Source organism: Toxorhynchites rutilus, chromosome 2 (genome assembly GCF_029784135.1).
Source record: "Toxorhynchites rutilus septentrionalis strain SRP chromosome 2, ASM2978413v1, whole genome shotgun sequence".
Taxonomy (NCBI): Eukaryota; Metazoa; Arthropoda; class Insecta; order Diptera; family Culicidae; genus Toxorhynchites; species Toxorhynchites rutilus.
This window is the reverse complement of record NC_073745.1, coordinates 61,839,835-61,911,923: the sequence shown is the minus strand read 5'-3', so window position 1 is coordinate 61,911,923 and position 72,089 is coordinate 61,839,835. Positions and strand designations below refer to the sequence as shown.

The 72,089-nt window shown below is 40.1% G+C and overlaps 2 protein-coding genes across 2 annotated transcripts in view; one reads left to right on the top strand and one right to left on the bottom strand.

The window, feature by feature from the left end:
- Nucleotides 1–1,186, bottom strand: part of LOC129769868 (fatty acyl-CoA reductase wat-like) — a 7,643-nt gene extending 6,457 nt beyond the window's left edge. Inside the window, exon 1 of the mRNA XM_055772373.1 lies at nt 22–1,186. Within this exon, the coding sequence (XP_055628348.1) occupies nt 22–1,046 (1,025 nt within the window). The 5' untranslated portion in view covers nt 1,047–1,186. The remainder of the gene's footprint in view (nt 1–21) is intronic.
- Nucleotides 1,187–14,485: 13,299 nt separating this feature from the next.
- Nucleotides 14,486–33,567, top strand: LOC129770722 (protein O-mannosyltransferase 1). The gene is made up of 4 exons (XM_055773734.1): nt 14,486–14,990; nt 15,063–15,228; nt 31,513–31,648; nt 31,712–33,567. Exons 1-4 carry the CDS (start codon nt 14,650–14,652, stop codon nt 33,451–33,453), a joined length of 2,385 nt encoding a protein of 794 aa, XP_055629709.1. The 5' UTR covers nt 14,486–14,649; the 3' UTR covers nt 33,454–33,567.
- Nucleotides 33,568–72,089: the final 38,522 nt, after the last annotated feature.

Genomic DNA, 72,089 nt, shown 5'->3' with positions numbered 1-72,089 from the left:
TTCACTAATAATCTGACTCACCCGAAAATTTTCCCCAGTCGTGACTGACATCCCGTAGCTATCAGCCGGGCATATTCACCCCACCGGACACTGTTGCTCTCGGTAGCAAAATTATACACCGGTACATTTTCACCAGGTACAGCCTTTGGATCGGCGCCAACAGCTATTAGCGCCGCCACGCAGTAATCCACCGGAACCGAATGGCTAGGGAAATCGGGTTCCCCACGAGCGAAGTAAGCATTGCCCTGCGTCAGCGGAATACACATTCCGGCGATTCCATTGAAGTTATCGACCCAGCCGGGAACAGGCTCCCGGTAGGCCGATATCACGATCGGTGGTCTGAAGATCGCTATCGGCAGATGAGAGTATCGCTGTTGGATCATCACTTCGGCGCATTTCTTGCTGAAAGTGTAGCTATTGGGCATTTTGTCGAGGATGAATGGCGTCAGCTGTTTCTTCTGATGTTTCCGAAGGTGAGTGAATATCCCGAGGATATTCTCGTGGCCACCGAACGGAATGTCATCGAAGATCTGTTCCTCGATGCAGGCTCGATCACAATTCGAGTAGAAGGTGGACACGTGCACGATTGATTTGATATGAGTCATTTCTCCGACCATATCAAAGAGTTTTTTTGAACAGGTAACATTGGTATCCAAAGCCGTTTCGATGTTCTCGTTGAACTTCACGGAAGCCATCACGTTGAATACAACCGTTACCTCAGTAAGCAATAATTCGCGGTCATGTTCACTGATGATCTGGTCCTGTTCAAAGTCGGTATCGATCGGAATCACATTCGAAAGAGCCGTAGCGTTACTTTTTTTAATCACTTCAAAAATTGGTTCATCAAATATTCCTCGGAGACGTTCCTTGGCTTTCGCATTTTTCTTCTCACGCACTAACAGATAAATTCTGCTCACTTCGAAGCACCTCAATAACTTTTCTATCAGCACTTTTCCAACAAATCCTGTTCCGCCAGTTATTAGCACCACCGAATCCTTGTAGAAATTTGTTACGCTCTGATTCCTCGAGTCGTCTTCCGTGGCCATAGTAAAGTCCTTAATTTTCACAAAAAAACTTAACTATGTTTCTGGAGAACACGTTCACTTGGAGTTCCACACGACGATTGATCGCGACAAAGGCTCGTGCGAAGGATATTGCTATCCGGAGAACAAAGTACCGTGCCGAATGATCATTACCGACTGAGGGTTAGATTTTCGTGTCGATTGTTTATATCGTGAACGGAACAGATGAGACGCCCCAGTAGCCCCGGACACCGTGACAGATTGGCTAGCTTGCAAATCATTAAGGGTGAGTCCATTCAGCGTTTCCATTCTGTCTGCGAATGGAGCAGAACTGGAAATTAATCACAACGGGATGCAAGCTGAGTGGTGCTGTAAAATGGCGAACTGCCGTTTCTGGATTTTCCCTGTGATTTCTAGCTAGTTGAATTATTCGTGAGAGAGGTTATTTAGCTATCAGCAATTCTCAATTTATTCCAATTTATGGATAAAACAAAAAAAAGACCCATAATGACGCAACAGAAAACACCGTCGTGAAGTAATGAGAAATTTCATGCCGATCTGAAGCGTTCTTAAGTGTTCTCGAGTTGTTTGTCGATGTCGGTACCTCGTTAAGTTCACGGTTGAATTAGCGTCAAGTCAACCCAGTCCCAATATGATTTGAGAAGAAGAATATCTCAACATCAATCACATTTCAAGACGTCACACTTCGTCAAGAGCATCCGCGGACTTTGATCCGCGGTCGTGCGAGCCAAGCATCGATCAACCTGTGTGCAATCAACAATAATAGTTATTCGTATTATTACCACGTTAACTGGCACCAATTTCTTCCGACCTCGAGGCGAAATGGCATTGGCTAAAGTCGTGGCACCGGATGGTACACAAATAGGAAAACATGGGAAGTGTTCCTGTTTCGGAAGCGGTCGTAATTGATGGTCTCATTCCGGCTATGGTTAATGACAAAGTAATCATTTAAGTAGAAGTTTATTTAATCAGTGTTCTTCTGCATTTACTCTCACGCAATGAGGTGCATCTTCCGTAGTGCGTCTTCACGCGGTATGCAATTATGCTGCCGTTCGCTGATCGACGAAAGCATTCGTGACAATGGACATCGTGTGTTGGTTTATGCTTCATGTTATTTCCAACATGTTTGTGGAGTGATGAGGCTATCAACTCCCCCGGTCGACTTTTTGGACAACTTTTCGGAAACATTGAAATGAATTCTATAATCGAAAATACCGCCGATAGGGTGAGATTAGGTCAAAAACGGAGAAAGTTACTATTAGTAATATTTTGACAAATATTGCGAATATTTTTTAAAGTTGTGAGCCGTCTGATAGGAGACACATTTTTTTCCATCATATTTCTTTAGTTTAGGCATTCAAGAGTATACCCTAGAAAGGACGTATCGAAAATCCTATTATTTACCGAGTTAGAGTCATTTTAGTGATGCGGTATCTAACTTGGTACGGCCAAAACAATGATCTTCTAACGCGTTTTTCTCGAAACTAGTTTTTTCAAACATATCGATATCTCAAGTTCTTCGGAACCGATTCATGTCGAATTAATATGGATACAATCTGCAGGCATCTCTCCATCGCATGAACCTCTAAAAATATATTTTTTGCATATTACTATTTTAAAAAAAATTGGGAAACGTAAGAAAAAACGTTTTTAACCGCACTTTGTGTTTCAAACGGCCGCCATTTTGTCAAAAACATGTTTTTGACCTGTCCTAGGTACATGCGATAGCTGCATCTTTACTGATACAGAATCTATTCGATTTTTTTTTTGCTTCGGATTACCAGAAGGGCCGGAATCGTGTACGCCATGACACAACTTTTATTTTGAACCCTCAAACCATCAGCTCTTGACTATTCTAGTTATGAATATTTTTTCTCCGTTCCCGATATCGCGAAAAGACGCTTGCTAGACTTATTCAATACTCTACTAGAAAACAATATTGTGCCACCCGAATGGAGACAGGTCAAAGTGATAGCAATTCAAAAGCCTGGCAAACCAGCGTCTGACCATAACTCATACCGTCCGATTGCTATGCTCTCGTGCATTAGAAAATTGCTGGAGAAAATGATCCTTCGAAGACTCGATCAATGGATCGAGACAAATAATTTGCTATCAAGTACACAATTTGGGTTTCGCAAGAGCAAAGGAACAAACGATTGTCTAGCGTTGCTTTCTACAGATATTCAACTGGCCTTTGCGCACAAGGAGCAACTGGCTTCAGTATTCTTGGATATTAAGGGAGCTTTTGATTCAGTTTCCATAGAAATTCTGTCAGACAATCTGAACAGATGTGGACTTCCTGGAATTTTGAATAACTTCTTGTACAATTTGTTGTCAGAAAAGCAAATGAACTTCACCCTTGGACAGCTGACAACTTCCAGAAATAGTTATATGGGTCTACCCCAAGGCTCATGTCTCAGCCCCCTTCTTTATAATTTTTATGTGAAAGATATTGACAGTTGTTTGGCAGAACAATGCACGCTAAGACAACTTGCAGATGATGGTGTGGTTTCCGTCAGAGGTCCCCATGCCGAAACCTTGCAAAGACCATTGCAAAATTCCCTAGATAACTTGTCTTCTTGGGCAAGGAACTTAGGGATAGAATTCTCGCCGCAGAAAACAGAACTGGTAGTGTTTACTCGAAAGCGGTCCCCAGCCCAATTGCAACTTAAGCTTTTGGGGAGAAACATTACCCAATCATTGACCTTCAAGTACCTTGGTGTCTGGTTTGATTCAAAATGCACTTGGAATACCCACATTACGTATTTGAAGCAAAAATGTCAAAAAAGAGTCAACTTTCTCCGCTCGATTTGCAGCACGTGGTGGGGAGCTCATCCGGGAGATCTCATAACGCTTTATAAAACAACTATTCTATCTATTCTGGAGTATGGCTCTTTCTGCTTTCTCTCAGCAGCTAAAAGTAACCTTCTAAAATTGGAACGAATTCAATATCATTGTCTGCGTATAGCTCTCGGCTGTATGCACTCAACGCATAACATGAGTCTCGAGGTTCTGGCAGGAATAACTCCTCTACAGAACCGATTCTGGGAACTTTCTCTCAGAATACTGGTGAAATGCGGTATCACGAACACACTTGTGATTGAAAACTTTGATAAAATGCTTCATCTAAATATACAATCTCGGTTTATGAGAATTTATCATCACTATATTTCATCAGATATTTGTCTTCCATCGTTTACTCCAGACCGTGCTCACTTCACCATCAGCAGTTCCTCAATTGAATACGATCTGTCGATGAAACAAGCAATACTTGGGATTTCAGATCAGCTTCGACCAACTTTCATTCCCCGTATTTTTAACCGAAAGTACCAAAAAGTCAATTGCATGAAAAGATACTTCACTGATGGGTCTCGCCTCAATGGATCCACTGGCTTCGGTGTTTTCAATGAAAATTCAAGCGCCTTCCGTAAACTGCAGGAACCTTGTTCCGTTTATGTTGCTGAGCTGGCAGCAATCGACTTCGCATTGGGGATGATCTCCAACAAGCCTGCAGACCATTACTTCATTTTCTCGGATAGTCTCAGTTCGCTTGAGGCTCTCCAGTCGATGAAAACTAGTAGGCACCCATCTTATTTCCTCACAAAAGTGAGACAGCAGATGAGTGCACTGATCGAAAGATCTTATAAGTTAACCTTTGTTTGGGTCCCCTCTCATTGCTCAATTCCTGGCAATGAGAAGGCGGACACTCTCGCAAAGGTGGGTGCCCAGGAAGGCGAATTGTTTGATAGACAGATTTCATACGATGAATTTTTCCAATTACTGCGTCAGAGTTCCCTCTTGAGTTGGCAAACTGATTGGAACACTGGAAGTCTTGGGCGGTGGTTATATTCAATTATTCCAAAGGTTTCTTCGAGAGCGTGGTTCAAAGGTTTGGACTTAAGTCGTGACTTCATTCGTGTAATGAGTAGACTTATGTCCAACCACTACTCGCTAGATGTGCATCTCCACAGAATAAATCTTGTTCAAAGCAACGTCTGTCGGTGTGGAAACGGTTACGATGACATCGATCACGCAGTTTGGCAATGTACGGATAATTACGCAGCCAGAGAGTACCTATTGAATGCCCTTGAGGTTCAAGGAAGACAACCCTATGTTCCTGTTAGAGACGTGTTGGGAACTCGCGACATCTGCTATATGCAGTTGATCTATATGTTTGTGAAATGGTCTAGTATAAGTATTTAATGCTTTTGTGTTTTTCTTTTTCGTTGTTAGTTTGTTTGTCTTGTCCCCCCATCTCACCGTCGCCCACCCTCGACAGCTAGTCGAACACCAGATGCTACCCCTGGTCATTATGCACAATGCTACAGTGCGTGCGGCAACCCTCGGTTGAGACAACGATACCTCATATCCATATCCCCAACCTGACCCGTCCCACAGAAATGTTGCCCTTTTAACCTCGAGTAAACCGCGAGTATTCGGTCGAATCCTACTAAACATAGAAATTAGTTGAAACTTTGTATAAACAAACCTTGAATTAGCGGCTCCGCAAAGCTTATGCGATTGAGCCGTACAAATAACTGAACTGGTTAAAAAAAAAAGTTTTTTCTCCGTTCATTTTTTTTTTTAGAGCACGAAAAAACGGCGCCCTTAAGGACAATCAAAAGAGCAACTTGATATCGATATTCAATAAATGGGGCATTCATCAGATTACCGTGAAGCCGCTACTGAAGAGCATCGCACATGTTCCAAGTTCACCAGAAAAAATGAGGACAGTTTTGAGGAATTCCTCAATTAGAAACGAGAGATAGTTAATGAGAGCGGCACACGAAAATGACGAAATTAGTACTTTTATTCCAAAACCAATAAAGCCGAAATTGAAAATTATAGGGATGAGAGATCGATATTCCTCTGATGTTTTCATTGACAACTTGAAGAGTCGAAATGAAAACATTTCTATTAATGATGTCAAGGTTGTTGGTGAATATCAAAATCCACGCCTGAAATATAACAAATACAACACGACAATTGGAGTTTACCATGATACTCACAGAAACCTGATGACTGCTAGTAGTGTAGGCATCGGGTGGGATAAATGTACCGTGGTTGAGGCCTTTAATGTGTTGCGTTGTTTCAAATGTGGAGAATTCGGGCAGATTGTGAGAAAGAACAAATATGTTCAAGATGCAATGAAAAACATAAAACATCTGAGTGCTCATCAAATGAATTGAAATGCATAAATTGTATCAAGTTCAATAGGAACGGAAGCTGAATTTGGATATAAATCATCCAGCTTATAGCACACAGTGTCCTGTCTATCGGAGACTGTTGGATAAGAAAAAAAGGAACTTTTTCCAAACCAAATAGCAATTTAGATAAAATATATGTGAGAAGAAGTTAGCAATAATTTATCTGAATATTGCTGGGCTTCCTACAAACTACGTAGAAATGCGATATCTAGTAGAAAATATGCGTCCTCAGATGGTTTTTCATTCTGAAACTGACATAATTGATGAAGAATCATATGATCAATACAATATTCCTGGTTATAAAGTTGCTTTTTGCTTGTCGCACTCCAAACACACTGAAGGTGTTGCAGTTTATGCAAAAGAATCAATTAAATTTGACATTCGCTTAAACGAAGCTATTGAAAAGTGACCAGCGCGTTTTTTAGAAATTTTAGAAAACTGGTGGGAAAGCTTTGTTGAATGCGGTAAGTTAAATATAATTGCTGGTGGCTTTAACATTGACTGGCTTATTGTGCGAAATTCGAATCAATTGAAACAATTATCACATTACTTTATTTTAAAACAATCTGTTAACGAAACTACTAGAATATCTAATTATAGTAGAACTCTAATAGATCACGTGTATTAAAATTTTGCTACTGTACATTTTTTTACAGAGGTCAAATTCAAAGTAACTGATCATTAGACAATTTTTGTTTACATTTAGAATGGACAGGACGACCGTTATGGAAATAGTATAAAAATTGAAAACTGGAATAGATATTCCAAAGGAGCCATGTCTCAGCTTGTTTCGACAAGCCTGGATTTTGCAGAAATGACGGGACATCTGAATGATAAAGCAGCTGTTCTGACTGATATTCCGAGAGAGTGTACCAATATATTAGTGGATGAAAAATATATTAAAATAAAAAATTCGAACAGCTGGTACTCTTTTGATCTGCTGTATCTCAAACGCAAAAGAGAAAAAAAAGTACAGAAAGTTTATAAGGACTAATTTAGAAAATGATTGGAGTGGTACACTTTCGCGCGAAATATATATGCACAGGCCTTGAGAAAGACTAGAAGTGAACATATACAGAGGAAAATCGATGAATATCAAAGTAATAGCAAATAACTATGGAAATTATTGAAAAAAATATTAAATTCTAAAAATTGTGTGCCGCGATCCATATTTTTCGAAAGGTCAGAAGAGCAGTCAGACCAAATTATTGCCGATAAATTCAACAGTTATTTCGTCAATAGTGTTCTGATCAACTAAAGTATTGACTTGGTCAGTGAACCCGACGAAATGATACAGCCGATTAATATCAATTGTAGACTAGATTGTTTTTCACCCATCACTTTTGCTGAGTTTAACTCTTAGAGATTTTTGTCATTGCAAAAATCGGCTGGTATCGATAATGTCAACGCAAAAGTGATACAAGATTGCTTTCATGTCATTGGACATGAATCTACTGGACCTAATAAATGAGTCTCTACGAATCTCTTGTGATTCCGATCCCCAAAGTTAATGGAACGGATAAAGCCGAAGAGTACCGCCCTATTAACATGTTGCACATATTAGAAAAGCGTGCGCCCGTGGCCGAGTGGTTAGCGTCATAACTAACATGCCGGGTGTTCGGGTTCGATTCCCGTTCTGGTCGGGGGAATTTTTCGTCAAAGAAATTTGCTCCGACTTGCACTGTGATCACGCGTATTCTAGAGCTTGCCACTCAGAATGCATTCAAGGCGTGTTATTTGGCATAGAAATCTCAACTAAGTACTAATAAAAATGACGCAAGTAATACTACGTTGAGACGGCGAAGTTCCTCTAGGAACGTTAGTGACATTGAAGAAGAAGAAGACATATCAGAAAAAATGTTAGAACTTGTTATGAAAGTCCAGCTGATGCATCTTGTAGATAACAACAATTTGCTAATACCGGAACAGTCGGGATACTCTTGTGAAACCGCTCTAAATCTGGTGTTAGCAAAATGGAAAGAGAATATCGAGGCGAAAGAGACTATATTTTGCGGTACACCCAGGTTTTTTTTATGCGGTTTTTTTTTCGTGGTTTTTTTACGCGGATTTTCCAATTAACGCGGTTTTTCTTTACGCAGTTTTTTTTACGAGGTACGTATCCCCCGCGTAAAAAAAACATGGGTGTATTTCTGGAACTTAAACGCGCTTTTGAAACAACTTCTAGGCCCTTCTTGTTGCGAACATTGGAGCGCAATGGAATTGTGGGAATGTCGTACAAATGGTTCGAAAGCTATTTTTGCGACGGAACTCAAAAGACTCGTTTTAATGATTCTATTTCCGATCCCATCGGCAACTCACTCGGGGTGCGACGGGTTTTACGATACTGTGATATTAATTTGTTCGCGAATGACACTGTCCTGTTCATCGCAGCTAAGGATATAAAAGAAACCAAGGAACACATAAACGAAGATTAGCATTCTCTGGCTCAGTGGCTTAAATTCAAACAATTGAAATTGAATGTTGGCAAAACAAAATACATGCTAATTTAAGCAAACTCCAGTATTGACGTTAATTTTAAAATAGATGGTGAGACACTAGAACGCGTGAAAGAAATCAAATACTTAGGAGTTATCATTGACGATAATTTAACTTTGAAGTCTCATATTAATAATGTTATCAAGAAGATTGCCAAAAAGTACGGCGTTTTGTGTCGTTTGAAGAGAGAGTTGACAATAAATAGTAAAATTAAGTTATATAAATCATTGATCTCACCACATATAGACTTTTGCTCGTCGATCCTGTTCCTTGCAAATAATACACAATTAACGAGATTGCAGCGTTTACAAAATAAGTTCATGCGTTTGATTTCAAGATTTAATAGATACACTTCCTCTAATTTGATGTTGGACGCGCGCATTTTTTTCAATTCGATGGCCAGGGAAGTAATACGAGCGGCAACAATGGCAGAGTTTAAGAGAATGTGTATTTCCCACGTTAAATCTGTTCTGTAAACAGGTTTTCGAAAATTTTTTGTAAATTAATTTATTTATGTTTACTAATTTTGAAATTTAAAAAAAATTACAGGTATCTCAAACTGCCATGTTCGTACTGATGATGATGATGTTTTTTTTTATTATTGTATTGATTATTAAATTATTAAAAAACAAAGAAAAACGAGCGTTGTCTACGAAAGTTTGAGCCTCGCGCGCGTTTGGTGGGCCTGGACTAATGTTAATAATGAGCACTGGCAGAAAATTGACACACAATGAAATTTTTTTATTTTATGTAGGGTCTGAAGGGGAAACTGCAATTGGGATAGCTCATTCAAAGTTGTCGTAAACTATCTTTCATCAGATGGTTATATCGATTATTTCTGATTGTGGTAGATCTCTTATATGTTCTAAGTTGAAACTTTTGGGTTCAAAATCAGTCAAGGATCTTTCCGGGTTGGAAATTTTCTTGACATGCCTTGGAAAAAACTTTGGGCCTGAAGTTGAGACTTTGACTGTGTGAATGTCAATATGGATAAGAACATTGTTAATTTTTTTCCCAGTTTATGCCTATTTTTAATGTTCTATTGATAGATATTTATTGCCAGTATTGATAGATATTACAGAGCCAGTTCGCTTTGTTTTTGTTTTTATAATACTCGCTTCTTGATATGTTTGAAAATAAATATTATCTATAATATAAATCGTCCTACTCAAATCTTTGTAGGGGTATGAGGTGGGTCATCATCATAATCATCATCAACTATTTATTTATTTAGACTATTTTGTAAAAACAAATAAAAAACGAGATACTCAAAAGATTAGATATTAGTTTTCTGCATATAGGCCTTCTCTTTCCACCAGACTTCCTGAGCGCGCGCTTTATTTTCGAGAGACGAGTATCGATTTTCTCTTCCTCACAACACTTCCATTAGCAAACGATGCGATCGGGCTTTAGCACAAGGGCTTGTGATTGGATCCTTCTCTTTTCTTTCGTAAAATATTGAGAGGTGTTCAGACTTCCTGTGCACACGCGCCTAAATTTCATGAGACGAGTATTGATTTAATCCTCCTCACAATCCCTTCATGTGCAAACGATGAGACCGGGCTTTACCACATGAGCCTAGGTTCGGCTCCTTCTCTTCTCTTTCGTAAAATATTGAGATGCGCTCAAGAATACCTCGTTGCACCTCAACATGAGCGATGTTGTATGCATGTAAGAGAAGCTAGCGAGACTTTCTCGTGTATCTGCCTCAAAGTGACATTTGGAGCTGTCGGGGAAGTTCTGCTTCTGGTGTTAAAATCTTAATCTTCGTAATATGGCACGTAGAACAATTAGTAATGAAGAACTGTTTCACATAAATATCGCTGCTAAAGTCATCCAAACAATTAATTCATTTGTTGTACACAGCTCGCAATGATTGTGTGAGATACGAGGCTGATTTGCTGTGCTGTGCGAGATCTCGGAAAGTCTACTTACCACACAAATTTTTGAACGTTCGTAGAGGTGTCGGAAGGCGCGTTTAAACTGCTCAGCCAGTATGGAGTTCATAATACGCGTCACATTCCGTTGAATGTCTGGAACATCATCAAAACGGTACCCTTTCATAGCGTTCTTTAGCTTGGGAAACAAGAAAAATTGTAATGGGTTGTATCTAGAACACGACCGCAGTTTCCGACGTAGAACTACGGAATTATATTATTCAATCCATTTTGTTATATCTTTTCAGCTATTTAATTTTTTATTACTTCAGTAGACTCCAAAGATTCGAGTAGGGTCGAAAGCTATCAGCACTTCTCGTTTATTTGGTTCAACTCGCATCAGACTTTCCCTCACACTCAGATAACGCTCACAAACTATGATCCCTTTTTGCTCCTATATTCCGCTTGAGATGTGATCGAACCCCACAACATGCAACAGTAAGGCTACCCTACTGGAATTTGAAAGCATACTTTCATGAATTATACGTTTATCTGAATAAATTTAGTGTATATCTGTATTCAAAAATTCTGGATACTCTTCCTTATCCGCACTAGCACAAAAAATTCTCGTATGCTGATCTTCTTTGTCGTAGACACCTCGATACAGAGGGCTTCCTCTCCTTGTAACGAGCTGTGTGTGTATGTGTGTGAAATCAGCATTAGGCATGAATGATATCCGTTCGTTGTGTTATGCTAGCTCACTCGCATCTGTGTTCTCCTTCTATTCTATTTTTGGTTTCCGCCTCTAGCCCCGAGAAGGGCCCTTGTGGTAAGAAAATCTATTCCATAGTCCTCCTTCACCCGACGAGAAAACAATACTCTCCCACTCGACGCTCTGCGGCAATCATGTTGCTTCGATGACCACTAAACGAGAAGTGGTGTGGCTTCAAATCGTGGATGGCTTATTCAAACCAAATATGCTGAAAACGGGCAGAAACGAATGTATCAGTTGCTCGTTATTGTCAGCTCTGTTCGGGAATACACACAAATCGGCAGAACAAATGTATGGGAATATGGGAATGCTTCCAGTTTTCATTAATTTGAACTGTTTAGGCATTAGGTGATTGTACTGTATAAAGGGTGTGTCACATCAAATTGCATCACGGAAAAAACGCTGTAGAAATTCGCCCAGTAGACCAATCCTTTTGAAAATTTTAGACAGTAAAATAAAAACTATTAAACAACTTTTGGCATTTTCTTTTTATTCATACTTCGAGCCCAAGCCCGTATGCTGGCACCTTCCTCTTTACCCCGTCCATAAGGTTCTGTACAACGTCAGGTTGTAGTTTTTTTTTGAACAGAAATCCATTTACTCTTGAAGTCCGCCTCCGTTTTGACAACTTTTGGGTTCTTCCGGAGGGCCTGCTTCATAATCACCCAATATTTCTCTATTGGGCGAAGCTCCGGCGCGTTGGGCGGGTTCATTTCCTTTGGCACGAAGGTGACCCCGTTGGCTTCGTACCACTCCAACACGTCCTTTGAATAGTGGCACGAAGCGAGATCCGGCCAGAAGATGGTCGGGCCCTCGTGCTGCTTCAATAGTGGTAGTAAGCGCTTCTGTAGGCACTCCTTAAGGTAAACCTGCCCGTTTACCGTGCCGGTCATCACGAAGGGGGCGCTCCGCTTTCCGCAAGAGCAGATCGCTTGCCACACCATGTACTTTTTGGCAAACTTGGATAGTTTCTGCTTGCTCCTCCGGAACGCTGGATTTGTCCTCTGCGGAGAAGAACAACATGCCTGGCAGCTGACGTCCGCTTTGACGTAGGTTTCGTCGTCCGTTACCAGGCAATGCGGCTTCGTCAGCATTTCGGTGTACAGCTTCCGGGCTCGCGTCTTCCCCACCATGTTTTGCCTTTCGTCGCGGTTAGGAGCCTTCTGAACCTTGTATGTACGCAGGCCCTCCCGCTGCTTGGTCCGCTGGACGAATGAACTTGACAAGTTCAGCTTATTGGCGACATCCCGGACCGAACTTCTCGGATCACGTCTAAACTGCTTAACTACGTGCTTGTGATCTTCTTCACTGACGGAGCATCCATTTTTGCCGTTCTTCACCTTCCGGTCGATGGTTAGGTTCTCGAAGTATCGTTTTAGTACTCTGCTGACCGTGGATTGGACGATTCCTAGCATCTTACCGATGTCCCGATGTGACAACTCCGGATTCTCGAAATGAGTGCACAGGATTAATTCACGACGCTCTTTTTCGTTCGACGACATTTTTCCAAATTTACGAAAAATTGACAGTGAAGCATGGCCAACGTGATCTATACACTCTTATCTGATTATAAGCGAAAGCTGAAGATATAATTCCTAAAAATTAAATTTCTACAGCGTTTTTTTCCGTGATGCAATTTGATGTGACACACCCTTTAGTATATCAAACGAATATTAGAGAATTTCCGATTCCATTGGTGTGCAAAGTGTCAGAATTTGTTCGCTGTTATTCACGTTATTAACGTTAACTTTATTTCATAAAAACGTGACTTGTTTTCTGATTTGGCATACTTCCAGAAAGATGTAATTCTACGTCAAAAAGTCTACCGGGGCGAGGTCCGGAGAATAGGGGGGATGGGTGATGACAGTCATCTTTCGTTTGGCTGGAAACTTGCCTCTAATTGTTCCAGGACACTTTTGTAGAAGACCGCCTTCACTGTTTGCCCTGGAGGCATAAAATTTGATGGCGGCTCTCAGCTCCATAATAAAAAAATGTGACGCGACAAAAAATCACTGCGTTACTCTTATCAGGGGAATATTTGCCTAGAGTATAAACAGTGGATCTAGCTAAGGCAAACTTTCATTCTTCGTGAGGACACCGACTGAACAACATAACGATGTTGTTGGGCAAAGCTGAACGATGAGGAGTAGAGGAGTAATACGAGGGAAAAGTAAAGTTTTCCAAGGGCCTTTTTGAAGGTTAGAGACGAATGAACTGAAAAAGTTTCGGATTGAGCTGTGGACGCAATCAAATTACTCGCTGATGTCTCTAGCATTGCAATAATTGCATCAAACTGACGCCATTGCTTTAAGGTTCTACAGCTACACATTTGTGTGGGGAATCATCAAGCTAGGCTATCGTCAGCTCACCAAGAAAATGAATGTTCTGTAATTTTGTCAGTGATTTGGGTTCGCTTGCCAGTAGCAAAACTTTCTCCACTACGGATGATAACTGCGCTTATCTCGAGCATGTTTTGTTCTGCGAGGACCAGAATGAATCATCAAAGAATAATCGCCAAATGATTCTACAAGAAAAAAAAAAATTTCAGGGCGACCATACTGATAGAATGGTTATTTCTAAAATTTCGTAGCATAATAAAATAATATTCGCAGTTATAAACAAGCGACTTGAAATGAACTACAGCGTAGTTCCTATAATTTTTTGGTGTATTCGGAAGTAATATTTATAGTTTTTTTCATCAAGTGGTTTTTAAAATTGTAATTTTTTTAAAATTTAATGGTTTATAAATTTCCTACACAGATAACTTCTCTAATTTTTTACTGGGATTGATGTCGGAAGATTGTGGAGTTATATCAATAACTTTTGAGCAATTGTAATGTAACCATGTGCGAACTTCTTCTTCTATGCGCACGTAACCACTGTGGTGTTGCCAGATGGCAAAGTGTTAAGGTAGCCCATTATACCTATTTCCCCTACATTCACTATGTGCCAGAGATTTCTCTCGGTGTACACTCAGCATTGAACGAACTCATTCCAAAGCTCGTAACATCCACACTTACACGCCATCTTCTGACATTCCTCCACTCATTCATGTTTCGAACAACATTCACTTTCAGTCCGTTTGGTGCTTTCGTGCTATCGAGATGTGTTTCGTTCGCCCTCTGTGCCAACACATTGTTATCGCACAATAAAGATCCGTTCCAACAGTAGCCCTCAAATTTGCCACGACCTATTTGGTGGTGGTTCGTCAATGTCTTGCCAGTGAACAAACAAAAGCCACATTGTATTCGACGATGGAACCGAATTTACGCAACACAAAATCGTCGCCCAAGAAGAGCAGCAAACAATCGTCATCCGTGGAAGATGTGCAAAGTGAGAAGGAAATTCAGCCCGGAAAAGAGCAAAAACCACCGAAGAACATTAAACGACAGCAACCGTCTGCCAGTGACGAACCCGAGAATCTTAAGTCACGCGTTTGTGATGATCGCGCAAAAGAAATCGAAAGTGTTATCAGCGATGAAGATGATTCCCAGCGGTTCATGATGCGATTCCAACTGGACGGAGCTTCGGTTGTGCTGTTCCTCCTCTCGTTCGTGACACGGTTCTACAAGATTACCCATCCCAAAGGGGTTGTGTAAGTTTTTGCCTTTTGTTGCACTTGTGAATGTTACAAGGAGAAACAATGTCTGTCTCCGTTTTTTTGCAGATTTGATGAAATCCACTATGGTCGCTTTGCATCGTTGTACCTGCGGAACACGTTCTACTTCGACCAGCATCCACCGCTGGGCAAGATGCTCATAGCCGGAGTGGCGAGCGCCGTCGGATACAGTGGGAAGTTTGAGTTTCCTAAAATCGGCAGCGAATACGACGCGGTATGTTAATATTTATCCGGTTTCCACGCAGCATTGGGCAACTTTTTCATAATACCACCACTAAAAACCATACCAGAACAAACAAAACTCGTTTTCGAGGGCCAGAGTTCACAGGCGATGTCGCGATTTGTTTGATACGAGCGCGCGAACCCAAATACGAGTGCTTGCGCTATCCGCGGCTCTGAGCTCTGGGTATTATGCAAAAATGGGAAAATGTAAATATCACGCCGGGTTGGACACGAAAGTGAAGAAGCTATGTGTGAATGATCTTCAAAGTTATGATTAGCGGGGAGGAAAAGTGGCTAACCTCGGCTAAACCGTCGTAAGGTGAATTGAACGCTGATATTCCATCTCGCGATAAAATGAGTATTACGATAATGCAACTTTTTCAAATTTTTTCAAGCTTTACTTGTTTAGGTTATACTTGTTTATCTTTGCTCTTTGATTTTGTGAACATATGATTTGTAACGAATGTTGAGAAATGAGACAAAATCATCGACATAAATGCGCCCCACAATTCTTTTAGAAGCCCCTTTTTTTTAAATAGTTGTGCATAATGCATGATAATGGTTGAATAGAATGAATCATCCAAAACCTAATTGATCTGTACAATTCAGAACAAAATATAATTAACGCATTTCATACTAACTGGACTGGCCATTGGCATCAACATTTCAGATTGAAGATTTAGACAATTCCCTAAATTTTTTTGCAAAGTCTTAGCCTCTTAAAAACAAAGAGGGAAGGAAGTACATTTTATTTTTTGACCAGAATCTTGTAGGATTTAGAGTTTTTGAGTTAAAAATTTTTGTAAAAAATATAAAACAATATAGGAGGTTGTGCCCAAGACACGACCGCATTGTTGACGTAGGGCTATGGTGTTTTCTTATTCAATTCGTTCGATTATAATATCGGATATTATATTCAAAAATAACTGTTTTGTAGAATGGTTTGGTCGCCCTGAAACGGTTATTTGTAGAATAAGTTGACGATGATTGATTGATTAAGGACTGAGGCGGGAAAAAAAATAAAAGGAAATTTAATTTCTGATCAGATGATCAGATGAGCCAATCACCTGGTCAATACTATACCTGCAGAAAGTTTGAGTTCCGCTCTCGTTATTATTGATTGTATTCGTTTTTTATTGTTTTCATAGTCTCGGTTTTTTTATATTTTTCTGGAAAGCTGAGGATTTTTCACATAACATATCTCGAAACGTTTTTTTTCGTTATTGAGTTATGATTTTCCAAAGTTAACCAATGGTCCAAAAAATCATTTTCCCCTTTTTTCCCAAAGATGTCTTTCTTCAAAAAATTATTTCCTTTGAACTACTGGACCGATTCAGATGATCGACATATCAAATTAAAGCCTAACTAACTTTTTTTGAAAAAAATAACACATTTGCCAATTAATTGGATTATAATCACATACATCCAGTATAGTCGCATACACATGTTGAACAAAAACTGAAAACATGTTAACTTTGAAAAATCACAACTTAGAAACAAAAATGAACACCTCTCTGGTATTCGGATATATTATGTGAAAAAACCTCAGTTTTCAGGAAAAAATATAACAAAATATGGCGCCCTTGGTCCCGAAACGATGTAAGCTATGAAAAACAAATATAATCAATAATTACGAAAACAAAATTCATTTTGATTCTGAATATAATATTTTTTAAACAAGACTAGCTCATTGGCTTTGATTTGATATGTCGATCATCTGAATCGGTCTAGTAGATCAAAAGTTATGATTTTTTGTAGTGGAAAAAATGAAATAAACAGATTTTTTGGACCATCGGCTATCTTTGAAAAATCGCAACTCAAAAACGAAAAAAAAACGCTTACCTGGTTTCGAGATATGTTGTATGAAAAACCCTCAGATTTCCAGAACAAATATAAAAAAAACTATGGCGCCTTTGGTCCCTAGACTATGAAAACAATAAAAAAACGAATACAATCAATAAGAACGAGAACAGAAATCAAATTTCCTACAGGTGTAGTATTTTTCCAAAAAAAAAACAGGTAATTGGCTCTATTTTGATATATCGATCATCTGAATCGGTTTAGTAGTTCAAAAGTTTTTTGAAAAAGAATTTTTGAAAAAAGTCATTTTTGGAAAAAAAAAAAGAGGAAAAACTTGATTTTTCGGACAACCCTAAAATTGAAATGTTCACCCTACTGAAAAAATATAAAATACGGGTCTAATGTTTTGCGATAAAGAACAAAACTACCACTTTTCACGAAAATCTGAGACCACTATATCGGTTTTGCATGGAATGGCTGTATAAGAATATGTTAGAATTTATATTTTCCCACTGGTCAAAATTGCTTTGGCACCAAAACTACAAATCGCCTGCCAAACCAGAAACTTATTTGGGAACTTTAACTTCTTTTCTGTTTTGAATTGTTCGTTGACATCTCCTCGATTCATCGCTGAATAAAATTCCTGATCAGGGAGTTGAGAGAAATCACACAATACTTATGTTTCGCCATTCATAATAAACCTTTTTTTTCTCAAAAAAAATTTGATTTTAACTTTCTTGTCCGTTATTTAGCTTCTATATTTTGTGCTGCGTTTTGATCAGGAACTGGCTTTCATTCTTCGAACTGTTCTCTCACTACAATTCTGTTTTACCGCTATTTTACGATTAGAGAGTCCAGGATTTATCTGTAAGCTACTTTCTTCACCGTTTCTGGATATTTAAATCCTTTCTAGCGACCCGCACCAGCTAGTTTATTAGCATTGAAGTTGTGTTTTAACATTTCAATCACTCTTGACGCAGTACTTTGGTTCATTTAGCTTTATTGGCGATTTATTGGACCATCGCGGATTTGGTTGTAATAATCGAATTAGGAATTCGTGTCTTCTCACTTCTAACGATATTTTGCTATCAATTGCTCACATATTGATAAAAGTCATATGAGAAATTATCAGAAATTCTCTAACGAATGAATCTCTTCAATCCGCTCATAATTTGCTCTCATATTTTTCGAGATAGAGCCTTCTCAAGTAATGCATTTTCATTATGGGTGCTTGACTTGTTCATGACTACGTCTTTCATTATGGGTGCCAAATCATCGTTTTTGCGAAAAACTAGCTGACCCGGCAAACTTCATTCCGTTCAAAATTTATTTTTCGTTATCAGGAGGAGGAGTGTCAAACCACTCAAGAAACGTTTCTTGTCTACTAAAACCTTCGCATGCCAAATTTGGCTCCATTTGCTTGATTAGTTTTCGAGTTATGCAGAATTTGTCTTTCATTAGAGAAGGGGGTGGAGTGTCTAACCATCATAGGAACATTGATTGCACCCTTAAACATCCATATGCCTAATTTGGTTTCGTCTGCTTGATTAATTCACGAGTTATGCAGAAATTTGTGTTTCATTGCAAAGAGACGTAATTGCAATTTGCGACGTAAATTCCACCCTGGCACAGTAAGTACACTGGTGATCATCGAAGCAACATCGTTGCCGGCGAGAGTCGAGTGGGAATGAATTGCCTTTCTCATTCTTCTCATTTTGTGTCAAATTTGATCCCCGTCGAACTGTGGACGCGAGCGAATATTTCACTCGCTGTGGATCTATCATTGCAATCTCCACCCCCCTTTCCGATGCAACATTCTCTTAGCTTTGGCGTAGGATTACGTCCTTGGGGTGCAAATTGAAAATCAAAAACCGAGTGCATCGTGAAAATTGTCCAATTTTAAACGATTATTGCTCAGTTATTTCATGATGGATTGATGAGATTTTTGCGTCAATCAATTTTGGCACTCCAGAACAATTTTTTACATTGAATAAAATAATATATGACATGAAACTAACTATCGAACAATTGAAAAATCGCAACCCCTATCCTAGTGAAAATACCCACTTCTGATTGGTCGAAATTGACGACACATGCGGCAGCTTATGTACTTACAATGATTGAACAGTTATTTCCTGACGGATTTACGAGACATTTGCATCAATCGATCTGAGCACTCCATAACAATTCATCACAATGGTTAAAATAATATATCATATGATACTAACTATCAAACAATCGAAAAATCTTCAAACGGAAATACCTCGTTCTGATTGGTCGAAATTGAAGATACACAGAAATCGGTATTCGTTTATTGTCTATTCATCAACAGGCTGTGAAGGCCCCAATGATGTTACTTATATCTAAACATGAATGTTACACTACATAAGTTCGTCACATAATAAAACTAACATCGAAACTAAAAACCTATGGTAAATTAAACTAGTTCAGAAAAAAAAGAGCTAAACCTCCGGCGAAGAAGCGTTCGGGATAAATGGAAGTCGTACAACATGGTCACTCTGTTGAATAATCTTTGCAAACCACTAAATCCACCAAACATGCTGTAGTTCGTACGTTGTACGGGCAATATTAGCATCGCATTATTCCGGAGAGCTCGAGGTCGGACGTTGATATTGATGTTCTCCAAGAGAACGGGACAGTCGATGCGTCCTTGCAAAACATCAGCTATGAACAGAGCTCTGGCTGTATCTCCAGGTTGCAGGTTAATCAACTGACAACGACTCTCGTAACTCGGTAATCGGAAGGGGTCCGTCCACGGCAATCTGCGGAGTGCATATCTCACGAACCTTCGTTGAACAGACTCAACTCTTTCGACGCCATTGTTGTAGTGAGGAGTCCAAACTGCAGAACCATACTCTAAAACAGAGCGAGATAGAGAGCAGTAGAGAGATTTGAGGCAGTAGATGTCAGTGAAATTTTTGGCAATTCTGAAGATGAATCCAAGAGTTCTGGTCGCTTTATTGACAATGAACGAGATGTGCGGTTTGAACGAGAGTTGCGTGTCCAATATTACCCCTAGGTCTTTGACTTCACTAACGCGCTCGATTTCTGAGTCACGCAAGACATACAATATGTTCTTTCTCGTGCGCGAGAACGAGATGACGGAGCATTTAGCGGGGTTTACATCCATGCGGTTGAGCATACACCAATCGGCGAAAGCATCCAACTGTCTCTGAAGGAAGTGACAATCTTCAATCGAGCAGACCCGAAGGTAAATTTTCAGATCATCTGCGTATGACAGTCGTGGTCCTTCAATCACCAAATTTACGTCGTTAAAATAGATAAAAAAAAATCAGCGGACCCAGATGACTACCTTGTGGTATGCCAGAAGTAGCAGCAAATAGAGAGGATTGACAGTCGCCAATAACGACGGCTAGTCGGCGGCCAGTGAGGTATGATTGGAACCATCGCAGAAGGTTGCCGTTAATCCCAAGCCTGTCGAGTTTGGCAACAGCTATACGGTGGTTCAATTTATCAAAGGCCGCAGTCGAATCTGTATAAATGGCGTCCGTTTGAGCGTATTGTAACATAGAATTGGTAATGTAGGAGGTGAGACACAGTAAATTTGTGGTGGTGGAGCGACCCGTCGTGAATCCGTGCTGGTCAGTGCTAATGTACGGCTTGCTGAGAGCGTTGAGCGGTTCCATAATAACGAGTTCAAACAATTTAGCCAAAGCGCAAAGCGAAGTAATGCCACGATAATTATTGACGTCCCGTCTATTTCCTTTCTTATGGACTGGGAACATATGCGATAGTTTCCAACAGGTCGGAAAAACGCCAGTAGACACGGAAAGCTGGAATATTTGGAGCAGCGGGGTCAACAAGTCATTCATGTGCGTTTTGAGAAAAGCTGATGGGATTCCGTCAGGTCCCGGATTGAACGACGCTTTGAGTTTCGAGAACGACCTAGAAATCATCTCCAAACTGATGTCAACTCTACTCAGGGTTTGGTTGGAGAGAGGGACGTAGCCAGCAGCATGCCTGATATGTTCGTCGCTCAAACTCTCATCGGTGAAAACGCTGGCAAATTTATCTGAGAATAGGTTGCAGATATCCCGTTGCGTAGAGGCCACGATTCCATTGAATGCCATAGACGATGGCAAACCGGCTGAATGGCGCTGCTCGTTGACAAATTTCCAAAACTGTTTGGGATGTGATTTGAGTTTTCTCTGTACACGACGCTGATAATGTAGGAAAGATTGCTTCGCAACACGTTTATATTCGTGGTTGATTCGCGCATATTGATATTGAAGAATTTGTGTGCGGTGTGTGGTGAAATTTCTCAAGGCGGCCCTCTTCATTGATTTCAGTCGTCGAAGCACACATGTCTGCCATGGTTTGCGGGATGCATGGTGGCATTTCTTTTTCGGCACATATCTATCGATAACATATGCCAGAACGTTGGAGAATGTTAAAGCTGCAGATTCGACGTTAACAATGCAAATACATCAAAGTAGGAACTTTTGTTCCCACCGAATTGTGTTCCCTAACAAAGACATCTAAACCAAGCTGCCTGGGAGAATTGCGGCATTGCAAACAAATGGAAGTAGGGGGAGCTTTTTGAAATTCGCATTGAGGCATGTAGCGTCGTGTTCCGTTGGGTTTGAAGCGAAAATGGAAATGTGTTGAATAAATAATCAGAAAGTAAAAAATTGTAAATGAAATTACCTTTTCCATTTTAAATATATTTTCTCTATACTAGAGTAACACTTTTTTTCTGGTGAGAAAACTTGTGTTCGATAATATTAACTATCTTATATTACATTGATGAGCTTTTTTTTTCTTTATTTCATCCATACATAACACAGGAGCCATCTTGTCCAGGGCCAAAGAGGGTGACTTTCATCATATCTCATTCCACTTTGGCATCTTCTATCGTGATACGCACCATCCAATGACTAATCACCATTCTTCTATCATTATCACTCGGTTATGAATACTGGTGGAGTGAACAAACAATACTTAACAACCAGACAAAACGGCCCTTCTTAGGGCCACCAAAACATTCCCAAATCAGTTCTGACCGAGATTTCGAGAAACGGTCATTCTCGCGATGTTTCATTTTTATCGTTGCATTTGTGTGTTACCGTGGCGATGCTCCGAAAATGGCTATAGGTGCGATATTGTTGGGGCACCAGTATCAACCAGGTTCAACATAGCATGTATACAGAGCCATACATTGGTGGCTTGAAGCAACTAAATATATAAATACTTCTAACCATTTTGCGCTATTCTCAAAAAACGGTTTCTATCAATATTACTGGCCTCGAATCAAATTGCATTACTTTCTCATGCTCGAGATAAGCGCAGCTGTCATTCTTAAAAAAAAAGTTCAGCTACTGGCAAGCGAAATCAAACTAAATTTTCTCGGTGCTGAATAAGCGTAATAAACCGTTTCTATTAATCTTAATAACCTCTAAAATTGTTACATTGCTTCATTATGATCAAGATTAGCGCGGATGTCAACCTTGTTGAAGGTAGTTTTGCGATTGGCACGCGAACCCAAATAACTCATAACATCCCAGCTACCTTGATGATTCCCCAAATAATTATGTGGCACATACCGTTTTGTCTCAAATTCCGAACACTTAAGCTTTGTTGGCCATTAAACAGTTTCTCATTACTCAAAATGGTACTTTTTCGCAAAATTAATGTGGTTTTTTGGATAGAATAGAACCTTTTCTTTCATTTGGCCATTATAAAATATATTTACAGATTCATATTGATGATGATGATGATGAAGATGATGGTCCCGCCTCCTTCCCCTACAGAGGTTTGAGCAAGACGAGTTATCTAAAAGATAATTTTTGTTTTTTCAACATTGAAATCAGTTTAGCAAACATGAAAAACGAACTGATTTTATTTACAGATATAAGTTCAAAAAATTGCAATGTCCAAAAAAAGCCAATACTCAGTCATGTCCGCCACAGAGCCGATACGGTCCCGACGAGGCCCTTGCAGCCAAGTGGTCCACCAGAGCACAAGTCCAACTGCCAGCCTTGTTTTAGATTGACTGTGAATACCCTCATTCAGAGAAATCGAAAAAATTTCCTTTACGAAAAATTCCTAGACCGGCGCTTAAAAAAAACTTTCAATTTAATATCCTTTATATCTGTGTCTCGCGCGCGACGCTCAAACTTTTGTAGACTACTTTTTTTTTTAACTAATACAACTATAAGAACGACAAAATAAAAATAAAAATAGTCCATCATCACCAAGATCATGACAGACATAATAGAGATCAATACAAATTTAAAAAAAGATGATTTAAAAAAAAATTAAATAATCTACATAATATAATCCGTTCAAAAAAAAACTTCGTCCGATTCATTGAAAATATTGAAAACAAACTGCAAAAAAAATGTCCACATTAAATTATCCGTTCGTATAAAACTTCGTCAGTAAAGATCTTCATCATAAAAATAAACAAAAACTCGTTCAGCTGTTAAGAGAACACAGCTTTTACATGTGAAATACAGTGCCTCTTAAATTCTGTAAGTGTTGTTGCGCATTTAATATGTCTTGGCATCGAGTTGAACACATTTATTCCTTTGAAGTACAACGAATTTTGTGAAGCACATGACAAGAAATTAGGTGTTCTTATTTCATTCGCGTTTCTAGTGTTATAACTATGAAAGTCACTTCCTCTTTCAACTCGATCACACAAATATCGAGGCAGCAAACCGTTAATTACTTTAAAAATGAACACCATAGTTAAATAAACAATTCTTTGCTTCACGGATAACCATTGCAGAGCGTCCAACATTAAAGATGAGGAAGTGAATCTGTTACATTTTAGTATCAACCGCATTATTTTGTTTTGCAAGCGCTGTAATCTCGATATTTGTGTGTCATTGGCTAAAAATAAAATGGAAGAGCAAAAGTCTAAATGAGGAGAGATGATTGATTTGTATAGCTGTATTTTGCTGCGAATAGTTAAATCGTTTTTCAATCGACATAAGATTCCATACTTCTTGGCAATTTTCTTGATGACATTGTCAATGTGAGTGTTGAACTTGAGTTTGTCATCAATAATCACGCCAAGATATTTAATGTCCCGAACTCGATCAATAGTCTCATTATCAATAACGATGGAGACGTTTTCATTTAAACGATTTCGCGAGATTACCATATATTTAGTTTTACTTATGTTCAATTTCAATTGCTTATACTTAAAATTTTTGCGTAACAAGCCGATTTGTACACTCTTTCAAGGTATTAGTTAGAACAGCTGATGATTCATCTAAATTACCGACCTCGAATGGAAAATCCAGGCTTCTCACTACGAGATTCGAAACAGCATGCTTCGAATATTTCCTCCAGCACTTTAATTTCACAACATCTTCGTTTACCACGAGATTATCTACAATATTGATAATTAAAGTCTCATGATCGGTTATTTTCAAATTGGTATCCGTGACTGTGTAAATAGTATCAAAATTGGAATAAACATGATCAATTAAAGTTTTACTGTGCCTGGAAATGCGCGTAAATTCATGTACTGTTTGTTTCAAATTGAAGTCGGATACAATCGGATACACGCTTCAAATGGTTCGAATTGTAGTCATCACGCCAATTAATATTGAAATCACCAGCTAATATATTCAATTTGCTAGAGTCAAGGAACATTTCAAGCCAGTTTTCTAAAATTTCAACAAAACGCAAGTCGCTTGAGCTGGGACTATAATACAAAACACCAAAATTACCCATCTTCATGCCATGTTCAACTGTAATGCCCAAAAACCAGTTACCATCAAACACTTCGTTGAGGCGAAGATTGAATTGAACTGATTCTCTGACATAAATAGCAACACCGCCAGTGTGCCTAGAATGTGATAAACACGCAGCAACATTATATCCCGGAATACTATACTGATCAAATGATTCTATTTCAACAATGTGTGTTTCAGACAAAAGGACTAGAAATGGACGCTTTTCCTCAACAATCTGATGTAACGCTACGTAGTTTGTTGACAGTCCCGCAATATTCAAATATAAAATATAATATTGGTTCACAATTCTTCTGGAACCTGGTTGCTATTTATTGAAATGCAAGCTGCTCTTTTTAAATATTAAAAAGTCTCTGATATACTAAACATTCAGAGCTAAATGCGGCATGATTGACGTCCAAATTCAATTTCCGTTCTTTATTCATTTTCAAACAATTAACACATTTCAACACAGTTGACTTGCATTCAGATGTCTTGTGTTTCTGACTACACCTTGAGCACGTTTCAAAATTTTGTTTGCAATCCGTGCTCTTGTGTCCAAATTCTCCACATTTGAAGCATCTTAATACATTAATCGCAGGAACTACGGAGCACCGATCGAACCCCACATTTACTTTTTTCGCGTTCAATAAACAGTTATATGTGTCAACATCTACTTCAATTACAGCAGTAAACTTATTGTAGGTGAAGCGTGGATTTTCGTACACATTTAAAACCTTTACATCTTTTATTTCGATGCCTTCATTCTGACTTCGGAGGTAATCAATGAAAACATCGGAGGAATGCTGATCGCTCATGCCCACGATTTTTAATCTGGGCACCGATATGGGAACAACAGCACTATACTTCTCACCCAAATTGCTTTCGATGTCATCTTTCACATTGTCTTTATTAGCTCCAGTTGCACACTCAACAATGATGGAGCCATTTCTTCCATTTCTGAAATTACTAATTTTGTGTGTTCTTGGATCTAATTTTGTCTTCAAATGCTTCCGAGTATCCTCGCAAGCTTGTTTGGACTCTTTAGGCTTGATTACAATAACCGGATGAGTCTTACGATTACTTTGCATGATACTAGTACTTTTACTATAACCCATTATCTTATTGTTGTTAGAAGTGTTCGCACTTTTAACAACATCCGCAAAACTTATTTTATTTTGATGTACATTATCATCATCATTATTTTGAAATTTTCGTTTCTTACGTTTCGGAATATTCTGGTGCGATTCAGAATGAACTGTACCAGGTTCAATGAGCAAGTCATTCTTTGCAGCTAAATTAATTGTTGCGCGTTAATTGTTAAAATAGAACTAGTCATAGATTCCAATTTCTCACAAATCAATTTTTCAAGAGACCCATTTACATCTTGTCTCAATTCTTCCATACCGCACTTTAACGCGCTGTCTATCTGAGCAGCGATCTGATCTCGCATGCCCGTAAGCGAGTCAGAGAGTGAAGATAATTTCATCACCTCTTTTTCTATCTTACGCACATCCGAAATAACATCGCTCTGCTCACCACAACCCTGGTCCGATAGACAGTCCAAGGCGCCTAGAAGTATATACTAAGGTGGGCCAACTTGCTAAAACCACTCTTCAGCCATCTTGGAAGTCTACTGTGTTTTGTTTGTAAACAAAACACAATACGCTATTGCCGAAGCTCGCTCGTGATCAGTCTGTCTCTTTCACGCTACAAGCAAATAATTCCCCTTCTACTTTCTTCCGTGCTGTTTTCATATACCGCTCCCCTAACCAACTTAGTGACGAAACGGCCTCACCTAGTACCATAGACCCGTCTTGAGACAGTCATTGCATTTGAACAATACATTTACATTATCCGTGATAAGCTTTGCCGTTGCTTTAGTAAGAGAAGTACAGCGGTAGTGGAACACACCGTTACACTTCCCGATACAGCAAACTGGCAAATCGCTTATTACAATCCCCAATTTACACAGAGAACATTCCATTGCCAATTCCAATAAAGATTAAAGCGGGACGCTATTACACAACACAACGAACACCATACAGAAAAGAGAAATAAAAACAATACCGCCACAGCTGCTATATGAAAAAAATAGCACGCTGGGGCGAACGAGAAAAAATTAAATAAACAAGAATCAGCTGATGTGCCTAGTGATCCCCGATTTTTTAAATTAATCGTTCATCAGCTAATCGAATACTTTTCAGTAGTTTGTTATTCGATACGATTAATCGCCTCAAATAATCGATTAATCGAATAATCGTTACACTGAGAGAAATAATTCGTTAGAATAATATTTCTCATTTACTAGAAAGCCATCTGGAATCAAAAAGACGGGTGGGTAATGTCGGGGACATAACCGGAGTGACGTAGGACTATACAAAGGGGACAGCTTTTGTTAAATATATATTTTAAATATATTGTTTTATTTTCTTCTCCTACGTGAATACCTACCTATCTACCTGAAAAATGGATTTACTGTTTACTCTTTATGAATATGTTGATGGTTCTGAAAAGAACCTTTGGTGTTGTGTTTTTGTTATCACTCGATATTCCCATCTTGTTCGGTTAAACCTTCCTGTTTAGCTATTGCGTTTGTCACTCGCCACAGCTTTCACAGTTGAAAAATTTCTTCCCATCCAGCTTGTGACATGTTGTTCAGTAAATTACATTTAATGCAACGTGCCGGAGAAACACTTTGCCACTCACTGAAACTAATTGTTGCCTTGATGAGCGCCGAACCGAAGTTGCTCTGTTCTTGATGAGGGTTTTCTGATTGTCGTGAGCAGCTTTGCAAGCCAACTCGAGCACTCCGACGGCCGGAACTCTATAATCGCTGTTAGGTATACTGGTGCTCCGGCACCAATCCGTTCGGCCTAGTTACCCTTGCGGAGCAATCAGTGAATGCGACCAACAGGGAACTGGAGACCTGCACGGTTCGAGTGAGACTTTGCCTTTCCCTTAACTTGTCCTCCTTTGTTACGTCCACGATGTCGATGCCGTACAACCACACGGGTTTACGGTTTGAAAGAAAATAAGATATTTTTTTGGGGTCCGCGTGTTTTATACTCTAGCGGTACACACTCACAGGATAGAGACAAATCGGCAGACTCAGCCAGAGGGGCGAGTCCAACGAGACGAACGAATGAGCGTTAAAAGGGAGCGATGGCAAAAAAATACATTCATTACGACTTGTTCGCTCGTTGGATTCACATGCAGGCTAAAAAGGGTCCTTTTCAGGATCACAAAATTATCTTCAATCTAAAGAGTTTATTGTTTTGTTATCACTCGATATCCCCATCTTGTTCGGCTAAACCTTTCTGTTTAGCGATTGCATTTGCCACTCGCCACAGCTTTCACAGTTGGAAAATTTCTTCCCATCCAGCTTGTGACATATTTTACAGTAAATTACATTCAATGGCACGTCGCATTACCACCACTCATAATTCATAATTTCATAATTTGGACCCCGAACTCTATGTTTACAAAAATGTCCAACTAAATATGTCGCAATACAGGTCCGTCCAATTAGCTAAATGTCGAGATAAGTGTAAATTACTGTACTTTCAATCTAGAAGCAATTTAAGAATCGGTGAAAATCAATAAGCTCAGAACAACTTCCAAATTCACATACTCATCATATTCTGGCAAACAAATTATGAAAAAATCAATTTGTGTTTTATTATTATTTTGGATATTGTTTTAGAAAGCATTGAACTGTATTTCCTAAACTCTTTTTTGGAAGGTTTAATGGCCCTGAAAAGCGCCTTGTTTTATGGAATGGTTCCAATTTAGAAAACTTAGTACTCGTGGTTTTGAAAAAAACCATTTCGAACGCCCTCGATGCCGCCTTGTTCTGGATTTGCCACCAAAGCAGTTTGTATAAAGAACAAACTTATTTATTCTGCTACCTGATGCCGTTTTGCGATTGCGTTTGCCACTCGCCACTCGCTGCAACTGCCTGTTGTCTTGATGTCCACCGAACCGAATGTGTTCTGTTCCGAATGCGGGTTTTTTTATCGTCGCGAGCAGCTTTGCCGGCTAACTCGATCACTTCGGCGGCCGAAACTATATAACGCCGGCTAGGTGGACTGGTGCACTGGTCCTAACGCGCTCGGCCTAGCTACCCTTGCGGGGAACTCCAGATCAACACGGTTCGAGCGGGATTTTGCCTTTCCCTTCACTTTTCCTCCTTTACTATTTCCAGACATGGCTGTTTGGGTTGGTTTGTTGATGTGTTGTGATGCGAACCGATGTGGTGTACGGTTTGAATGAGAATGATCGTTACGGCAGCGGAGCGGGGATTTTTAAGCAGACTGGCTGGCTAGAGAATTACGCATGTGTGAGACTGCGACCAATGTTTCGTTAATTTTTTTCTTTTTTCTTTCCAATCGTGCTTCATTCTATTTCGCTGCTGCTCTGGTTGCCCGTTTTGGTCGGTACGATTTGAGGAGCACAAAATGGACCAATCAAAAATGGGCACATAGTGCATTTTGACAATGCTTGATATTTTACAATTATTCAATTATTTATCTCAAGAAAAATGAAATGTTATTCGTTATGATAGATGCGTAGATATATTTCCTATCAATTGATGCAAAAACCTTTGCGATCTATTGAGAAATGCTCGAGTTATAAGCGTTCCATCTTCCATCTTGCATTTTTTCCTACTTGTTCAGTGCCTAGATTTCCATTTCACCCCCTATATCTTCCGGTTAGACGTAGTCCTACGTCAAAAAGTGTTCATCCCACCTGAAAATCAATTATTATCGTTCACGCTCCCTTAGACTCGTAAACGAAGCTCAATTCGCGTTGACGGCATTGAGCTTCGTTGACCAGTTAGGGGATCGTCAAAGATAATGATTGATTTTCGGGATAAAACTGCAGCGACCGTACGTTTTTTTTTCTCTGGGTTTGGATCGATTAATCGACGTAAATTATTCGTTCGCTTCGATTATTGGTTGCGCAGTATTCGTTCGATTAATATTCGATTTCTGTAGGAAGTATTCGATTAATCGATTAATCGAACGATTATCGGGGATCACTAGATGTGCCAGCTGTTTCTCTACTTAGCCTGATAAAAATACACAACGGGCACGCGATCGAAATATTCTTTCGCTGCACACAACAGTATTTCACACGTAAATTTTTTTTTCAACAATCACAGCACAAAGCACATATGTATGTCTACCATGATCACAGAAAAGAGGTAAAAAACTGAAAATATGTTTGATTACATTTGTCTCAAATTCCGAACACCCAAAATGCATTAAAAAAAATCATAGCTTTTGAGCTACTAGACCGATTCAGATGATCGATATATCAAATCAAAGCGAATTAGCTATTCTTATATTCTATTCTATATAACACTCCTAAAATTTTGGATTTTGTGCTTCGAAACTCTCAAATTTCGAATTTGGTAACGCAAACATTTTATCGCTGGTGTTGACAGTCGCTTTCATGCAACTGCTTAGTATTATAGGTTGTAGGCAGTATCGGTACCTGTGAATGATATTAAAATGAAGCCTATACCACAAAGAATGTCAGGATTTTTATTATTCAAATATTTAAATATTAAAGTTCACTACATTTACATTTAAAAATGAAGTGCTCGGAATTCAAGACAAAACAGTAAACTAATCGCCTTCTTCGCTATGTCGTTAGTTCGATACATTGATGCAATGTAAGAGGTACCAACGAAGTCCTTATGATGACGGAAAATACGCGATGTCCACTGCTTCGAAAATATAAAAAAACTGAAAATTTGCCTCAGCAGAGATCCATTATCCATACCCTACCTCAAATATTCCCCATCCGCTATCTCTCCTTCTTGTTTTTATTATCACGGCTGCATATTTTGCACCACCAAACAATCGTCCATCATAGCATCAAACAAGTACATAAGTAAGCACACAAAGCCATATATCGATGGCTTGAAGTGACTCAATATACATACATTTCTCTCCATTCTAAGTTCTTCTCAACAGAATCACTTTTTGTTGTTATTGCCGGTCTCGATTAGCGTAGGATGGATGACAGGTGGAGAGAGAAACCAAATCACATACAAAATTACAGAATAGATACTTGAAGATGCAAAACAAGGCAGAGCAAGTGCTGTTCATTGCTTCGGGTATAGAACGAAACTGAAGGTGTGCCTCAGCAGAGATCCAATATTTATACTCTAGCAAATATTCTCCTTCGTTGCTCGTTATTGACGGCAAGGGTAGGGAAGCTCACGAACGATGTATGTATGGAGAAATAGAAATGCTTCTAGTTTTCGTCAATTCAAACCGTTTACACACCTGGAGATTATAATATATAGCATATTAAACAAATCTAAGGGAATTTTCGATTCATTTGGTACATAAATAAAAATTTATCGTCAAAATCCGTTCTTAGCAAAAATAGTTATTAACGCTAACTTTATTTCATAAAAACGTGACCTATTTTCTGATTTGACATTCTCAATGAAAGACGTAGTCATATGTTAAAAAACTTTAACTGATTTCAAAAAGTATTCTAATTCATTTTTGAAGATTTTCTGTATGCACAGTTGCTTAAATGACCAATGTATTTAAGCCCACAACGTCTCGCTACCATCTGAGATGGTGCTGCTAACTCCTCGACGAGTTGGCATGAAATTCGTGAAATGCATTTTGCAAAAAATCCATAAGTGTAACTGTTTCAATGTATGCTTCGTCAAATCTCATTTTTAATCACATTGTAAAAATTGTTGCTACTTTCAGAGCGTTCCCATTTTTGCTTTCCGTTTTGTCCCTGCGCTGTGCGGAAGTCTGTTGGCACCTGTAATATACAGTATCCTGCGGCAAATCAAACTAAGTCAAAGAGTTTGCGTCATCGGAGGTCTGCTCGTTGTTTTCGGTAAGACGCATTCGAGTAAAACGTCTACCAGAATCTGATCCCAACTTTTGTCCATCCTTCCAGATAATGCACTGCTCACCCACTCGCGGTTCGTTCTCATGGAACCGATGCTACTGCTGTTTTCCAGCGTCGGAATACTGTTCGTGCTGAAATTCCTCGCCAGTGTCCCATTCAGCACTCGCTGGTGGTCATTCGGCGCGTTGGCTGCCGCTTTCCTGACAGCAGCCGTCCTAGTGAAGTACATCGGATTCTACAGTTACCTGCTGGCGTGCTACATCATTGGTCGACACGTCTGGATGCAACTTCCCGATCGTACCCAATCTAATCTCTATCTGGTGGTCAAAAGCATCTTGAAAGCAACGCTCTTCGTGACAGTTTCGCTCGCATTATACGTCGGGTGCTTCTACGTTCACCTGGATAGTCTGTACAAAGCGGGTCCACACGACAGTGTGATGACCAGCGCCTTCCAGGCCTCGCTGGAAGGTGGTCTAGCGTCAATTACCAAAGGACAACCCCTGCGTATTCAGCATGGATCACAGATCACCCTCAAACATACCCACGGACGGGTTTGCTGGCTTCACTCGCACGCCCATGTTTACCCGATCAAGTACGCGGATGGTCGCGGATCTAGTCATCAGCAGCAGGTCACTTGCTATGGATTCAAGGATGTAAACAACTGGTGGATCGTGAAGCGACCCGAAAAAGAAAACATTGCGGTGGAGGAAGAACCGGATTACATCGAAAACGGAGATATTATTCAGCTGGTTCATGGAGTCACTAGTCGGGCGTTGAACTCGCATGATGTAGCGTCACCGATGAGTCCCCTCACGCAGGAAGTTTCCTGCTACATTGACTATAACATCTCCATGCCGGCCAACCTGTTGTGGAGGGTCGATATCATAAATCCGAAGGATTCAAAGAATCGGTGGAATGCAATAACCTCTCAGGTGCGATTGGTTCACGTCGATACTTCAGCTGCGCTGAAGTTTACGGCAGAACAGCTGCCAGATTGGGGGTTCAATCAGTTTGAGGTTGCTGCTGACAAGAGACAGTTTACCATTGATACGATATGGAACGTCGAAGAGCATCGCTACACCCAGGACAAGGATAAGAAAGATGTGCTGGAGAAATTACTGAAGACCGAGATGATCCCAACTGCACCTACGAAGTTGTCCTTCTGGGAGAAGTTCTCCGAGTTGCAGATGAAGATGCTGCTGCACGCGGAGAAGTTAGAAGGCCATATGTATTCGTCGGAACCGTTCGAGTGGCCCTTCATGGATAAAGGTATCGCCTATTGGGTGGATAACACTTCAAACGCTCAGATATTCCTCCTCGGGAATTTGGTCATCTGGTACTCGGCATCGCTTGCCCTCGTTGCATACGTTGGTCTTCTGGCATTCTACTTGATCAGACGACGTCGTCGTCTGTTCGATCTGGACGAAGAGGAGTGGAAAAGGTTCCGTTGTGGTGGGGAAATCTTCCTGGTCGGCTACTTCACCCACTATCTCCCATATTTCTTCGTGGAACGCACGCTCTTCTTGTACAACTATCTGCCGGCGCTGCTGTACAAGATCCTCCTGCTCTGCTTTGTGCTCGAGCACATTCAGCTGGTGCTCAGGAAGTTCGTCAAAGTGCGACTCGTGTCGATGATCTTTAACGTCATCCTCGTGGCCTGGCTTTCCGGGATATTCTACTTCTACTCCAAATACAGCGTGCTTTGTTACGGCACTACGGAACTCAGTGCGGATGATGTACTCAAGATGCGGCTTAAGGATACCTGGGATCTGATCGTTCATAAAGCTTGAATGAGAGATTGATAAGTTTTATGTTTTCGAATCAAACGATTATAAAATACTCGTTTTACTATACTTGCAATAGTACGCATAGCGTATTATCCTTTTAGACGGTGAAAAAAAATAAAAACCAATTATTTCAAAACTAACTGAATGTGTTTTCGATTGTGTCACATTCACCCTAAAGACAGTTACCCAAATGCCAATCACCCGAATGTAACAAATACCCGAATGCAATATGTACCCAAATGCATTATATACATCTATATTCAATTAGAAACTTTTTTCATATTCAGTCCTGATAAGCGTTATTAAAATGATAATATTCAACAGTTCGGCTGAAAAGTTTATAAGGTAACACAGTAAAACAATTTTTTTTGCAAAATTCAATTTTATTATTCAACATAATTGCTTTCAAGGGCGATACGGCGATTATAGCGGTCTTGCAACTTTTCGATATCATTTTTATAGTACTCTTTCGGTTTTTCCTCAAAATAGACCTCAGTTTCGGTAATCACTTCATCATCGGTCTTAAATTTCTTGCCAGCGAGCATTCTCTTCAGGTCTGCGAACAGTAAATTGTCGCTGGGGCCCAGATCTGGAGAATACGGTGGATGCGGAAGCAATTCGAAGCCCAATTCATGCAATTTTGCCATCGTTTTCATTGATTGGTGATTTTTCCATTTTTTCACATTAACAGAAGTTGCTTCACTATCAATGCTGTAACTCACGAACCAATCAACCGTCTGCTGTAAAATTTTGACACGTATCCATTGAAAGATGGTGCTTTGTGATAGTCAAATAGATTTTTGCAAGAGGCGCTATCTAGACGTCAACTTTAGGAACTTTTCAGTCGAACTTTCAAAGGGTGTGTCACATCAAATTGCATCACGGAAAAAACGCTGTAGAAATTCGCCCAGTAGACCGATCCTTTTGAAAATTTTAGAGAGTAAAATAAAAACTATTAAACAACTTTTGGCATTTTCTTTTTATTCATACTTCGAGCCCAAGCCCGTATGTTCGCACCTTCCTCTTTACCCCGTCCATAAGGTTCTGTACAACGTCAGGTTGTAGTTTTTTTTTAACTGAAATCCATTTTCTCTTGAAGTCCGCATCTGATTTGACAACTTTTGGGTTCTTCCGGAGGGCCTGCTTCATAATCGCCCAATATTTCTCTATTGGGCGAAGCTCCGGCGCGTTGGGCGGGTTCATTTCCTTTGGCACGAAGGTGACCCCGTTGGCTAGGTTTCTTCGTCCATTACCAGGCAATGCGGCTTCGTCAGCATTTCGGTGTACAGCTTCCGGGCTCGCGTCTTCCCCACCATGTTTTGCCTTTCGTCGCGGTTAGGAGCCTTCTGAACCTTGTATGTACGCAGGCCCTCCCGCTGCTTGGTCCGCTGGACGAATGAACTTGACAAATTCAGCTTATTGGCGACATCCCGGACCGAACTTCTCAGATCACGTCTAAACTGCTTAACTACGCGCTTGTGATCTTTTTCACTGACGGAGCATCCATTTTTGCCGTTCTTCACCTTCCGGTCGATGGTTAGGTTCTCGAAGTATCGTTTTAGTACTCTGCTGACCGTGGATTGGACGATTCCCAGCATCTTACCGATGTCCCGATGTGACAACTCCGGATTCTCGAAATGAGTGCGCAGGATTAATTCACGACGCTCTTTTTCGTTCGACGACATTTTTCCAAATTTACGAAAAATTGACAGTGAAGCATGGCTAACGTGATCTATACACTCTTATCTGATTATAAGCGAGAGCTGAAGATATAATTCCTAAAAATTAAATTTCTACAGCGTTTTTTCCGTGATACAATTTGATGTGACACACCCTTTATACATTGACTGGTATCCAGAAGCTCGTATTTTGCGTGGAAAGAGCAAAAACGAGAAAAATCGGCGTTGCATACTATATTTTTCAAAGATGTGAAAAAGATATAAGGTACACCGGGGCAAGTTATAACGGAAATTATAACTTTTACTAGGAATGATGGATTGACGTGTTAAAAATATATATAGTAATCATTACATTTTAACCCACCTTATGACAGTCAATACCAGAATATTGGGATGCCTTAACGCAATCCGCGCCTTTGTTTACTTTTCCTTGTTCCGTGAAATCAAAACAAACATTTTTGCGCGCTAATTAATCGGTCCTAAAACACTGATTTTTTCAAAAATATAGCTAGGATCGCACAATAGTTAACCAAATAAGGATAATGAAGTGTAGTGGTTTTGAAAACTAAACTGAAAAATCTTTTTGGGAATAGCTCTGAACTTTTAAACTCACCCCATGTTTTTTCAACCCTGGGGTATGTTGAAACCAGTGAAAGTTGACTATTTTTTGAACATTGCTGCAAATTCCGAACGTTATTTGTCGCTGATTGTTGTATGAATGAATGTTGATAAATTCAAAAAATAATAATGATTCATATTTCGTTCGTCAGTATGTTCTACATAATTTATGAATACACAGACATGATACAAGTAAAATTGGCTAATTTTGCAACTAGGGGCCGTAAAAATATTACGTAACGCGTGAAACGTAAAAATATTTTTTCACTATTTAGACTCCCTCTTCTCTATATAACATGTAACAAAGGGTCATTTGCATAAAAATGTTTAGATTTTGTTGGATTTATTTCTAAACAAGTTTCCACAAGCCATCCTTTCATTCCTTTCTGAGCGCTTTACGTTATATTTGAATATTTGAATGATCCCTCATCAACCTCATAAATGACCGTTTTCAGTGGCTCTACTTTGACAAGAAAGCGTCCAAAATAGTATTCTTGTTATTATTGTTTCGTATAATAATTCCTAGTATGTAGTGTCCATTTTGTGTGTATTAGACTACTCCCCCACATCTCACGTGTACCAAAACCCTTTTTCCAAATGTTTATATGTAATTTCTTAAATTTAGTATTTCATAAATTAGTTGTAGACAGTTCGAGAAGCAAAACCGCACATTAAACTCATGATAGTTCCGCGTTTCAACTTACCCCGCTCTACGGACATGTTGAAAAAGGGAATATGAAAACGAAACATATTCGAAATTGATATGTTTCGAAACGCCCAGTGTGAATCCCTATTTTTTATAGAAACTCATCTGTTATATCTTGTATATGCTGCAAACAGATTTCAATTTAGTGATTTAGTGATTTTTTAAGATAACTTTCAAGTTGAACTCCGAAAAAATCGTTTCAACTTGCACCGGTGTACCTTATAGTCTCACTTTTATATTAATGAATTTATTAATTTTTTATGAATGTAGGACTTTCAAATTCGATTATAAACTTTAAAAATTTACAAAAAAATAAAAATCTCTATATATATGTATATATGATTGGATTTCTGTCTGTCTGATTCTTATGGTCTCGGAAACTACTGAACCGATCAACATGAAAATTGGAATGTAGGAGATTTTGGGGCCGGGGAAGGTTTTCGTGATAGTTTGAGACCCCTCCCCCCTCTCTAAGGGGGGACTGCCATACCAATGAAACACAAATTTCTGCATTACTCGAGAATTATTCAAGCAAATGAAACCAAATTAGGCATATTAATGTTTTAGGGTACAATAAATGTTTCTACGGTGGGCAGACACTCCACCCCCCCTCTCGAAGGGGGAGCTGTCATACAAATGAAAGACAAATTTCTGCATAATTCGAAAACTAATCAAGCAAATGGAGCCAAATTTGTCATGTGAATGTTTTAGGAGACACGAAACGTTTCCATGGTGAATAGACACTCCTCCCCTCTCTCTCTGAAGGGGGAGGACTGCCATACAAATGAAGCATACATTTCTGCACAATTCAAGAACTATTCAAGCAAACGGAACCAAATTTGGCATGTGGAGGTTTTAAGGGGCAAGAAACATTTCTAAGGTGGTTCAACACTCCTCCCACCTTTCTGAGGGGGGCTGTCATAGAAATGAAACACACATTTCTGCATAACTCGAGAACTAATCAAGCAAATGAAATTAAATTAGGCATATGGAGGTTTTAGGGTGCAATAAATGTTTCTATGGTGGTAAGATACTCCTCCTGCTCTCGAAGGGTGGGCTGTCATACAAATGAAACACAAATTTCTGCATAACTCGAAAACTAGTCAAGCAAATGGCATGTGAAGGTTTTACGGGACACGAAACGTTTCTATGGTGAATCCTCCCCCCTCTCTAAGGAGGGCTGTCATACAAACGAAACACAAACTTCTGCATTACTCGAGAACTAATCAAGCACAATTTGGGATGTGAAAGATTTTGGGTATGTGAAATAATTCTATGATGGTATGACACCCCTCCGCACTCTGGAATGGAAAAGATGTCCCATAAAAATATTACACATATTTCAACCAAAGATATTCCAACCAAGCATGACAATTGAAAAATTTCGGAAAACTCTGAAGGAAAAAGGGAAAATTCGAAAGATTAAATTCCCATATGTTCTACAATTACATAGTGACAAGTGCTGTTAGTCCATTTGATGTTTGCGCTAGCGAAATTGATCTTTGTTCAAAACTGGAAATGGATTTTAATGTGATGAAACGCACTCATATATAGGGTTGGGGAAAAAGAAATGTCGTATTTCTGATCGAAATTTGACGCTTCATTTAACATACTTAAAATTATCCAATTTTAGTCAAATATGTGCCGTTTTGTTCGCAAATTTGTTGCCATTTAGAAGGCAACATCATTATCCCCCCTTATAAACCCCCCCTCACCTTATTTGCAAAAAACTCAGACAGCCAGTTTTCGCAAGCCTCTTTTGAGGCCAACTTAGTATTACGAAGATCGTTTTGCATGGACCGGAAGAGATGATAATCACTTGGAGACAGGTCCGGACTATACGGTGGGTGCAATAGGACATCCCATCCGAGCTCCCGCAGCTTCTAGCGGGTCATCAAAGATGTGTGAGGCTGAGCGTTGTCCTGGTGGAAAACAACACCATTCCTATTGATCATTTCTGGTCGCTTCTGGTCAATCGCCTGCTTCAAACGGTCACGCTGCTCACAGTAGAGAACCGAGTTAAGAGTCTGGCCATAGTTGAGCAGCTCATAGTGGATGATTCCCTTCCAATCCCACCAAACACACAGCAAAACCTTCCTGGCCGTCAATCTGGGCTTGGCGATGGTTTGGGCCGGCTCACCGCGCTTCGACCACGATTTTTTTCGCTTTAGGTTGTCGTATGCGATCCACTTTTCATCACCAATCACCATCTTCTTCAAAAATGGGTCGAGTTCGTTCCGTTTCAGCAGTGCATCGTAGGCGTTGATTCAGTCTGAAAGATTTTTTTGCGTCAACTCGTGTGGCACCCATTCATCCAGTTTTTTTGGAATCCAATCTTCTGCAACTGGTTCCAAACGGTTTAATGATCTATACCCAGTTCCTTGCGAATCGAGCAAGTGCCGCTCTACTTGAATGATTTCAACGATTTTATCGGTTTCCACGACGATTGGCCTACCAGTACGGGATGTACCTTCGACAGCCACTACGCCAGAACGAAATCGATCAAACCAACGCTGTGCTATGCGAATCGTTACAGTATCGGGTCCATAAACTACACGAATTTTTTCGGCCGCCTTCGTTGCAGCTTTACCTCGCACACAACACAGATTGTCGTCTTTAAATAGCCGTATAGTATGACCCGATGCGATAAGTACAACACAAGATATGTTTAAGTGTTGCCATATATTGACAATATACGACATTTCTTTTTCCTCAACTCAATATATAGCGCCCTTGGTCTCGAGACCATGTAAACTACAAAAAACAAATACAATCTATATTTACAAAATCAAAATCCGAAATTTTCGCAAGTATAATAAAACATGATAGCTAATTGACTTTCATTTGATATGTCGATCATCTGAATCGGTTCAGTAGCTCAAAAGTTATGAATTTTTGAAAAAAAGAGGATCTTTCGGACCACCGTAAAATGAAAAATGGGCACTCTAGTAAAAAAATAAAAAAATACGGGTCTAATATTTTGCGGAAAGAAACAAAACTACCACTTTTCAATCAAAACAATTAAAAAATCACCCGTCATCTATGCTGATGATGATTCTCCCGACTCATGTCTAATCACTGTTCGTTAGACGCCTACTATTTCGTTTAATCTTGCCGACAGCAATCTCTGCGTTTGTGGCCATGGTTACCACGACATCGAACACGTTGTTTGGTCGTGCGAGTTGTATCTCGTCGCCAGATTGAATTAAGAAAACTCCCTTTGGGCTCAAGGAAAGCAGCCCAATGTGTCGGTGAGAGATGTGTTGGCTCGGTTAGACCTTGATCACATGTCCCAAATATATGTTTTCCTTAAAGCTATCGATCTTCGAGTGTGATTGTTCATACATTCTTTTCGCCTCCTCTTCGTCCTTCGCGAGCTATCGGTTCCCTTCCTACTAACATTAGAATAAGTTAAATTGCAAATTCATATTAGATGTAAGGATAGTTTTAAGAATTGAGTGTGAATGAGAATGTGAGTGTGAGTGAGAACATTATTACAATCACCTTACATCCCATACTTTTTCTAATGAAAATGTGTCACCATTCTAAACTCGAGTCGACCGCGAGTAATCGGTTTCCTATTTAATTAACCGTAGAATTAAGGAAACATGTTACTAAATGCTAGTAGGAATATAGTTAAGAGTTTGGCTCCTTTAAACTTATGTAACGGATCCTGTAAAAATGAAAAAAACCCTGATGATTGATTGGTAATGAAATGATAATTGCTAATGGGCTTCCATGTGAAACAAACAGATTTTTAGAATAAAACGAATGCTTCTGACTTCGCATTTACTAGTCTGATAGAGAGTTTTTTTTTCAAGCATAACATAACGGTTGTTTAACTTAATTTTGGTTGTGCTAACGTAAGGACATTTATCACTATTCACTCACGAGACGCGACTCGGAACTAGGACACAACACTTACAATCCTTACAAACATTAAAAGGGTTATTACCTTTTTCGTCGACTGGTTTTGGACTCGATGTTGCCCATTTACTGAACGGTGTCCGTTTTATGAATTGCTTGAAACTTTTTTTTACTATATAACTAAAGAAATTCTCATTTTTAATTGAACACAACATCGCGCCCGAAACCGGTCGACGAATAAAGTAATTTTAACCCTTTAATGTTTGTAAGGCTTATAAGTGTTGTGTCCTAGTTCCGTGTCGTGTCTCGTGAGTGAATAGTGATAACGGGTTTTCTTCAAGTAAATGTGGGAAATGGGGCCGTGCTCAACCGTACGGTGCAAGTTGGTGGAAATGCTCTCACAAGAGCGCTGGACGGCACTGACAACCATCTTCAGGATCCTCGTGGTCAGCTGCTTGGTGTCCGTAGCCCACCTATTAGTCTTGTACACCAGGGCACTGAGGGAGCCCAAAAATCCTCGATCGGACGGCACTAGGGCAAGTTGGTCGGGCTCCTCAAACTTATGCTTGTATTTGTACTTTAACCCGGTGTCACGCAAAGTCGTACCGTCCTTGTTGTCGAAAAGCTTTTTCAGAGATTCCTTCTTCTTTTCCGTCACGATCTTCGCCGGACCGCCACCAGTCACCGCTCGACGTTCCGGGATCCGATAAACAGTGCTCATCGGCACATTCTAGTCCCGAAAGTGGTCTAAAGGGTGTGTCACATCAAATTGCATCACGGAAAAAACGCTGTAGAAATTCTCCCAGTAGACCGATCCTTTTGAAAATTTTAGACAGTAAAATAAAAACTATTTTTTTTTTTTTTTTTTTTTTTTTTTATAAATACGTTTATTTGTCTTTTTTGTTTGGTAAAAATTTATTTACATGGTTGATTCATTCTCGACTTCAAAACTAAATTTCAACTCATCTATATCAATCCTACCATTACTACTATCAATGAAGGTGATATATGTCAATAACAGTTTCATTATCAAAATTCGTTCATTTGTTTCAAACCCCTCCAACGACGGTCGAAGGAGATCCTCTAAATAGAGTGCGCGTTGTCTACCAGATACCACTAGCAGCTTTTGTTGTAGCACATTGAAAGCATCTCGTACTCTCCGACAGCCAAAAAATTTGTGCTGTATTGTTTCCACACTCGAAGAACAGTGTAAGCAAGTTTCATCGTCCGTTCTCCTCATAACGAACATCAGACGCCGGTGCGAGAATTTTTCGTTTACCCACATGTAAAGAAGACTACGTTGTGAAGGCAATAACTTCCGAATAGCAATATTCTTCCACACACGGGGCCAGTTAATTGCAGGATTTGCTATTTCCACTTTCGGTTTTGCTGTACGTTCTATGAAGAAACGATGGATGAGATTGGCGGAAGGCTGCTCTCGGATTTGGAAGGGGAAATTTGGATGATGATTTAGGATAAGCTTTAGGCAAGGAAGGTCTGAGGGGGGGACGGTTGTTTGGGAGAGGAAGGAATTGTAATAGGGAAGGGAGCTCATTTCGTGTAGGTGCCGATTGATTAACAGCGCCTTACACTTCATCGCTGGCAATTGAAGGTTGAGACCGCCATCCTCCTGTCTTCGCGCTAGCTGCTCCATTGGGATGGTTGCACACGCTCCACGGAAAAGAAAGCGTCGCATAATGGTTGTCAGTTTTGCCACGTGTGCTGCCATTGGAGACAGATTTGCTGCCATGTACCATGTCCGTGATGAGATAAAAACGTTCAACAGTGTGTAGTGTGTGTAGTGTGGGTGTAGTGATAAGCTTCTTGAAGAGTGCAACCATACTAGACGCGAAAAATTGGTCACGAGTATGTCCCAATTTGTTTTCACCATACCTCGGACCGAGTTGGTGAAGATTATCCCAAGAATTTTGATGGAACCTCCCGTGCGAAGCCACGGTGCAGTGATTGGATCATTCACACATCCGACGTCAATTGCGGTGGTTTTATCTTCATTCAAGCGTGCCCCTGCTATTCTCTCAAAACGCTGGAACAAGCCTCGCATCGCATCAAGCTTTTCGGCACTCGATACAATGGCACTGATGTCATCTGCGTAAGCGATAATTAAATCTGCCCCACACACTTGCTCTAATCGCAGAAGAAGTGGGTGAAGATAGAGCACGAAGAGATGCATCGAGAGAGGGTCCCCTTGTCGGACAGAACGTTGGATTTGGATTGGAGCGGAGAGGTGCCCGTTGATGAGCAAGCGAGAGGAAGAGGCTGCTGCTACACGGGAAAGCAAATTCACCAGTTCTGGGTTGAAACCCAAATCTCGCATCGTAGTAAATAAAAAGCGATGATCCACACGATCGAAAGCATGATCGAGATCAAACGAGATCAGCTTGCCTTTTTGTCTGCCCGCCTTCAGCTGTGCAATTCTGTCCTTCAATGCTAACGTTGCTTGGAAAATGTTGTGCTCGCCGTTCGAGCATTTTTGTGAGCGAGTCAAAACACTATGAGCTCGAAGCACATTTTCAAGTCGCTGCTTCAAAACACGCGACAAAATTTTGTAGTCATAGTTGACTAGACTAATTGGGCGGTAGGAACGTGCGCTGTCCCCCGAATCTCGTTTCTTCACCAGCACGATCACCCCATCGACGAAATGGGATGGAAAATTTGACCTGATAGCGTCATTCATAACCAGGTTAAGCTCACGATGTATCACATCGAAAGTTCGCAGAAAAAACTCTTTTGGCAGTCCGTCGGGTCCTGGAGACTTTTTCGATGCGCTTGTGCGGATAGCAAAAAGTATTTCTGCCGTAGTGATTTCATACATACAAGCTTCGTTTGCATCATCCTGCTCGGGAATGATTCTCTCACACTGGAAAGGTCCCCATTCTCCCTCTTCTACATTGCCGGGCGCGTATAGATTACTGAAATACTCGACCATATGGTTCTGTATAGCAGCAGAATCATCGATGATTTCATCTCTCTCATTTCGCAGACGCTCGATGGTTGTTTTTCGTCGCACTCGCTCGCCCAGCTGATAAGTCGATAGCGGCTCACCAGCAACGAAGGTTTCGTTGATTCGCACGAACATTTCGGAGAACGCTCGCTGGTGTGTCAGCATCTTTGCTTTTATTCGATTGATGGTGGTGAGCATGGCAGGGTTGTTTTGGTAGCCATCGTACGCATTCCGTAGTAACTGAAAGAGACGATGTTGTTCACGATGGAAGTTATCGAATGCTGTTTTGGACTTCCATCGGAAAAAAGACTTTATTTTAGGCTTTGCGCACGATAGCCACCATTCCATCCACGACCGATAGTTTCGTCGTTGACGAGTCCAAAACTGCCACCGTATTTGGAACTCGTTAATATTTTCAGCGGTCAGTAGATGCGGACGGAGAGACCAAAATCCACGACCATGTGCTCTGTCGGGGAGAGGAAGGCAAATTCTCATGGTGACGGCCTTATGATCCGAAAAACAGCACACATGTACAGCTGTTGATCTCAGCTGTTCTCGGAGACCGTTGCTCACGTAGAAACGATCGAGCCTAGACGAAGAGTTGTGTGTGATGTAAGTATACTCGATCTCTCGTGAACGAAGTCGTTGCCACACATCATGCAGATGTAACTGCTGAACGGTGGCTAGAAGAGCGGGACTCGAGTTTTGCCCCGTCGCATCGCATTGACGAATCACGCAGTTGAAATCGCCACCTAAGACGACGTGGTCGGTCCGATGACGAAGGTAATAGGCAATGCTGTTGTTGAAGAACCGCTCTCTTTCAGCACGGAGAACGGAACCTGATGGGGCATACACATTACAGAGCGTTGTGTTGTGGACACGGAGGGCGAGTAATCTTCCGTCTAGACTCTTCTCTACATGTGAGAATTTGATGTGTTGTTTTAAAGCGATTGCCGTTCCTCTCCTTGAGTGGTCGACATTACAGACAACGTTGTAGCCAGGCAAGACTAACTGCTCGTTCTCTACCTCCTGCAAAAACACAATATCCAACTCCATTGTGCGAACAAACGTGCGAAGGGCGTTTAGCTTGGTTTGGTTGGTGATGGTATTTATATTGATCGTCCCGATGTTACAACTGACGTACTCCATTTTATTGGATTTCTTCGTCGGAGATTCTAGCTTGTACGTGTTCGGTGAAGATGACGTCTTCTCCGTAGTGACGCATTTTCTTGCCTGGTGGTTGTCTACGCGAGCGTCGGCTGCCATTCGAGCCTTGGGAAGCTTGTGAATTGTCTGTTTCGTTGCCATCGGGTCTACGATGCGACGTGGTGGCGTTCGGGAATGAGATGGGCGATAGCTGGATTACAGCTTGTGTTACGGATGGTATCGTTGTTGAAGGTGTAGCGGGGGGTGGCATCGTGTTATTTTGTTGTTGTACTGCGGTTTTTGTCCCACTCATTTCAGAGAAATTTGGCTTCAGACGCGTGTTGTCGTAGTGACCGACAGTGAGCGGACTCTTTGTCAAACGTTTTGATGAAGCTGACGATGGTTTACGAAGATTCGTTGGTTTGGTGTGTTGAGGTTTTGTCGGGTTGCCCTTCGTTACGCTAGCGTATGATTGGTCTGCTGCGAGCTTCTGCACCAGCAGTTTCTTGTTTTGTACACATGGAATGCCAATGTGTACAAACTCATGGCAGTGTAGGCACGTTTGCCGTTGCCCCTTATATTTCACCGCAGTCTCTTCTCCCTGGATTGTCACGAGAGAAGGAATGTTTTTCGTGATCACCATCCGAACAATACGAACCCCGGTTTTAATACCACCGAAGTCGCTGTATCGGTCATCCCACAGTAGGTCACGAATACTGACGACTTCGCCGTACTCGGTGAGAAAATCAGCAATCTGATCATTGGTGACGCTCTCGGGTAGCTCAAGCAAATTTACCTCTACCGCACCGTCCTCCATCGTAACTCGTAGTTTGTATGATTTCCCTTCAAACACGAACTCGTGCTTGTTGTCGTGCTGCTCCACTATTTGTTCAGCAAGTTGGAGGTTGTTGACCTTGACGAAGGTACATGCAAGCCGTCTGCTTGGCTGAAGTTGCAGAACATTCTCACGTGTAAGTATGAGTTCTTTTCCAACGAACTTATGGATCTCGTCATGAGAAAGCAATTTCGGAAATTGCGAGTAGTCGACGCGAAACGTATTTTCGCGACGCGGCATCACGGAAAGTGCCGTCGCGGATAGCGTAGATGAAAGAAACCAACAACGTATCAAATAGTCTGTGAACGACTTCCAAAATCTTCTCGTCTGATAAAATCGACTTATCGACTCGGAAGTTGAGCGCTAACTGATTAAACAACTTTTGGCATTTTCTTTTTATTCATACTTCGAGCCCAAGCCCGTATGCTCGCACCTTCTTCTTTACCCCGTCCATAAGGTTCTGTACAACGTCAGGTTGTAGTTTTTTTTTAACAGAAATCCATTTTCTCTTGAAGTCCGCCTCCGATTTGACAACTTTTGGGTTCTTCCGGAGGGCCTGCTTCATAATCGCCCAATATTTCTCTATTGGGCGAAGCTCCGGCGCGTTGGGCGGGTTCATTTCCTTTGGCACGAAGGTGACCCCGTTGGCTTCGTACCACTCCAACACGTCCTTTGAATAGTGGCACGAAGCGAGATCCGGCTAGAAGATGGTCGGGCCCTCGTGCTGCTTCAATAGTGGTAGTAAGCGCTTCTGTAGGCACTCCTTAAGGTAAACCTGCCCGTTTACCGTGCCGGTCATCACGAAGGGGGCGCTCCGCTTTCCGCAAGAGCAGATCGCTTGCCACACCATGTACTTTTTGGCAAACTTGGATAGTTTCTGCTTGCGAATCTCCTCCGGAACGCTGAATTTGTCCTCTGAGGAGAAGAACAACAGGCCCGGCAGCTGACGAAAGTCCGCTTTGACGTAGGTTTCGTCGTCCATTACCAGGCAATGCGGCTTCGTCAGCATTTCGGTGTACAGCTTCCGGGCTCGCGTCTTCCCCACCATGTTTTGCCTTTCGTCGCGGTTAGGAGCCTTCTGAACCTTGTATGTACGCAGGCCCTCCCGCTGCTTGGTCCGCTGGACGAATGAACTTGACAAATTCAGCTTATTGGCGACATCCCAGACCGAACTTCTCGGATCACGTCTAAACTGCTTAACTACGCGCTTGTGATCTTTTTCACTGACGGAGCATCCATTTTTGCCGTTCTTCACCTTCCGGTCGATGGTTAGGTTCTCGAAGTATCGTTTTAGTACTCTGCTGACCGTGGATTGGACGATTCCCAGCATCTTACCGATGTCCCGATGTGACAACTCCGGATTCTCGAAATGAATGCGCAGGATTAATTCACGACGCTCTTTTTCGTTCGACGACATTTTTCCAAATTTACGAAAAATTGACAGTGAAGCATGGCCAACGTGATCTATACACTCTTATCTGGTTATATGCGAAAGCTGAAGATATAATTCCTAAAAATTAAATTTCTACAGCGTTTTTTCCGTGATGCAGTTTGATGTGACACACCCTTTACTGTAAACTTTTTCCCTTGACTTTCACGCGTTTCGAAGAACCGTGCAACGCGCTCGTGGAGTGCTTGTTGTTTCTTTGACTTTGATCTTTTACCGAATTGACAGCTTCCGAGCGAAAAGAAACGAGCAACCCGTTTTTAGGGAGCCCAGACAGTAATTCCCTCGATGAGAAAAAAATTTACGCTCGTTTCTTTTTTTACAGAAATTGAAAATTGAAATCATTCTCATTGAAGCCCGCTAGATAATGTTGGTGCTGGTGCAGTTCATCGTACTCACCCTGTAAATATTTTCAACCTCAAATTTGAGGCCGACTAACGCATAAGCTAAATCCAGGCGTTTGCAGTGGAACTGATCTCCACCAGGTATATTCGTCGATGCACGTGAATACCAACCAAGAGATCCATTAAATGAAACCATCCGTCGTGTCTACCTGTCGCTGGCTGGCTGCATAGCAAGATCATTCATTCATTCTCTCACGGACTGGGTCAGTCTCGCCCGTGCTTCGCTCGCGTTCGGATCGCTTTTTGGTTTTGGCCCTGCTGGCTTCGTGTGCTTGTTGACAGTGTTGATACTTTTTTTTCTCGTTTGCGTTTGTCTTAGCTCTCCAGTTGGACGGCAACAGAAACAGAAAACAAAAATTTTCTTGCTTCAAATGTCACCCATCGCGCACGTCACCTAAACAACGCCATCAACAGTAAATCTGAGGAACGGTATTCCGAATTTCATAACTAGCAGACTAAAGAGACCAGCACCACCATAGCTTATCAAGTTTTGGGAAGCTGGAATGTTGTGTGGTGACAAATTCGGCTCCGTGAAAAATATCGAGACGTGACACTTGTTGGTATGTGAAACAATTTCTGCTCCGAAATCGGGCTGCAAGTGATCAAAAGCAATTTTGTGGCCACAGTGTCATTCCGTGTTATTTTCTTCCCCCTCGATTGCAATTAGAATGGATCAGCTCGTGTGAGACATGCGCGATGCGCTAGTGTTTGTGCAAGAGATGGCTACGTCTCGCGAGAACAGCAGATGAACTGCGTTTGGTTAAGTGAGCGGATAGCGATACACAATTATTATTATTATTTTTCGGTGGTGCGCCCCAAAGAGTTGTTATTGTGTCTCGGTACAAAGTTCGTGAAATCAGCAATAACATTATTCTTTTTGCTTTCGGAAGCCACACCATCGGTCGAAACGATTTATTGGCGGTGGCTTCGAGACGAGAGTTCCATCGGCTCAACCAATCGTGGCGAACCTTGGAAACATATTTCCCTTTCACGCATGAAGAATTCGCGCTGACCGCAAATGAAGGAAGGAGTTGGGGTTTCGTCGAACTGAGGAATAAAAAATCATAAATTTGACCATGGTGTAAAAAAACTAAAAAAAAATGAAACAAAATGTTGTAAATCACAGTGATGTGGGGGTGTTTGGTTGAGTGTTGCGTGAGTTCAACAGTGCGCGGCGAGTGTCTGTAGCGCTTTGAGCAGCGGGAGTGCGATTGTGCGGAAATCGGGAGAAGCTGAGGAGATGTCAAAATGAAAGTTGTATTCAGTGGCAGGGGTGTATTTGTTTGTGTTTGTGATTGTGGGTTGGAATAATTAAACGCTTAACCTGATATGCGTGGACCCACGGCGCAACATAACAAAAGATTTCGACGACTGGAATGCGAGGAACTTCTGATAACATTCGCATAAATCACGCTGCAATTCGTTCGTTCGATCGGAAGGGGACGCATGCATAGATATGAATTGAAAGGGATGTAATCATTTTGGTGATGCGAAACGAAAACAGCAGTTCCGCTAAGGTAAAAAAAAATTCAATAAAAAACATATGCAAATGATGAAGAATGTTGTCAGTTTTAAGTTTCGCTCTTTCGAACTCGATTTTGCAATAGTAGAATTATAATGTTACTAGCTAACCCGGCAAACTTCGTCTCAACTTATGTTTCGTTATCACATCCACGGGTTCTTACTAAGCGCACATTCATGTGTGTCTTACCATCATGGAAACATTTATTGCACCCTAAAACATCCATATGATAATTTGGTTTCATTTGCTTGATTTATTCTCGAGTAATGAAGAAATTTATGCTTCATAATTATGGCAGCCCCTTCCTTAGAGAGGAGGGCGGAGTGTCTTACCAACATAGAAACATTTATTGCTCCCAAAAACCTCCATGTGCTTAATTTGGTTTCATTCCCAAAATTTGTTATTTGTTATCAATACCTTCAAACATTCACGTTTTCTTACTATGAGCAAGTTCATGGGTTCAACAGCAGAATTACCGTTGAATTTACCTTTAACTAAACTCATCATTATAATATCAGATTATTTTCAGACACAATTCTCGTTCAAGATTTTTCAACCACTTGCAAATAACATGTTATTCCGTTACATGGAATAAATTTTTTATACAGAAAATATGATAGAATAAAGACAGCCCTAAATCGGACAATTCCTTCCTCGAGTTATGCTGTTATCAACACATCCGGCAATCCTTTTTTTTTTTGTATAGATAGAAGAAGACATAGGAGTGCGTTTCATTACATTAAAATCCATTTCCAGTTTCGAACAAAGATCAATTTCGCTAGCGCAAACATGAAATTGACTAACAGCACTAAGTCACTATGTAATTGTAGAACATATGGGAATTTAATTTTCAGAATTATCCCTTTTTCCTTCAGAGTTTCCGAAAATTTACAATTGTCATGTTTGGTTTGAATATTTTTGGTTGAAATATGTGTAATATTTTTATGGGAGCCCCTCCCCATTCCAGAGGAGAGAGGGGTGTCATGCCATCATAGAAACATTTCTCATACTCGAAAACCCTCACATCCCAAATTGTGCTTGATTCGTTTTCGAGTCATGCAGAAATTTGTGTTTCATTTGTATGACAGCCCACCCTTAGCGAGGGGGTGGAGATTCTAACCATCATAGAAACATTTATTGCACCCTAAAACCTCAATATGCCTAATTTGGTTTCATTTACTTGAATAATTCTCGAGTAATGCAGAAATTTGTGTTTCATTTGTATGGCAAGAATTCAAGAATTCAAGTGCAATGAAGTACCGTCGATGGGGATGAAAATGGGTTATGGGGGTGAAATTGGGTCAAAAATGGAGAAAGTTACTATTAGTAATATCTTGACAAATATTGTGATTATTTTCAAAAGCTGTGAGCTGTCCACGACTTCCAATGCATAATACTTAACTGTAGTACAAATAGTTATTATTTTTTATTTCAAATAACACCTCAGAAAAAAATTCATGCCCAGCATTATACAGAACCACTAAAATTGTAAATATTGGATAGAATTATTCTATAACGTCTTGCCAGATGAGTCATTACTGATTTTGAACATCATTTTTTTCCATTCGAATTCCAATATTTTTGAAATAATCTCTTATTTACACTGAGCGGGGGTGAGAATGGGTCAATCATAAAATTGTATTCCATGCCAAACCAATGTAGTGATTGTCAGATTTTCATGAAAATTTATAATTTTATGCCTCATCGTAAAATATTAGACTCGTATTTTTTATTTTTTTCAACAGGGCGGCCATTTCCATTTTATGGTGGTCCGAAAAATCAACTTTTCCCCCTTTTTTTTTTTCCAAAAATGACCTTTTTAAATAATTCATAACTTTTCAACTACTGGACCGATTCAGATGATCGATTAAAAGTTATGTATTTTAAAAAAAAAATAATTTTATGAAAAAAAAGGGAAAAAATGATTTTTCGGGCCATCGGTTAATTTTGACCTTGGTCCCGAGACAATGCAAACTATAAAAAAAATACAATCAATAATTACAAGACCAAAATCCAAAATTTCTGCAAGTATAAAGAGAAAACAGACTAGCCAATTGGCTTTAATTTGATATGTCGTTCATCTGAATCGGTGCAATAGTTCAAAAGTTATGAGTTTTTTTAAAAAAAAGGGAATTTTTGGAAAAAATGAGAAAAAATTATTTTTCGGACCACCCTAAAATGGAAATGGTCACCTATTTGAATTGATATGTAGATCATCCGAATCGTTACAGTAGTTCAATAGTTATGAATTTGAAAAAAAAAGAATGTGTGGAAAAAACAGCAAAAAATGATTTTTAGGCAACTAAATAGAAATGATCACCCTAATGATAAAAACACGGGTCTAATGTTTTGCGAAAAAAAATGAGTGGGTTATATCTATGATATAACCGCAAGGTTGACGTGGAACTACCTTAGCTTAGCAATCATTCGTTTGAATTGATTAAATTCTTGATTGAATGAAACAGTTTCCAAATTCAATTGAGTTCAATATATTTGCTCTGTGAGTGAAAAAAATGAACAAATGCCGTGTAAAGTCAATTCATTCATTGTGATTGATTGTTCTTCGTTACAAGTAAATTTAATGACGGACCTTTTACGTTTGGTATGATGACTAGAACAAAATATATGTACGGAAGAATTATCAAACGTTTGATGAACCAGCCTAAGGCTGAAAATCTTTCCAATAAAGACAAAAAAAAATTATCAAACGATTATTTTATTTTACATTTCCCTCTTTTCTTTTTTACATCCTAAAAGTGTACATACTTCTCGAATCTCGAATTTGCTTGAAACTGGGAAGTTCATTCGCTTCTAGTGTCTGCACGATTTTCCCAGGTTCCTAAATTTAGAAGATCATGTTAAGACAGACATATTCCTTTCTGCACAAAGTCAAGCGAGGACAAAAGTACTCGCAGTTTGCATTTATTTGCAGAGCCGATTTCCCCAGAAACCTCGGTTTTGAAGTCTGTGTTAGGGAAACACATTTCAATCGGAACAAAAATACCCCCGATTTGTATGAATTCGCAATGCCGATTTCCCCACGCTCCATGGATTTGAAGTCTGTGTTAGGGAAACACATTCCAGTCGGAACAAAAATACCCCCGACTTGCATGAATTTGAAATACCGATTTCTCCAGGCGCCTTGGTTTAGAAATCTCTATTAGGGAACACATTTCGGTGGGAACAAAAGCTCCCCCTACTTTCGTGTGTTCTTCTTCTTCTTTTTGGCTTTAAGAGGGTTTAAACTTTTCAGTTCACTCGCCTCTAGGCTCTTTCGTGTGTTTGCAATGCCGATTTCGCTGCTTGATTTTAAAGTCTGTGTTAGGGAACATTTTTCGCTGAGAACAAAAGTCCCCCTACTTTCATGTATTTGCAATGCCGATTTCCCCAAGGCTGCTTGGTTTTGATGGCTGTGTTAGGGAAACCGTAAATCGGGCCAATCAAAACGATGCAGTTAGGGCGTTTAGATAACGCTTGACATTTTACAGTTATTCAATTGTTTATCTAATGAAAAACAACATTTTGTTAGTTGCGATAGATGCGTAGAAATATTCCCTATCAAAGTGATGCAAACATCTCTCCTATCCAGTACGAAATGTTCGAGCTATAAGTATTCGAAATCTTTCATTTTTTCCTGCATGTTCTGTGTTTAGGTTTTCATTTTACCCTCCATATATTCCGGTTAGACGTAGTCCCACGTCAAAAGAACAAAACTACCACTTTTCACGAAAATCTGAGAACCACTATATAGGTTTCAGGAGGAATGACTGTATATAAACATTTCCATCGCACTTCTAGGTGGATTCACACTATTTTCGTAACTCAAATAATTATTCAAGACACTTACATGGTGTTAAATTATCTCGAAATTATTGAGAAATTGATTTCTGAACACAATTCTTAATAGAAAGTAATATTCACTACTTTGACCCATTGTTGCCCCCTCTAAGGGGTGAGATTGGGTCAACTTTCATTTAATCGTAGTTCAGTGAAAAATTAATATTATTCAACAATTCCTTGAACACTTACGAGTGTTCATCATTAAAGAATATTTCTACGTAAGCAGAATTGTAGTTTACTCTAATTTACGATAGTTTTTCAACAAAAAGTTCTAAAACTACCTTTTTTGACCCATTTTAGCCCCCATCGACGGTACTTCAGAATCATTTACTTTTGTTTCTGCGCCAAAAACACCGTTATAATTGGGTAATTACATATCAATTCATAAAATCCGGAAAGTCATGGCATGGTGTAATGAATAGGAGCTTTAGATTCTGGACTGGTCAGCTTGTTTACCAGATCAAAATCCTATCAAGAACTCATGAGGAGTGATCGTACGAAAAGTAGATGCAGCTTACAAACAGTATGGGTGATTTGAACAGCTTAAACGAGTAGTTTCCTCTACGTAGTATGAGATACACACTGCAACATGGCGTAGCTTAGTCGAAACCACCCCGAAAGGATTATTTGAACAGATTGTGAGCTTAAGATAACCTACGAACTAGAAACTTATTGTAATTCATGTGAATTTGCCCCTTATTTTGTTAAGGAGTGAGGTTTTTTTCATCTTATTCTATAGTTATGAAACACTGGAATTTTAGTTTTTTGAATGTTTCGCGCCTGGACACAACAATAAAGGTCAAATGGCCAGTCTTATAAATGACGATAATTATTATATCCTACACTATATACTCCAATTCATCCGACTTTTTAGGGGGTGTCCACATATCACGTGGACAGAAAAAGTACGATTCTAGACACCCCCTCCCCCTCCGTGGACAAGCGTGGACATTTCTTATACCCCTCCCCTCTTTGTCCACGTGGACATTCTTATCTTTTTTTTTTTTTGAAGAAAAAGTCGATTTTTTTCTTATTTTTTTTTGGAAATCAAGAAAGTTGTAGGGTTGTATCCAAATTATGACCACATAGTTGACGTAGGATTACGTTACGATATTTGTTGTATGTTGATTTTGAGTATCTTCGAACAAGATGAGATTCTAGATTCGAACAACATCATCGTGGAGTTGGTTTTACTTGTTATGTTTCAGGGGTATAGCTTGCGATATGTTAAGGAGGAGGGAGTTCCAAAATCCATATTTTCTGGCATTATGCAATTTGTGAACAATTCCATAATATCGATCTATTCACTATTCGTTTCTTTCTTCAATATTACCCGGTAAGTTATTTGTATCACACTTCAGTTTCTTCCGATTTCCATTTATGTTGTCTACAGTTAGCTGCATGAAAAAAAAAATGCTATAACTGTTCCTGATAATGCGTATACATTCAGCATCTCGAAATTGTTCAGACATTTCGTTATTAATTTACGAAATGGTCTGCAGTTAATTGCTCTACTCTCGTTTGTTCGAAGCTCTCGTTTTACCAGCATCCCAAGATCAGAAAAGTCGCAAATTAACTCAACTCCTGATCACACTTTCATAAAGCTTATGCTTGTCGAATGTCCACAAATGCTGTATTTGATAGTTTCGACCACATGGTGATCGAGCTGTATTTATTGGAATTTATCGACTGATTGTTTGTAAGAAGCTCATAACAGGAACGTCAGACCACATGTCTCCTCGACAATCTGGCAAGCAATTTTAGAGTTTGACAGGGATGTGCTGTTCCTGACATAGAAGATGACCTTTTGCGGGTGGAGGCTGACTTTGGGAATAGATAACGGTTTATGTCGATTATCCCAAGAATTTTCCATTCAAAATTGTTGTAACTTATAAGACTTTTCATCACCCATCACGGTTTTTTACAAAAACGGCGTTTGATAACATTTATAGAACGAGTCGCAGATAAAGATGCGATTAATTGAATTTATTTCGGTCAAATAATGTGGATGCTCCAGATGCTCCGGGGACGGTGGTTTTTGGATATTTGTAGTGAATCTGTTAATTGATCTGTCGTGTACCGAATATTATTCTTAATGGATTCCTCGATTTGATTGACATTAATGGCGGAACGAACTTTCCGGTCCAACCCATAAAAGAGTATTTCACAAATTACCACATTTCAATAGAGCGCAATAAAGAGCTTCGCTGCTAGTAACCCTTCTTCAAAGATACTAACCGTGTACCTTTGAAAGAATTTGTTGTTCGTGTTCCAATTTTGCAAAACCTTGGAAGTTCTGAAAAGATAGAAGCGAAGTGGTTTTTTCAGAGTCTCTTTACACAGTGCCAGCAACTGCTGAATCGGTCGAATCGATTAGCAACGAGTGCTAGTCGGTTCTGAAAATTTCATTCTACCTACTTAAAAGTTTTTTTTTTGACACGGGCCAGTCGCCACATACATGTATACAGATTGGACGTAATGTATTAAAAAATGTGTCCACGTGGAAATTATCTATGTCCCCTCCGCCCTCACCGTAGACAATCATGGACATTTCGTGACCCCTATCCCCCTAAAGTTGTCCACGTGGTATGTGGACAGTCCCTTACACATATCTGGAAACTCAGAAAAATGTAGTGGTTCTATAGTTATGAAACGCAGTGTATAAGGCATTCAAAGATGGCGGGGAAGAAATGAACGATTCATCACGTCAAGAACGACCATCCACATCTTCAACTAATGAAAAATCAACAAAATAAAAGAAATGGTGCTTTGAGTGAGCTAGCCCATTAAATCAGATGGCTGAAGGCATGCTTGAACGATCAAATTCTGATCCCACATTCATCCGACCCATAATTACTGGCGATATGGGCGATATGGGCCGTGTTACCTTTTCCTGTATCCGAAACGCAATTGGTGTGATGAATCCTCTGAAGATGACATCATTTGAGGGGTTCAAAATGAAAGGGATGTAAGTGACATCATCGATTTCTCTACATCAACTTTCTCTCTCTTTGGGTCATAACTTAGCTGCAAACACATTCCCTGCTGTATTTGACAATATGGAAGATAGGTCAGAACCTCATCTATCAGTTTCTATAGCAAACTCAAATTGGAAAGTTTTTGCAGATGAGTTATTATCTAAAGAAAAAGTAGATGAATAGAATTCGATCACATCACTTACACTCCTTTCCTTCTGAGCCCCTCATTTAATAATGGAATCTAGTATTGTTGTAAATGAAAAAACAAAATTGCCGTATCGCCAATTCAAAAAAGGACGCTATATATTAGACTGTCAAAAAAGTCCTGCGGTATTTCCGCGAGGTGTCGTTGTAAGCGCGTAGTTCTAGTTGTATTCATTGTATCGAGTCATACTATAGCTTGTTGGAAAGGTATTGCGCGCTATAATATAGTCCTGGACAGTGTTTTGTTTGGTTAAGTCGTTCGTGAGTTATAGTGTCGCAAATATGGAGCAAAATAAAGAGAAAATCCGACATATTTTACAGTACTACTATGACAAAGGCAAAAATGCATCTCAAGCTGCCGATAAAATTTGTGCAGTTTATGGACCCGATACAGTTTCCATTTCCACCGCACAACGATGGTTTAAACGTTTTCGTTCTGGTGTAGAGGTCGTCGAAGATGCGCCACGCTCCGGAAGGCCTGTCGTCGAAAATTGCGACAAAATCGCTGAATTAGCCGAGAAAGACCGGCATGGTAGCAGCCGTAGCATCGGCCAAGAGCTGGGGATAAGTCATCAAACCGTTATTAACCATTTGAAGAAGCTTGGATTCACAAAGAAGCTCGATGTATGTATGGGTGCCACACACGTTGACGACGGAGGCGATCTAGCGTAGTGGTAACATCCATGCCTCTCACGCTAAAGGTCACGAGTTCAATCCTCACTCCCGACATTCTTCCAAAAATGGAAGTAAAAGTGACGAACCAGCCAAATGAGTTGAAAATCACTATAATACAGATAAAAAAAAACACACGTTGACGCAAAAAAACATCTTTGACCGTATCGACGCATGTGAATCGCTGCTGAATCGCAACAAAATCGACCCGTTTCTGAAGCGGATGGTGACTGGCGATGAAAAGTGGGTCACTTACGACAACGTGAAGTGCAAACGGTCGTGGTCGAAGCCCGCTGAAGCGGCTCAGACGGTGGCCAAGCCCTCATTAACGGCCAGGAAGGTTCTGCTGTGTGTTTGGTGGGATTGTCAAGGAATAATCTATTATGAGCTGCTTCCCTATGGCCAAACGCTCAATTCGGACCTGTACTGCCAACAACTGGACCGCTTGAAGGTAGCACTCATGAAGAAGAGACCATCTTTGATAAACAGAGGCCGCATTGTCTTCCATCAGGACAACGCCAGGCCACACACTTCTTTGGTGACGCGCCAGAAGCTCCGGGAGCTCGGATGGGAGGTTCTTTTGCATCCGCCGTATAGTTCGGACCTTGCACCAAGTGACTACCACCTGTTTTTGTCCATGGCGAACGAGCTAGGTAGTCAGAAGTTAGCCACAAAAGAGGCCTGTGAAAATTGGCTATCCGAGTTTTTTGCCAATAAGGAAGCGAGCTTCTATAACAGGGGTATTATGAAGTTGGCATCTCGTTGGGAACAAGTCATCGAACAAAACGGCGTATATTTGACTTAAAACAGATGATTCTAACTAATTTTATGAACAAATGAAAATTCAAAAAAAATACCGCAGGACTTTTTGGACAGCCTAAAGGGTGTGTCACATCAAATTGCATCACGGAAAAAACGCTGTAGAAATTTAATTTTCAGGAATTATATCTTCAGCTTTCGCTTATAATCAGATAAGAGTGTATAGATCACGTTGGCCATGCTTCACTGTCAATTTTTCGTAAATTTGGAAAAATGTCGTCGAACGAAAAAGAGCGTCGTGAATTAATCCTGTGCACTCATTTCGAGAATCCGGAGTTGTCACATCGGGACATCGGTAAGATGCTGGGAATCGTCCAATCCACGGTCAGCAGAGTACTAAAACGATACTTCGAGAACCTAACCATCGACCGGAAGGTGAAGAACGGCAAAAATGGATGCTCCGTCAGTGAAAAAGATCACAAGCGCATAGTTAAGCAGTTTAGATCCGAGAAGTTCGGTCCGGGATGTCGCCAATAAGCTGAATTTGTCCAGTTCATTCGTCCAGCGGACCAAGCAGCGGGAGGGCCTGCGTACATACAAGGTTCAGAAGGCTCCTAACCGCGACGAAAGGCAAAACATGGTGGGGAAGACGAGAACACGGAAGCTGTACACCGAAATGCTGACGAAGCCGCATTGCCTGGTAATGGACGACGAAACCTACGTCAAAGCGGACTTTCGTCAGCTGCCTGGCCTGTTGTTCTTCTCCGCAGAGGACAAATTCAGCGTTCCGGAGGAGATTCGCAAGCAGAAACTATCCAAGTTTGCCAAAAAGTACATGGTGTGGCAAGCGATCTGCTCTTGCGGAAAGCGGAGCGCTCCCTTCGTGATGACCGGCACGGTAAACGGGCAGGTTTACCTTAAGGAGTGCCTACAGAAGCGTTTACTACCACTATTGAAGCAGCACGAGGGCCCGACCATCTTCTGGCCGGATCTCGCTTCGTGCCACTATTCAAAGGACGTGTTGGAGTGGTACGAAGCCAACGGGGTCACCTTCGTGCCAAAGGAAATGAACCCGCCCAACGCGCCGGAGCTTCGCCCAATAGCGAAATATTGGGCGATTATAAAGCAGGCCCTCCGGAAGAACCCAAAAGTTGTCAAATCGGAGGCGGACTTCAAGAGAAAATGGATTTCTGTTCAAAAAAAACTACAACCTGACGTTGTACAGAACCTTATGGACGGGGTAAAGAGGAAGGTGCGAGCATACGGGCTTGGGCTCGAAGTATGAATAAAAAGAAAATGCCAAAAGTTGTTTAATAGTTTTTATTTTACTGTCTAAAATTTTCAAAAGGATCGGTCTACTGGGCGAATTTCTACAGCGTTTTTTCCGTGATGCAATTTGATGTGACACACCCTTTAATATAAACAAGCAGACAAATTTCGTGTTGCGTGCATTGTATCAGTACATTATGATTTAATTAGTGTATTTGTCATTTTTCTATGAATAGGTATGTATGAAAATGTATGAAAATATATTGGATTTGGCATAAATGTGTTAATTTTTGATAGCTGAAATTAAAAAAAACTTCAAATCCCGGAACCTAACTGGAGAAACTGGTATAGAAAAATAAGTATAAACTATTTGACAAAAAAAGGATTCAGGCAACGGGAAACAAATTCTTTAACTGGTTTGAAGCCGTCGAAAAAAGAATCGAATCCGGTTCAGAAAGATATATGCATAAACAATTCGTTTTTCATATTATACTGTTCAATTTTAAATTCCGAGAACAATCAATGCAATGGCTCCACCGGTGCTATACAGGTGAGTGATGATCTCGTCGACTACACAGTTCACCACTTTTCGTCATATTTATTGTTTTCCTCTCGCCTGACCTGCCGTAAAGTTCAACAACTTGATGGTGCAATTTGGTTTTTCAATGTAAATAAGGGCAATTTAACGTTTGGGGGGGGGGGTTTACCTCCAACCTATGGGAGCCGTGAGAAGAGTCAGCCGAATTGACTCAGAAAAGCCAGATTCCAAGAGTTCAGGTGAAATAGAACTCGCTCGTAGATTATACCTCTTCTTCTGTTGTTACTGCTGCTTCTGCTGCTTCGTTCACCATTTTCACAACTATTCAGCAACGGCAATTATTTCGTTCAATCTCGCTTCTCCCAAACCCTCCCCCCCCCGGGGTTTGGTCCAACCATCGGATTGTGGGGTGCACCGCCGCATTGTATTCAAAACGACGCCAACCCAAAACCCGTCAACCGTGCTTCGCTTCTCAGACTGGAATGCGGTGCGCACTGCGCAAGACTAAGTGAAAGTTGATGAATTTCCTATATTCGCTCATTATTTCACGCATTCAGTTCACGACAGCATAGCGCAGGTTGGGGTTTGTCAATTCAGCAATTCAGTGTTCGCAAAAATTTACCTAAATTCACGGTTGACTCGTTTCCGCACTCGAGTCCAAATCGAACAACATTTTGACGCTTCCGCTGCGGGCAGGCAATGATTGACATCATAGCCCTCCCCCAAGCGGTTGGCCACTTTGGGTTACTTCATAACCCTTCCCAGCAGTGTGTCGCGCCGCGCGATGTGAAGTTACATTTCGAATTCAACTACGGCTGGCTGTTTTGCAACTTGTCGCTGCTTGTGGGGCTTACTAATTTTTTTCTTCTTCATTTTGCTCTCGCGGGTTATGCTGTGCAGCTGCTCCACTCTGGCGAATCGATCCGGACGTAATTTAAACGCGGGGCTTATTACACCAACTCGACTCACTCGACGCTGCACTGGAACCGCTGGGAGTTTGGGGTCCAAACACGCTCCGTACGAACTCCCCCACAATCGGTTGACGCTGGCTCTCATCCGGCGGCGAGAATGACGAAATGTGTTACAAAAATTCGCGCGGCAAGCGCTGTGGACAATGTTTTTTTTTCAACTATTTTTCGCAGTGAAGGTGCTTTTAGAAGGGTTTTATTTTGTTTTATTTTTAATTTCCTAAGATTTCATCAGCCAGCGAGATGATACGAAGAGAGCAAAGCGTTGCTTTGCCTTGTGGTTGTTTTTGGTGTTGAATCGAAATAAAATGAACATGTCAACACTTTGCCTTGGGGCAATCGATCGATCCTCTTCTTGGTATTTAATCTTGAGAAACGGCAGGAAATACGAACGAAGCGTTTTTCACACGCTTCAGAAATGGATGTGTACCATAACTCCGTTTATGCGGCATGTGGGAAGCATGTGGCATGTTCATTTTCCGGTAGCTCGGGAAGTAATTTTTCCTATGAGTTGCTGGTCGGTCGGCAACACTCAAAGTTGTCTCCGATGGTCGAGAGACGTATATCGACAACGTTTATTTTTCTCAATTACTACACAATTATCCACGACATTTTTTACCTAATTAAAATTCGGAATCGTATAATCAGCTCTTATTTGGAGAGATTTTGATGAAATAAAAAACTTCGAGGATGTAGAATAAAGATTACTTATTGTACTTTCAAAAAAATATATAAAAATATTCCCACGGGATTTTTACAGAAATGCAAATTGTTTTGTTTTTGAATACCTCATATCTGTGGTCATTCTATTTTCCCATTACTACATTTCTGTTGCACTCATGGTTAATTCGCCACGTTCCTTGAGCTTTTGTTTAGCAATTGCCCAACATATCCACCTATACCTGCTCGCAAAATTGTAACTCATGTACTCACAGACTGTGCGTGTCTCTGTAATATTGCTATTGTGTATTTTTAGGTGTTATTGGTATTTATTTAATGAAAAATATATGATTGAAAAGAAAAACTCCAATAAATATTTTTTCTTTAACTTCATTCAGTTTTATTATTCACTAGCTGATCTGGCAAACTTCGTCCCGCCCAAAATTGGTTTTTTGTTATTGTTATTTTGTTTGTAATACCTTCAAACATTCACGTTGTCTTGCTAAGCGCAAGTTCATGAGTCCAATTTGTTCATTGATTGATCTTCTAATCGACCCAGTTGAATTTACCTTTTAATAAAAAAAATCCTAGTACAGGTCGAACTCGATTATCCGGGATTCGATTATCCGGAATTTTAGACTCGATTATCCAGAGTATTTCATTTCTGATTTCCGGAAATTTTGAATAATTTGTTTAATAATTCCATATTGAATAGCTAGGGTAAATGATCTTGGTTTGCCCAGTCGAAAATATGATCATGGTTTGCCCACTTTTTTGAATGCTCTAATTCAGCGCTCCTGTTCAAATAAGGCCTTCGAATGTTTCGAAACATATGAATGAAATTGCCTTTTACATGATTTATAGTAGTTTGATAGTATATTTTTACGAAATCACATGTTTTAAGGGATTATAAAATACACCTTCTATTTGTGTCAATGCGCCCCTCATTCGAGCTAACTTTTAATCGATCACCAGATGATTATTTGGCACGTATTCAGACCTTTTCTGGATTACAACACTTATAAATATTGTAAACATCATGCTTGCTCACCATTTGTATCGGATTTACATAGCTAAACCATTAAAATAACGCATTTTGATGAACTCAATTCTGATCATGAGTTGTCCAATTCAATAATGTTGTTTTGTCCACATGATTTCTATGGCAACCGCTTGGCGCGCTGCAGTTTGTTTATGTTTGTTTATGGTGTGCATAGCAGAAGTATGGTTTTTCTGTGTTTATTGTGTTGAGGTGAACACTTCTAAAATGCCCAAGAAAAGGCAATATTCTGAAGAAAGCCTAAATTATGAATGAATCAATATGATGACAGTAAACTCAAGCAATGATAAATGCAACATCTAATTGTGAATTCGAATGTTTTCATTCAAAAATGGAGATTTCTAAAACCGGACAAACCATGATCATTTTTTTCGGCAAACCATGATCAGAGGTGGTCAAACCATGATCATAATTCTTCTTTAAGGAAAATCGTTAAAAAACATAAAAATTTGAATAATTTCAACACCTTACTGTAGTATTAGCAACTAGAGACTTGGGGCTTTTCAACAAACCCAAACTCGTATCGATTATGTGTGATTTTCATGAAGAAAAATCGATTTGCATTTACTAGTTGCGTAAAAACACCCCAAATTGGACAAACCAAGATCATTTACCCTAATATGGGTATCAAATGAAAGGTAGAACACTGTTATTTATGAAAGATACAAATCCAAGATGGCGGCCATTTCAAAATGGCGGATTACATATTTTCTCCCATTAATATTGGTATCAAATGAAAGAGCTTGACTAGTAGAACACAGTTATTTAGGAAAAACTAGCTGACCCGGCAAACGTTGTTCTGCCATATAATTTATTCCTGGAGAATATTTTTAGTTGGCAAAAAATAACGAATAGATTTCAAGTTATGTAATCGTTCAGATCTGTAAAATTGATCCAAATGAAAAATAATTTTCACTGCGAAACACACATATGCGTACCTCTTATTTCCGAATTTTTCCGTTTTATTTTAAATATCCTTCTTTTATATATAAAGAAATGCATAGTATTTTTTTTTCTAATTATCTTAAATATTTTTCAAAGTAGTCTTTGGTTCTAATTTGGGTGTAGACAAACTCCCAAAATATATGGATGACGCAGATCTGATCAGCCGTTCTCCCGTGATGATATTTTACACGTACGTGGGAAAATTCTGCTTTTATATACAAAGATATGCATAGTAAATTTTTCGAATTTTTCTAATCATCTCAAATATTTTCCAAAGTAATCTATCATTGTAATTTGGGTTAAGATAAACTCACAAAATGTATGGATGACGCAGATCTGATCAGCCGTTCTCCCGTGATGATATTTTACACGTACGTGGGAAAATCCTTCTTTTATATATTAGGCTGTCAAAAAAGTCCTGCGGTATTTTTTTTGAATTTTCATTTGTTCATAAAATTAGTTACAATCATCTGTTTTAAGTCAAATATGCGCCGTTTTGTTCGATGACTTGTTCCCAACGAGATGCCAACTTCATAATACGCCTGTTATAGAAGCTCGCTTCCTTATTGGCAAAAAACTCGGATAGCCAATTTTCACAGGCCTCTTTTGTGGCTAACTTCTGACTACCTAGCTCTTTCGCCATGGACAAAAACAGGTGGTAGTCACTTGGTGCAAGGTCCGGACTATACGGCGGATGCAAAAGAACCTCCCATCCGAGCTCCCGGAGCTTCTGGCGCGTCACCAAAGAAGTGTGTGGCCTGGCGCTGTCCTGATGGAAGACAATGCGGCCTCTGTTTATCAAAGATGGCCTCTTCTTCATGAGTGCTACCTTCAAGCGGTCCAGTTGTTGGCAGTACAGGTCCGAATTGAGCGTTTGGCCATAGGGAAGCAGCTCATAATAGATTATTCCTTGACAATCCCGCCAAACACACAGCAGAACCTTCCTGGCCGTTAATGAGGGCTTGACCACCGTCTGAGCCGCTTCAGCGGGCTTCGACCACGACCGTTTGCGCTTCACGTTGTCGTAAGTGACCCACTTTTCATCGCCAGTCACCATCCACTTCAGAAACGGGTCGATTTTGTTGCGATTCAGCAGCGATTCACATGCGTCGATACGGTCAAAGATGTTTTTTTGCGTCAACGTGTGTGGCACCCATACATCGAGCTTCTTTGTGAATCCAAGCTTCTTCAAATGGTTAATAACGGTTTGATGACTTATCCCCAGTTCTTGGCCGATGCTACGGCTGCTACTATGCCGGTCATTCTCGGCTTATTCAGCGATTTTGTCGCAATTTTCGACGACAGGCCTTCCGGAGCGTGGCGCATCTTCGACGACCTCTACACCAGAACGAAAACGTTGAAACCATCGTTGTGCGGTGGAAATGGAAACTGTATCGGATCCATAAACTGCACAAATTTTATTGGCAGCTTGAGATGCATTTTTGCCTTTGTCATAGTAGTACTGTAAAATATGTCGGATTTTCTCTTTATTTTGCTCCATGTTTGCGACACTATAACTCACTAACGACTTAACCAAACAAAACACTGTCAAGGACTATATTATAGCAAAAATACCTTTCCAACAAGCTATAGTATGACTCGATACAATGAATACAACTAGAACTACGCGCTTACAACGACACCTCGCGGAAATACGCAGGACTTTTTTGACAGCCTAATATAAAGATGCAAATCCAAAATGGCCGCCACCACAAGATGGCGCCATATATATTTTTTACAACCCCATCAATATGGTTAGTCAATCCCTCTCATCCCTATGTATATAAATATTGATGGGGTTCTGAGAAAATGTGTAATCCGCCATTTTGTAGCGGCCGTTATCTTGGATTTACATTTTTCATGAATAACTGTATTCTACTAGTCAATCTCTTCCATTTGATATACATATTGATGGGGTTCTGAAAATGTGTAATCCGCCATTTTGTAGCGGCCGCCATCTTGGATTTACATTTTCCATAAATAATTGTATTCTACTGGTCAAGGCCTTTCATTGATGGGGTTTTGGGAAAACCCATATTAATGGGGTGTTGAGAAAATATGTACATAATCCGCCATTTTTTAGTGGCCGCCATCTTGGATTTTCAAGATCATGGAATACGCAGTTTAGTAAAGACACCAGAGATAAAGATGTGTTCCAAATTTCAAATCAAACGGTCAACAGGAAGAGGGTCAAATTTCTATTAATGTGGTACAGCGCTACAACAAAGTTACAAAGTCACAAACATACAAACGGGTCAACCTAGATAAAACCGTTTAATAAATAAGTGCAAATCAGAATTATATTACGTTTAACGAGAGAAAATTCGTTTTTTTATGACTCGATTATTCGAAGTGAAAAAAAAATCAAAGCTCCGGATAATCGAGTCCGACCTGTACTTCTCACTTTCCTCTGAGAACTCCCCTTCTTCTTTCGAAAGTCCATCCTACAGGAGAAGGTGGTCCTAACGCAACCGGTGATCCTGAATCTACCCCCCTTTATAACGATGTTTCCTAACCAATTTTAAATAGTGTCAAATGAAAGGTGTCACATCGCAGACAATTTGATAATATGGTGACCTTGTTCTGGCTTTCTTCATTCTAGCGTTTTAGCGCCATTTTGCTTATTGCTTCAAAAAAAGAGAAGAAGTATTTATTTATCTCTCTGGCACTTGCCATCAATGGCTCGTACACGCCTGGTTCATCGAGTGGCGCTCACCACCTGGGGAACCCATCTGATTTTGCTATCAAATACTTTTGATAAACTCTTCGTATGCATTCGTCTACATGCGCGCAAGGGCTTTTATGTTTGCGTGTTGAAGATGACTTTGACTTTGACGTTGACTTTGATCGATGACCGTTGACGTTTGCGTGTGCATTTGTATGTGGACTTTGTCTAACTCCACACGGGTCTCTCCAAGGCTATATTATAACCACTCAAATATTATCTTCCTCTCGCTTAAATCGTATCTGCTCACTTCCAAACTTTATTCTCTTTTTTCATTCTTCTTCGCGAACTCATGGATATATGCCAACGCTACCATTCACAATCGTATTGTGCGATTTTCGGTCTTTTAGATCCTCTTTTAACGAACCGGAAGCAACCATCCTCGATTTTAAAATGACATCGGAATACGATATTCGACTTCCGCTGGTGAGACACCTGCAACCAATACCCAAATCGTATGGGTTTTACATATTTTGTTGTCATTCAATACTATTATCAGCAAACCGGAAATCGAAACAAGATTATATTCTATATTCTTGAATAGATGAACGTATTGTTGACAAAACATAGAAGAAAGTTCATCTGTATGTTTTGAAACGGAACTGAAAATACAACCCTTAAATACATGATGATGTATATGTACATCAGTGTTTTCTTCCTTACATAATTTCGAAACGGTATTTCAGACACAGTATTTTTTACTTTAATATGTTTTTGAAAAGGCAAAATCAAGCATTTAAGGGATAATGTTCAACAGTCAGAAACAACAATAAGGCGGTATTCTCCAACTGATAATTCTTGTAGGAAAGTTTCTCGATTTTACTACACTGCGTTTCACAACTATAGAACCACTCATTTTGAGTTACCAGAGATATGTAAGAAGTCGGTTGAATTGATGTATATAGTGTCGGATATAACAACTACCTTCATTTAAAAGACTGGCCATTTGAACTTTATTGTTACTCTCACTCCTTTTGCAAAATTAACGTCAATTTCACATGAATTACAATAAGTTTCTAATTCATGGGTCATCTTTTGTTCTCAATCAGTTCAAATAACCCATTCGGGGTGGGTTTGACCAAGCTGCACCATGTTGTTTTCGTTCTACGTTTTCGTCTATACTGCTTGTAAGTTGCATCTACTGTTCGCAAGATTCATCCTCATAAATCCTTGATAGGGGTTTAACCTGGTAAACAAGCTGACCAGTCCAGAATCTGAAGCCCCTACTCAATAAACCATGTCATGACTTTCCGGATTTTATTAATTAATGCCAAATTATCCAATTATCACATTGTTTTTGATGTTAAAACAGCAGTAAATGATTCTGAAGTCCTTTTTTGCACTTCTGACTGTTCATTCGTGTTGATGGTAAACTATCTAAACCAGGCCTTTTTGAGAAAATTCTCTCAAAACCATAAAAATCTCATCTCTAAAGCTGCGGGTCCATTAACTAATCTGGAAGCTAATCCCATGGGTTTAATTATTCCAGGAGAACTTATCTGTTAAAAAGGAAATAGAACGAATAGAATTTCTTCATACTGGAAGCATTTACGGAACGTGTCAGGTAATTTTTCGACTCGTAACTTTGCAGGTGGCAGTTTGATGGTTTGAGGAAAATATTTTCAAAACGGTCTGGTTCAGATAGCTTTTCATCGAGATCATTGTACAGTAAGAAGAGCAATGAACTATTTCAGAATCATTCACTTCTGTTTTTGCATCAAAAACAATGTGATAATTGGGTAATTTGGCATCAATTCATAAAATCCGGAAAGTGATGGCATGGCTATCCAATAATAGGACTTCAGATTCTATACTGGCCAGCTTGTTTACCAGATCAAAACCCTATCAAAAATATAGTCTATAGTTGTGAAACGCAGTGTATAACATTGTTTAATTTTGTGAGATGTAAACATGAAAACGTAAAAAAAGTGTTTGTAGTGAGTCAAAATGTTGGCACATCACGCTGGAATGGATCGTATACTTTGCGTGATGTGACAACAACTTCTGGAGACAGTTGTTTCTGCTCTATTTGTGGACCGATCTTAACCAAATATTGTGAGTTTCACTCTTTCACATGAATATATTTTGAAAATTCCCAAAGGAACTGGCAGATTATTTTCCAGCAATGATTAGATCTTTCCGGAACTTTCTCGATGCTGAATGGCATCCTAACGGAAAGAGTTCTGTGCGTGTATGTGTCGATCCTTCGCCGTCCACCTCCTCCAGCACGTTAGGCAACGATGTTGTCTTGTCGATGTCCTCACGAAAAATGAATGTGTCTCACCACCAGAATATCGCTTAAGTATGCTTTTTGTGTGTGATTGAATCGAGAGAAGGTGTGGTTTACGATGGCAATTTGGAAGGCAAACTAGAGGGGAATGAACTCTCTGAGCTCGGAACTTTCGGCGACTGAGCAATAATCGATTGCGGGCGCATACAATATTGGATACGGAAATATCCTACTGATGGGGAAGAATAATCTTCTGAAGCTATCCTGTTAATTGCGATTGATTGAAAAACCACAAAACCAAATGTATTTGATCACAGTGTTACATGGAAAGAAAACATTCAAATAAACTCTTTAACATGAATATATTTTGAAAATTCCCAAAGGAACTGGCAGATTATTTTCAGCAACGATTAGATATTTCCACATTTTCCTCGATACTGGAAGCCCACCAGTGGTCAATGCCAACTCGATAACCACCTGTTAATAGCACTTGATTGAAACATATTTGGTCACAGTGTAACATGGATAGAAAACATTCAATTAAACTCTTTCACATGAATATATTTTGAAAATTCCCAGAGGAACTGGCAAATTATTTTCCGGATCTTTCTCGATGCTGAATGGCATCCAAACGGAAAGAATTCCGCGCGTGTATGTGTGTGTTTGTGTGTGTGTGTGTGTGTCTAGCGGCTGCTTCGAGATCTTCCCGGGGAAGAGTTTGTGGCATCACTCTCCTCCTGATGGATTCCCTTCTGGCCTAAGGTGCACAAACAGGCTCTTGGTGACACCGTTCATTCGAGCTTTCATGATAAACGAAGAGCTTCACCACAACAGCGACAACATGCTCCAATCGCTGTTCAATTAGAACTGAGTGGATTTCCGAGCGGCGCTCGCTTATATACCGATTGGTGATTTCAATAGCCTATTTTGAAAGCAAATTTAAGACTATTGAAACAAGTTTTTGGATCAGAAAGTAACAAGTATAGAACGCGTAGACATTTTATCTATCGAATGAAGTGTTTATCATACCATTTCGTTCAGTTGTTTAGGAGCTATTAACGCTCAAAATCTCGGTCTCCGGCGTAACGCTTTCGTTTTCGAAACTTTGATTTTACACCCCGGTATAGAAATGAAAGACGTAGTCCTACGTCAAAATGATCTAATTTTATGACGTGACAACGCTTCAAAAGACCTGTTTTTCAAATCCTTGTTTCTCACAAATTACAAAATGAAACCTAGATCTACCAACGGCTCCTCAAACAAGCATTTAATTACCCGTCCAATAGTATATAGACATTGAAGTTTGGTTAAGCAAGTGCAGAGATATTTCAAGGAACATAAAAATAGTGAAAACCTAAAATATTTTTCATATAATTATGTAGTTTTTTAAACTCGCCTCTCTCAAAGGTTGGTGCATAAAAATCAAATTCGTTTCAAAGAATTTGTGATATAACTAGTGCTTATTCAAATAAAGTTTTCAATTTTCCCCTAGAACTAGATTTGAAATTTGGTTCTCTGGTGCATAACCTCATGGAATGGGTCACATATAGAAGATAGAAGATATAGGAGTGCGTTATTTTAACTGAAAATCCATTTCCACTTTCGAACAAAGATCAATTTCAATAGCGCAAACATCGAATGGGCCTACAACACTTATCAAAAAACTAGAAGTGGGTTATATCTTTGATATACAGGGTTTTCCATTTCGGGCTTCCGAAAGTATACAGCCCTGCGCTGACAACCGTTTGACATAGCTGTCAACCAAAGCGTCATATCGTTAGTTGAATGTCTGCCATTCTACAATATGGATCGTTTTAGCATCGCACAACGTGTTAATTTTGTTAAATTATACTATAAAAATGATGAAAAACCGGCAAATGTTTTTCGAGCATTACGGACGGATTTTGGTCGTCATGGACGGCCTACAGAGCACACAATCGCTAATGTAGTGCGTAAATTTGAACAAACTGGATCCGTAGCGGATATTGTGAAACCTGTGCATCATCGTAATGTGCGTTCGGCCGAAAATATTGCTGCTGTTGCTGCCAGTGTGGAGGATGACCCGAATGTTTCGAATCCACAGCGTGCTCAGCAATTGGGCTTGTCAAACACATCATTGTGGCGAATTTTGCATTTGGACTTACACCTACATCCATATAAAGTCCAACTGGTACAAAAATTAGAGCGTGGTGACCATGGAATGCGTCGGGCATACGTCGATTGGGTGAACGAACAACAGCAGCAAAATGCTGAATTTTCGCATCAAATTTTCTTCAGCGATGAGGCACATTTCGAGCTCGGTGGCTATGTGAACACCCAAAATTTCCGTATTTGGGGCTCAGAAAATCCACACGTGATTGTTGAGAGGCCATTGCATCCGCCAAAAGTCACTGTTTGGTGCGCATTATGGTCTGGTGGAGTCATCGGGCCGTATTTCTTTGAAAATGAGGACGGCGAGACGGTAATTGTGAATGGTGAGCGCTATGGCCGCATGTTAACCGATTTTTTTTGCCAAAAATTGAAGATATGGATACGGATGACATGTGGTTTCAGCAGGACGGCGCCACGTGCCACACAACACGACCGAACATGGCCATATTGCGAACGAAATATGAGGGACGCATAATTTCGCGTTTTGGTGATGCCAATTGGCCGTCCAGATCATGCAATTTGAACCCGCTAAACTTTTTTTTTGTGGCAAACTCTTGAACATTTGAAAGACAACATTCGTGAAGTTATGACCGAGATACCGCCCCATATGTGCAGAAAAGTCATCGAAAATTACCTGTTCCGGATCAAGGTGTGCGAGGAAGCCCTAGGTGGACATTTGAATGATGTTGTATTTCACACATAATGGCATAAGCCAAACTTTAATTTGAAATAAAAGTTTCATCGAAATTCGAATTCTGAGTGTGTTTTATTTCAATTTACTTTCGGAATTTAAAGTTGGAAAACCCTGTATATTAATTAACAAGCATATACATTTTAGACATTTCATCTTCCGAATAAAGTGATTATCATACCACTTAGTTTAGCCGGAAAAGAATTATTAACGTTCAAAGGGAAATCGATTCCTCCTCGGAAATACCAAGCACAAATAGAACCCACTCCCCAATCCCCGACAATTGGAATAATCGTTGATCCGGAGCAGGATTATTAACGCTTGAGAAGGAATGGATTTCTCTTTGGAATTACACAGCGAAAATAAGATCCTCTTCCCAACAATTCCAACTTCCCAATAACGACGATATATTGCAGCATTCGTAAACATATAATTTTATAACGCTGCTTTTATAATTGTGATTTTTTCGATATGTAATATAATATCTGTGATTTTAGTCACCAAAAGACCAGCCAGTTCGGAGATGCTTTATACTCTGTCCGCGGAGCACAAGTCTTGCCCTCACCGCTGACAGAATGCCGAAGTGCGAGAGCTCGTGCTGCGTAAGGGTAAGGTGACATTGGCTCGGAGTACGCACGAAAATTTGATTGTACGAATAGAAACAAACAATTTTGTTTGATAGAAGCTGACGAATTCGAACGAAGCAAGGGGGAAGCAATGCAACCACCTCAATACAACTCAATGTGGTTGTTTACTTTCACTATTGCATACAATTCGTAAACCATTTTTCTGCATCCAGTGTCACCGCCGCCTAATTGGGCTGGGCGATGCAGGGTTGGAGCAAACCGCAAAGCGGGCGAAGTATGGGCGGCAGGGCTGCGTCACATAGGCACGGTATGTATAAAAGAGAAGACAACGCATTGCAAGTGAAATACATTGGATGTAATAGGAGGATAACATTCACCCTACACACATCACCTCTCTTCCGAAAAAAAACCGAAACTCAGGAATAAATAGTTAATTATGTTGTCGAATACATGATCAAATGTGTGTGTCATGTCATTCCGTTCTTCCGTCACATTATACTTACGAGGGTCGAATCGTGATTCTCCTTTTGCACAAGTCTGACGTTCAACAACGACTGTCTCGCCTAATTTAAAACGACATTGCCTTTTTCGTGCCTTTGCGTCGGTTTTTGGGTTCTGATCTCTCGGGTCGAGCGAGTTATCATCGAAAGTTGTTATTCCACAGCAAATCAGAAATACTCATTTGAATTTCCGTTACCTGGCGTATACTTTTAACATAATGCACAGCAGCGTTATATGCATGAACTGTCGCGTTCAATTCCTCCCGGTATTTTATTCCATTTGCAGACACTGTGATCATGATTTTTTTTTACCGGTTCATGCAAATCTCTGGTGATTGTGCAAAAGTGAAAGACTACATCTATTCCTCCGCATCTTTCGTCATACTGGTTAACCAAACTCGCTCTCTCAAAATATTTTCAAAATCCATTACCTTTTTCGCGTGATGATCTCGATTCACCATCGTATATAATTACCACATCTATCAAACGCAGTCGTCTCGATCCACTGAAAACACTCAAAGCGCGGTTGTCTCGATCCGCTACAAGCGCGGTCCTCACGAACCGCTTTTAATAACACCAAGCGCGGTCGTCGCGATCCGCTTTTAATTACATCTAGCGTGGTCCTCACGATCCGCTTTCAATAACACCAATCGCGGTCGTCACGATCCGCTTTTAT

Bases quoted from the DNA above. Each gene is read 5' to 3' on its own strand.
- LOC129770722 (XM_055773734.1), top strand. From the start codon at position 14,650: ATGGAACCGAATTTACGCAACACAAAATCGTCGCCCAAGAAGAGCAGC. The intron at 14,991-15,062 runs GTAAGTTTTTGC...GTTTTTTTGCAG, and splicing joins ACCCATCCCAAAGGGGTTGT to ATTTGATGAAATCCACTATG. The intron at 15,229-31,512 runs GTATGTTAATAT...TGCTACTTTCAG, and splicing joins TCGGCAGCGAATACGACGCG to AGCGTTCCCATTTTTGCTTT.